The sequence below is a fragment of the Mus musculus genome, chromosome 8, assembly GCF_000001635.26.
Source record: "Mus musculus strain C57BL/6J chromosome 8, GRCm38.p6 C57BL/6J".
Lineage (NCBI taxonomy): Eukaryota > Metazoa > Chordata > Mammalia > Rodentia > Muridae > Mus > Mus musculus.
The window spans coordinates 35335309-35407103 of NC_000074.6; the positions used below are offsets into that span (position 1 = coordinate 35335309).

At 44.3% G+C, this 71795-nt stretch overlaps 1 protein-coding gene and 2 long non-coding RNA genes across 10 annotated transcripts in view; 1 reads left to right on the forward strand and 2 right to left on the reverse strand.

Annotated features, from left to right (window-relative positions):
* Nucleotides 1-13280: 13280 nt before the first annotated feature.
* On the reverse strand, nucleotides 13281-32523 carry Gm34705. 4 transcript variants are annotated; one of them, XR_378885.3, is made up of 5 exons: nucleotides 32478-32523; nucleotides 27247-27562; nucleotides 25193-25414; nucleotides 24714-24773; nucleotides 13281-13729 (listed from the first exon to the last, which is right to left on the reverse strand). It is a non-coding gene; the product is annotated as a predicted gene, 34705 (long non-coding RNA). The 4 variants fall into 4 exon arrangements; XR_378887.3 differs by lacking the exon at nucleotides 13281-13729 and adding an exon at nucleotides 16274-16935; XR_378884.3 differs by lacking the exon at nucleotides 25193-25414.
* Nucleotides 32524-40385: 7862 nt separating this feature from the next.
* On the forward strand, nucleotides 40386-52831 carry Ppp1r3b (protein phosphatase 1, regulatory subunit 3B). Of its 5 annotated transcripts, none has more exons than XM_017312797.2 (3): nucleotides 40386-40633; nucleotides 41259-41445; nucleotides 48676-52831. In XM_017312797.2, exon 3 carries the CDS (start codon nucleotides 48701-48703, stop codon nucleotides 49553-49555), a length of 855 nt encoding a protein of 284 aa, XP_017168286.1. In that variant the 5' UTR covers nucleotides 40386-40633; nucleotides 41259-41445; nucleotides 48676-48700; the 3' UTR covers nucleotides 49556-52831. The 5 variants fall into 5 exon arrangements, with proteins under 5 accessions (XP_017168286.1, NP_001351380.1, NP_001351379.1 ...); NM_001364451.1 differs by having other exon boundaries at nucleotides 40451-40497; NM_001364450.1 differs by lacking the exon at nucleotides 41259-41445 and having other exon boundaries at nucleotides 40451-40633.
* A 15855-nt stretch (nucleotides 52832-68686) lies between these two features.
* The window catches only part of Gm45301, a 5530-nt gene continuing 2421 nt past the window's right edge, over nucleotides 68687-71795 (reverse strand). Inside the window, exon 2 of the long non-coding RNA XR_003947528.1 lies at nucleotides 68687-71795. This exon is cut by the window's right edge and continues 666 nt beyond it. This is a non-coding gene — a long non-coding RNA (predicted gene 45301).

A 71795-nucleotide genomic window follows, 5' to 3' on the forward strand; every position in this document is an offset into this window, starting at 1 on the left:
TGTGTGTGTGATAATGCAGGGGAAGCACCAAGGGGAAATGAGCCCACCAGGAACCACACAAGAGCACTGGGATGCAGGAAGTGACCACTCTCAGGTCAGCCCCATTTCCTAGAGAGTTCAGTCCAGAGAGACCTTCGGCTCCCTAAAGCAAGCCTTAGTACTAGGGAAGGTGTGTGGTGTCTCACAGTATCCCTGGAACACAGAAGGTACTGGAGTACAGACAATGCGGCCATTAGGGTTTATTATACTAAGGGTTATTGGACTGTGGGCCCAACGCTAAAGGGTTTAGAATACATCATCTCATCTAATCCACTCTGTGGATGAACAACTGGAGCAAATTCCATTACTTTCTCTTTTTGTTATTGATCTGCGAGTCACTTTTACATATTATGACATGAATATACCTAACATATTAATCTTCTCTGTCTCTCTATCTATGTGTCTGTCTCTCTCTCCCTCCCCCTCCCCCTTTCTCTGTGTGTTGGGGGGCACATATGTGCTGGCACTCTCTCATTCAGGTCCAGTGAGTTCTGTTGTGAACAGTGGTGCTTCTGACCTTCTCTGTCACCTTGAGTAAAACCTAACTTCTTAATTATTAAACTGGGAAAATATGGATTTCAGAGAACAACCTCAAGTTTCAGTCTCTGCTTTCACTTTGAGACATGATTTCCTGTTGTGGGGGTTTTGGAGGGTTTGCTCTGCTTTGCTTGTTTGCTTCTGTTGTTTGTTGTTGTTTTGGTTTGAGTTTTCTTCTTCTTCTTCTTCTTCTTCTTCTTCTTCTTCTTCTTCTTCTTCTTCTTCTTCTTCTCCTCCTCCTTCTTCTTCTTCTTCTTCCTCCATCTCCCTCCCTCCTCTATCTCCTCCTCCTCCTTCTCCTCTCCCTCCTCCTTCCTGCAAATACCAAGCATCCAGGCTTTATTCTGTTTCTGCCTCTCATCTTCCCATAGACATGTTGGGATTACAGGTGTGTGTCCTACCATGTTGGGTTTTACAAGGGTTCCAGGGACTCAAACTCTTGTCCTCGTGCTTGCTGTGTAAGCACTTTACCAACTGAGCCATCTCCCCAGCCCCATCTTTCCACTTTAACAATTAAGAAATTAAGTTTTATCAAGGTGACAGCAGTTCAGAAGCTCCACTGTTCATAGCAGAACTCACTGGACCTCAACGAGAGAGTGTCATAACTCTATATTGCTGACAGTATAACCTTTACCTTCCATTCAAACCAGAGTCTCTGCCCCTGTCCTATCCAGCAGTACATCCTACCTAGATAACCGTGCTCTCTGCACCTTAGCTGATTGGAGGTTCTTCCTTGCTATTGCCATGGTCCCTGACATGTCCTCTCCTAAACTTAACTCCCAGCACTGAGCACTATGGGTGCCAGGCAACTTTCAAACCTTCCAGAGACTTCCATCTGTGTAAGTATATGATCTTCTCTACCCTACTCACCACTGTGGCCAGGGTACCCAGCAGAGGTCTGATGCACAGAAAGTCAAAATAGGTCTTGAAAGAGAGGGCTGTGTAGCTCCTTGTTTGCTGCCATGGAAATGAGAGTGGAGAAAGGTTACTCGGGTACCAGTGTCATCCGGGAAACTGGAATGGAGGTACTGAGCAGAGGACAGAGCACTCCTAACTTTGTTTCCATGACTGTCTTGTCTAGAGTGTCCCCCACCACTTCCCCTTTGTTCACCATGAGCATCTCCCTATTCTCCATGAGCATCCTTATGACCTAAAACATTCATCAAGTAACCAATCATGGGGCCTACACTGCACTAGAAATTCCACTGTTGCTTCCAGTTGCTTCTAAGACTCCTTCTACTGACATTCAGTGTTCTCAGACACCCACCTCCACATGTGCACCTTACTGTGGTATCTGCAGCAGGGCCTCCGATCAATATTAACTGGATTTTGTAGCATTGTACAGTACAGACAACCTTTGTATAGAGCATAGCAAACAAACTATGGGTTACCATTGTTTTTCTCTACCCTCAAGATTGTAAGTAAAGGCAAAATGCATTCCCTTTCGCCATTCTTGCCACAGGTGTAAGAACACCAGTACTTGAACGAAAGCAGTCCTAACCCTGGGGGCTCGTGGGTCCTAGTAACTCCTCCATGGAGTGTACTGACTTAATTTGGACATCCAGCCATCTTGATTACCCATACCAACCACTTTCACTGCCTATTATCTAGTCTCCAAATTGAACCATTTAACCAATGCATTGGATTACCTCTGGAAACATTAGAGACTGGCCAAGGTAAGAGACTAAATGACACCAAGATTTTCAGCCATAACTGAATGGTTGAAGGAAGGATACTGGGCAGAAAAGAAAAAGAGGAGGGGCTACCAGAAAGCGACTGAAATACCCTGGGACATGATGTGATAGCAGATGCCCTGAGTCAGCTTCCTGTTTCTCTGACTGTTTGGAGTCTAACAAGTCCTATGGTAGTGAGGGAAGCTACTTCTGTGTGTCTGGAAGACCCTAGAAGAGAACTAAACTGAGACCTGCCATTTCCTTCAAAGGCAGTTCTGCCAATGACCTAAAAACCTAACACCCACTTCCTATAGGTTCCGCTACTTCCTGTGGGAGCCAAGCTTTTACCACTTGGACTTTGGGGGGAGGCACTACAAATGATACCCTCGGACAATAAAGAATAGCAGAGACTGTGTATCTGGTATGTGATTCAATACCCCAAGTCCTAAGTCAAGAGAAATAAGGAGAAAGTCACAGTCTACTATAGCGCGTGTGCACGTGAAAACAGCAACAACAGCCCCTCCCTGGTCCACTTGCTCTCCTCAGCTACCCAGTACATACATTCGCTCATCATTTAGCCTCCCATCTCTTTGAAATTCTATAAAACACTGCCTACTTCTTCTCGAAAAATCTCTGCTTGCAGAAGAATGTGCAGTTTAAGCACGAAAAGCTTCGAAACACCACGGGAGTGATATCAGAAATCAGCTTAAGAACTTAACACAACCAAACAAAACAGCAAAAAATCTCCAGTGAGAGCCAGGGCGCGTTTTAATAAGAGAATTCCTGAGCTCAGAGCCAGTGTGACTGGCCTGCCAAATACAAGGCGCTTGCTTTTCCAAGCCTATATTAGTAATCACAATAAAAGGCCTTATTGTAAATGCTACCGTCCGGGACAGGGGGATCTGGGCTTAAGGGCTTTATTACAAGGGGGAGTGAACACTTACTGAGAACATTGACTGTTGACTCTCCAGATCCAGTCTTGGCTGGAAGTTGGGCTCTCACCTTCTCTATATTATTTCCCTAACAGCTTTTGGTCTTTAAAAACCGTGATGACATAGGAAGACTCCCTGTATTGTTCCAGCTTCTTTAAAGACACATTTGAGCTGGAGAGATGGCTCAGCGGTTAAGAACACTGACTGGTCTTCCAAAGGTCCTGAGTTCAAATCCCAGCAACCACATGGTGGCTCACAACCAACTGTACAGCTACAGTGTATTCACACACATGAAATAAAAACAAATAAATTTTTAAAGACACATTTACAGTCGGATTAGCTCATGTAACTTTGATTATGCTTTGAGAGCCTCAGGTACACTTTTTTATATAGAGAGGAAAAAATTATATTTTCTTCCTAACACTTACTTCAAAAACATGAGTTTTCCTTCCAGACTGAGTCAGTGATGAGGAAAGGTCGTGACCTATTTTCAGCAGAGGCCTCAAAGAAGACAGGCTACCCCCAAACTCCTGTGGCTACAGAGCCAGACACTGGGATGGGTGGCTCCACTCATGTGCATTCCTCCTGTACACCCCTTCTATGGATGGGACGGAGCTGGTGGGAAAGCTATTTACATACCAACACCTCTGCAATGTCCCCACAGACACCACCTTGACCACAGAGGAGCACCATAACCAAAGATCCCCCGGTGCTTCTGAAATCCAGGTAAATGGCCTTTACTTCAAGCTGAATCTAGATGAGTGTTTAGTCTTCTCTTTCCACGACTGGAAATATACATACCATCATAATCTGTTTTCTGTTCCTATAACACAGTACTGGAGTCTGGGTACTTTATAAGGACTAAAGGTTTATATGGTTCATTGAACTGGAAGATGGGGAGTCTAAGCGCATGGAACCTGAATCTTGCAACAATCTTGTGGTATCACAACTCGGCAGAGGCTCCATTCAGTGAGAAAGAACAAAAACATTAGCTCTGTTCTTTCTTTCTCCTCCTCCTTCTCATCTCTTCCCTTCCTCTTTTTTTTCTACCTCCTCATCTCCTTCTCCCTGTTTCATTTTGGTTTTGGCTTCTTGACACAGATTCTCACTCTGCATCCCAGGCTGGCCTAGAACTCATCTACCTTCTATGTTCTGGGGTCACACACATCACCACCGTACCCAGACTTTTTCTTCTCTCAAAGCTATGGTCCTATCATGACCATATCTAATGTGAGTCTCTCCCCAAGAACCCCGCCACCCATGCCATCATCAAACACTGTCAATCCTTGAGCTTGGTGGTTAAACTTCCAATACGTGAGTTTATATAGCACACACATACACTGGCCTCATTTAACTCCTAAAATAATGGGTCTGCCTTCTCCAGAGGGGCTGGGCAAGGGCACCTCAGCCAGTCAGAGGCCTGGGAAAGCAAATTGTCCCCTTTAAGCCCTCGTAGGATCCTTGGATATAATTAAAGTCAGGAAGCTTAAAACTGAATGTCAACGTTACTTAGGAAAGAGGGGTGAGATGCAGTGACCCAGATAGTCAACCGAGGGTCTGGTACAGGCCAGCAACCCTGCCCCCCAAAAAGACCTGAGTATAGGCTGCAAATAAATACAACTCATGGTCCTTTGTGGGCCTCAAAATACATTTGTGCTGTGGTGTGTGTGTGTGTGTGAGAGAGAGAGAGAGAGAGAGAGAGACAGAGACAGAGACAGAGACAGAGACAGAGACAGAGACAGAGACAGAGAGTCTGTGCATGTCTGGGTGTGTGTACATGTCTGTGTGTCTTGCACACAAGCTCATGTAGGCTGAAGTTAACTGCTGTCATTCAATTCCCTTTGTGTTCTTAAGCAAGTGTATAATTACAGGAAAAGAAAAAGTGGTTTCCCTTGGCCCCTGATATTGACGAAATGAGCCCTTCAGAACACACCATTGATTAGTTTCCTGGCAGCTCCCCATGCCAAGGTCAGAGGCGCAGAGGGAAGGAAACATGGGGAGAGCACAGCAGAACCTGGTCTACAAGTAAGGGACATCCTCTTTGGATTCCTCCAAGTGAGGAAGTGGTCAGCTGCTTGGACCTATCCTCAGGGTCCTCAAAGGAGTCTGCAGGGCTCCCTTTTGCTGTGCCCCAGATAGGCCTGGGTTTCCATGGAATAAATAGCAACTAAACAGAACTCAGGCTTTCTGGTTCTGTGTGGCTAACCATGGTGAGAATCAGTGGTGGAGAGGAAGACGTGCCCTATGGTGGCGATGAGACAACCATCCTGTTCTTCTATGACCAGTGACCAACCCACTCTTGGGTTAAAAGCCATCAGCCAAGTTATACAGCTCTCACCCTTCAGTCCTGCTGAGCCTGAATCCATACTTCACAGCTGTGGGAACCCGGGATCTGAGAGCTAAAGCAACAGGTTAAGGTCGCCCCACTCACAAGGGACTTACACGTCATCGCTTCCCTCCTCTGTTGTGCTCATGATCTCAAAACTGTGCCTAAAGCACTCTGCTGACCTCAGAGACACGACAGTCTTAAAAAGACCTAAAAGGACAAGCAGAAAGTTCCTTACATCTAAAAGGTGTAGGCTCCTTCTTACAAAAGGCTAGGTGTACATTCTTGCAGAGCTGAGGTTGTCCCATTCCAGCACACACATCTCCACTTCCATGTCACTGACAAAATGGACAACCTGTTATACAGCAACTTTTGCTGTGAAAGCAACACTTATTCCTGTGTATGTGAGTGTGTGTGCATGTATGTATTATAGGCGTATGTGTATGTGTGTTATATGCAAATGTTTATGTGTGCATATGCATGTTATGTGCATATGTGTGTTATATGCATGGTATATGCACATGTCTGTTATATGCACATGTCTGTTATGTTCATATATAGACATATATGGTATATGCTATATGCTATATGTGCATGTGCGTATGTGCATATTACATGCATATGTTTTATACATATATGTATATGTATATGTATGTGTGGTTATGCTACATACTTATGTGTGTTATATCCATATGTGTATGTTATATGCACATGTGTAATATACATATGTTTATGTGTGCTACATGCATATGTGTTATACATATATGTTTGTGTGTATGTGTATGTTGCATACATATGTATGTGTTATTATATGCATGTTTATATGTATATGTTATATGTACATATGTGTTATATGTAAAAGTGTATGTGTATGCTATATGCACATGTGTTATATGTACATGAGTATGTATGTGTTTTATAAGCACGTGTGTGTTATATGCATATGTATATATGCAGATGTGCCCACCCATGTCTCTACTTGCCGGGATATCAGTCCCTGCTCTGCCACTCCTTGCCTTATTTCCTGGAGTCAGGGTCACTCATCAACTAAGAACTCAGGCAGTGGTCAGCACTTCCCCAGTGAAATGAGTTCCTTTGAAGGAATCCCTGAGTCCCACCCTGTCTCACAGACAACTAACATTGCTGTGTGGTTTGTTTTAACTTTTCCTGTCCCTTAGTGGAGGAGACAGTTACCATTCCTACCTCAGTCTACCCAGAGGTGTTTGTATATTTAGCCTTCCTTTAAAATTCACTTCATCTCAACTTCCCAGTAGTTCCTGGTTCAAAAGTCTGTCTCACCAGGCAGTGGTGGTACGTCTTTAATCCCAGCACTTGGGAGGCAGAGGCAGGCAGATTTCTGAGTTCAAAGTCAGCCTGTTTTACAGAGTGAGTTCCAGGACAGCCAGAGTTATACAGAGAAACCCTGTCTCGAAAAACAAAACAAACAAACAAACAAAAATGTCTGTCTCTAGGTGAGAGCACCACATGAGCATGGAGCACCATATGGCCATCTGTAGTCTCCCTGGTCCAAGGTGGAGGCAGTTCACGACCCTTAGAGGCAGCCCCTTGGAGGCCTCTCAGATGCCAGGAATGCCAGCCAGCTCAGCAGCAGAAACTCCATCCTGAGACGCCCAGTCTCCGAACTTTGCACAGAGCAGATTTATATCATGCAAATGGTTATTCTAATAAGGAGGTTGGTACATTAGCAAAAACTCAGGGGCATGCAAAATGTATTAGGTAATTTATAGTCCGATGAGTTTCCCGTGGCGAAGGCAGCTAGAGAAACATTTTCAAAATGGATGTCTTTTTAATTCTCATTCTAAAAGGGATCACTGAGGCCACCACCGGCTTCCCCTTTACAAACTGGACTCCCATTTTCACAGAGCAGGACACCACAGGCCTGTGATGATCTGTTTCTGCTGACACTGGCTTGGGAATGCGTGTGCTGTCTGCTCAGCATTCCAACCACGTCTCTCAGATGTTCAAAAATCACCTATTCCTCCAGAGTCCCCCAAGCCTCAGATCCGAAGTTACTGGGTGTGCTCCTTTGGCATACATGGAATCGATGGTAACCATCACTGTTAGAGATGATCTTCAACCAAGCATATTCCCAAGCACATTTTCAACATTGTGGAGCACAAGTATTCAGATAAAAACAAAAGGAAACAAATACAGTGCTATGATTCTAAATAGGTTGTACTACTTTTTAAAAGGTTAGATTGAATTAATAGTGACAATCTCAACGACAATAATGCAATCAATTTTACCTGGAAAAGAAGGAAAACTATTGCGGTGAATGCGGCTGTTGGCTTCTGCTGGTGGATGGCACCAACAGGGGAGATGTCTGAGAACATTCTGTGAGCTGTGCAATTTATCTCCATCAGTAGGCCTGCTGGTGACCTTTCCCCTGTGCTCATCAGAAAATGCTGTTTCTCTGGCCCACCACATGCTGGCCCACCACCTGTGAATGGTTCCTAGAGAGCAGAGAGTCAGCTAAGCTTTAGCCTCTAAGGCCTCCCGGGGCGAGAGCCTTTGCAGTGCATGTGCGACCTTGCTTCTCCATAGTAAAAAATGCAAGAATCAGACTCATACATGGTATTACATGTATATGAAGGAAGAAAGCTCTTCAAAATTGAATCTAGGAAGATATTTGGCACAAATTATCAAATGTTGGCAAGATGAAGGATACAAGATATTAGTACTTCCTGCCTCTAGGCAACTCAAGCTGGCTATGTTTCTACTAACGGGTATCTACATTTAATTTTTTTTTCTTCAATGAATGTGAATTACTAGTACAATAACAAAGAATTAGAAATCGCAAGGAAATATGTGTAATCCCACCTGAGTTTCAATATGAAATTGTGTTAGTCACTTTTTTGTTGTTGTTGTTGCTGTGATAAAACACCATGACCAAGGCAAGCTATAGACAGAAAGATTTATTTGGGCTTATGTTCTGAGAAGGCAAAGAGTTCATCATGGCGGCCAAGTGTGGCATCAAACATCAGGCTGCAGCAGGATGCTGAGTCATGTCAGGAACAAAAAACACAAAGGAGAGAGAGAAAACTCTAAAGGGCACTAATCTTTACACTCTCAACACCCATTTACAAGGCCATAGCTTCTAAGCTTCCCCCATACAAGTGCCACCAACTGAGGACCAAGAATTCATATGCCTGAGACTACGGGGGTCATCTCTGTGAAACTAACACAGAAATAATACCAATAATACCATAGTGTTGCTTTTTTGTTGTTTTTGGTTTTTAGTTTTTTGAGACAGGGTTTTCCTGTGTCCTAGAACTCACTCTTAGATAAGACTAGCCTCGATCTCACAGAGATCCACCCACCTCTGCCTCCAGAGTGCTGAGTTTTTGATACAAAATCTTCCCAGTTGAGACTCAGCAGGAAGTTGAAACAAGATGGCAGCTGACTGGTTCTGGAAGGCTCTGATCTCCTAAGAGACAGGACAAGAACCTATGGGGCTTTGTGAAGGCGAATATAATTTAGAGCCGGGGACGAGGGTTCCAAGTCCACCTCCAGCAGCCATTAGTTTTTATCCTTGCAAAAATTATTTAATCTCTGTGAATCTCTTTTTATAATATGGGTTAACAGTAAATATCTTAAAGTCTCCTCTGTGCACAGATGAACCCCAGAACTCAAAACTCATCGTACAACTGCTAGCATATTATGCACTCTTATAGTTTTGGTTGTGAGCCTAGCCTTTAATGCCTGAGCCATCTCTCCAGCCTATATTATGCATTCTTGATGCATAATAATTTCAGCCTTGTTGGGGCTCTATATAACCCACCCATTCCTTAGTCCTCCGACTCACACATCCTGGAGACTGAATACGTGTTACGATCAGTAGGCTGCATTAGATTTAGTGGAAGCCTGCTACACTGGTTAGTTTTTGGTTGGTTGGTTTTGGTTTTATCAACTTGGCACAAGCTAGAGTCACCTGGGAAGAGGAACCTCAGCTGAGGAATTACCTTCCTCTGACTGGCCTCCAGGCAAGTCTTTGGGCCATCTTCTTGATTAATGATTGATGTGAGTGAGCCCAGCTCACAGTGAGAGGAGAGTGCCACCCCTGGGCAAGTAGCCCTGGCTAGCATAAGGAAGCAGGCTGAGAAAACCATGATGAGCAAGCCAGGAAACAGCGCTTCTCCATGACCTTTGTTTTAGTTACTGACTCGGATTTTCTTCCTGGAGTTCCAGCGCCTGCCTTGGGTTTTCCTCAGGGATAGATTGTGACCTATGAATTGTGAAGTGAAATAAAGCGCTCATCTCCTCCCCTAGTTGCTTCTGGTCAGTACTGGATTCCAGCCACAGAAAGCAAACTACAACACCTGGCTATCTTAGGAAGTCTAAAATGACCCACAACTCAATAAGCTCCACAGGAACTGCTTCATGAGCACTGAGCCTAAGTTATGTTGGACAGTGTGATGTGTGCCCTGATGTATTTGGGTTCAGCTTTGTAGGGTCCTTTATTAGTCATGGCTGGACATTCAAAGCACAATTCTCTCTAAGCAGGAATGAGAACTCGGAAATGCTGGACAAATCCTGAGAATCTCATATCTGTCACCAAGGCCACGAATAGTAACATGGGAAAACACATAGCCTTCACTAGGCCCTGGTCCCTGTTGTAAGTACTATACTTAAACCAACCACTTAACTCATGGGGACCTGGAACAGAAACAAGGTCTGTGAAGTTTAATAGGGAGAGGACTTTTGTAGTTGCTGAAGGATCTATATGATCTAGTCTACTTCTACCTACAGGGTACCTGTAACAGTTTGAATCTGAAAACCTCCTTATGTACATATGATCGAGATATTTTAGAAGCTGTGCAGTCATAGGAGGTAGGAGCTATGTAATGGAAGCAGGTCATTTGAAGCAGCCCTTTGAAGACTATGAACCCAGATACTCGTTCCAGTGGCTCTTGCCTCTTGATCCCCTATGCTGTGAAGCTGAGAGGGTTCACTGCTGCTCCAACACACCTCTGACATGTTGGTCTGAGGCCCTCTGAAACCATGAGCCAATATAAACCTCTTAAATAGCTTCTCTGGGCATTTTGTCAGTCCGAAAGATAACTAACATAACGCCTTATCATATGGAGTTGGGAAACCTTGAAAGACAAGACATCAAAGTTAGATGTGTTCTCCAGGGCCCTGATGTAGCTGTTATAGTGTTATCCTTTCTTCCTGTGTCTCAGAGGAGCCAAGACCTGGTATGCTTCTTATCCTCTTTGTTTTTTTCTTCTTCTTTTCCTGTCATTTTGGCTTAAACATTGGCTCATCTGAAACTGTTTAACGCTAATGGCCTTTCATTCAGGCTGCCCTCCAACTCATTCAGCAAATTCTCAAAGGGGTAGACACCTTCCCCAGGCAGGGCTGGGGCAGTGTTGGCTAACATAGCTTTGCTGTGAAGGAGCTGGAAGAAAGAAAGAGCCCTTCCATGTGGCGGCTCTCAAAAGGTGAACAGAATTCTCGATTATAGAATATCTGCCCCCTGTGCTAAGGGCCCCAAACTGCTTAAACACAGGGTCCTATGTACCAGGATACACCCCCAATGACCAAGCACTACCCCCAAAAGTCTCTCTCTCTCTCTCTCTCTCTCTCTCTCCCTCTCTCCCTTTCTTCCCTCCCTCTTTCTTCCTTCCTTCCTTTCTCTCTCTCTCTCTCTCTCTCTCCCTCTCTCCCTTCCTTCCCTCCCTCTTTCTTTCTTTCTTTCTTTCTTTCTTTCTTTCTTTCTTTCTTTCTTCTTTCTTTCTTTCACAATAACAGGTAGCATTTCTTTAGTACTAGCTGACATACACTCTTTCTCCCCAAACCAACCAAAGCATCCACTGAAATAATTGTTGAAGGGATTGATAAAGGAACAAAGCTTAGGGAGATTAAGCACCTCATCCAAGCCCGCACACAGTTCCAAGTTCTAGTCTGACTCTAGGTCTGTCTGAAGCCTCCAACAGGGGTTTGGGTGACATTTGTCATTCTTCTATATGGAGGCCCTAAAAATAATGGAGAGCATAGATAATAAAAAAGGAAAGATGTGGGGTGGTGGTGGCAGCTCATGCATTTAATCTCAGCATGTCAGAGGCAGAAGCAGGTGGATTTCTGTGAGTTGAGGCCAGCCTGGTCTACAGACCCAGTTTCAGGACAGTTAGGGCTACGCAGAGGAATCCTGTCTTGAAAATATTGAAAATTGAGTTGAAGACAGAAATAGACCCACACCCCTACAGACACTTGAATTTTGACAAAGAAGCCAAAACCATATGGTGGAAAAGAAGAAGGCATCCTCAACAAATGGTGTTGGTTTAACTGGATGTCTGTGTGTAGAAGAATGCAAATACATCCATATTTATCTCCCTGCACAAAACTCAAGTCCAAGAGGATCACAGACTTCAACATAAAACCAGACACACTTAATCCAATAGAACAGAAAGTGGGGAACAGCCTTGAACTCGTTCGTACAGGATACAACTTCTTGAAGAGAACACAATACAATGGCTTAGGCACTACGGTTAAGAATTAATAAACGGGACCTCATGGAACTGAAAAGCTTCTCTAAGTCTAAGGACACTGTTGTTGGGACAAATCAACAGCCTAAAGATTGAGAAAGGATCTTCACTATGCCTACAGCCAATGGAGACCTAATATCCAGAATATATAAAGAACTCAAGAAGCTAGGCACCAACAATCCAAATAACCCAATCAAAATAATCCCCCAAGAATTTCTTATCTCTACAAAAAGAGTTTGGTGGTGATGTTGTGGTCTGGAATTTTCTGTATTCAAGCCATATCATACCAAGAAGTTGTTCTTTAAATTTTCCTTATTTCTTGATGGTTAATATCTGAACAAATCTACAAAGGTTCACCTGTCTTTGCACCATTCTGAATGATAGAATGACCTAGAGTTGGAGCTCCATGGGGCTCGAGGTGCAGCTCAGAGCAGGTGAGCATGACAAACATGCGTAAGGCCCAAGTCCCAGCACTGAACAAACAAATCGGTGCGTTTGTAAGTTACCAAACAAGAAGAATCGGCGCGTTTGTAAGTTACCAAACAAGAAGAATCGGCGCGTTTGTAAGTTACCAAACAAGAAGAATCGGCGCGTTTGTAAGTTACCAAACAAGAAGAATCGGCGCGTTTGTAAGTTACCAAACAAGAAGAATCGGTGCGTTTGTAAGTTACCAAACAAGAAGAATCGGTGCGTTTGTACCAAACAAGAAGCAGCAGCATCCCAGGTAGCACTGAAGAAACCTAGAGAGCAGAAAGAATGAATGCAAGGTAGCATGGCCTACATTGCCGGAAGCTACAAGGCTACCCCGACACTCCTTAGAAGTGGCTTCAGTGGTGATGTGTGATCTGAGATGTTCACATCATTGCTTGTAGCCTCATGGATGACACTGCTGTGCGTGTGTGTCTTGGTGGATATGATGGGTAGGCTGGTGAACATCTTACTATAACAAACACAAGCTCAAGAGGGTATCTCAACCCACAATTCCTCTGTCTGCATCACTCCACCACCCGCCTCTGCTTTTGCAGTGCTCTGAGGAAGCTCTAAGTCTTCTAGCCTTTAGCTATTTGTCCTAGGGTGAAGGCACCATTTGTATTTTCAAACTGACGTTATAACTGCACTTTTTATGTATCCCCAAGAAGAAAATTAGTACAAGTACTAACAGACTATACTCATACAAACGCAAGCAGCAGTTATATTAGGAGTATGTGTGTGTTCTTTTTAAACCTCCAAATAGTCTTCAACATAGAGACACTGTATGTGTGTGTTGGAGTTGATGTTTTTAATATGTTTATTTTCAGTGCTGAAATCAAAGCCAGGGTCTCACACATTGTAAGCACATGCTATGTCTGAGCTGTCCCCAACATATGTATTACATTATAATAAAAAAAGAGCTCTCATAAACTGGGGTGGCTGGTGTTTTATTGGCGGTTTCATCTCCAGCAGTCTACTGGAAAGCAGTCTGAACCGAATCATCCATGAATCAGCAGAAGTCTCCTGGACTCCCCGCCAGCGTGCAGAGCCCGGGGAAAGCTGGAAGCTCGGTTAGCAGCAGAGCTGTCCTTGCATCACGCTGCTGTGCCTCTGTGTCGTGCCTTGCATCACGATGCTGTGCCTCCATGTCGTGCCTCTTCCTCTGGATGTTGGCATGAGCTTAGTGCAGAGACTGAAATCGGGAGAGTTCACCATGATGCAATTTAAAATGGAAATTCGCTCCTGAAAAATGAATATTAATTTGCCTAAAATTAATTTTAAACTGAATTTAGTTTAGCTTTAGTATTCAAAAGGGAATTCACTTGTTTGCCCCTAAAACTCCCAGGGAACTGAATCATCAGTGTTTGGATGCAAAATGGATATTTTTTTTAAAAATTCAGAAATTTTTGTTATTATTAGGCAGCTATACAACAGGAAAAATGCATTTTTTATTTCAACCAGATGGGGCCATATCAACTTAGGCCAAATCAATAACATAAAAATTGTGATTTAATTGTGTCCTCCCTGGAGTTCCTTGCCTGGAATGGGTATCTAAGGCCTGGTAAACTTGGGGAGTTATGTTAAACAGTGTAGCTTGGAAGAGAGCAACCATCTGTTCTGGGGTGTGTGTGTGTGGTGAGGGGGGAGACATGCTGACAGGCTTATTAAATTTGCCTTGTCTTGCTCAGGAGGCCAGCTGAGGTTCCCACTCTGGAGAGGCAGAGCCACTACAGGGTTCAGTGATCAATTCTCTGCCTGCCCACCTTCTCTCTCCTACTTTTCCTTCCTCTGCATCCTGGTTTTCTCCACTTCCACCTAAAGTGGAGGCTGAAGACTGCAATAATGACAGATGCAAATTCTATGTAAAGAATGGGGCTTGGGAGCCAGGGGCCTAGCAGCCTTAAAGGCCTAGCCTTTAATCCCAACACTTGGGAGGCAGAGGCAGGCGGATTTCCAAGTTTGAGGCCAGCCTGGTCTACAGAGTGAGTTCCAGGACAGCCAAGGCTACACAGAGAAACCCTGTCTCGAAAAAAAAAAAACAAAAAAAAAAAACAAAAACCAAACCAAACAAACAAACAAACAAAAAAGAACGGGGCGTGGTCACCGGTCTCTAACTTGAGCAGTTGGGAGGCACAGGCAGGTAGATCTCAGTGAGTCAGAGGCCAGTCTGATCTACAGAGTGAAAACAAAACAATTTCACAATAAAACAAACAAAACCCAGAACCAGTTAACAACCACACAGTTTGCAACAGCTCTAGGGTAACTCTTTGGACATGGTGGAGTCTTGCTTGCTTCACAATTCACAAATTAGTGCAGACACAAGAGTATCTTGGGTTCACACGTGAAACAAGCAATTCACAAGTGGCCAAGGCCATAGAGCTGTTTGTGGCAGCTTCAACATGGTGCGCAAAAATTTCCCTTCCCTTCTCAGCAGCCAGTGGGCCAACATTATCTTTGAGAGACTCTGGAAAATCTCATGTCTTCGTGGTTCAGTAGATACTCCTGTATCTCACAGCGAGTCCAGGTGGTCTTTTCCAGCCTCTGGGGGCGTCTATCAGAGAGCTGCAGAAATCTCTGGGTTTGAATGTTCATTTGGCATGCTGGTAACTCATGGTAGGACAAAGCTTTGAGACCAAGGATGTGGCAGATGCTGTTTTCTAACATTCTTGTGGTATTTCTGGAGCCTGGTATTGTGACCCTCTCCATTAAGGGATAGAGTCCCTCTCTCTCTCTCTACCTGGGTCAGTCTCCATGGCAACCAGGTCTGATGGAGTGCTACAGAATCAACACTGCATGGTTGGGGTGTGAGCACAGAACAGGAAATATGTTTCTCTCTCTCTCTCTCTCTCTCTCTCTCTCTCTCTCTCTCTCTCTCTCTCTCTCCCCCTCTCTCCCCCCCCTCTCCTTGAGCCTCTGAGTCGATGAGCTGCCATATAAGAAGTCAGATATTTAGGGTACTCTGATGATAAAGAGATGTAGAGAAAATAAACACTAAGATGTCTCTTCCACCCCACCTGTCAGGTGTCCCTATTTAGGGTGCCAGACCTCTGAGTGGGTCGGGCTTCAGCTGATTCCAGTCCCAGCTGCTGGCACTGATTTCCATAAGGAATGTGTTAGTAAGTGCTGGGCAAGAATTAGACCCTATCTAGCTCTGGGAGAAGGGCGGGCTTCAGAGTTACAGATGTTGCCCCCCCAGGAAGTGCAACGGGGGTGAGGTCTTAAAAGATAAACAACAGGCCACTGGAGACTATCTGTAGAGAAGGGTCAGCATAGGAGGTGACAGGAGTCCCTGCTCAAGTCAGGGAGTTCCTAGGGCTGGAAATGAAAAACTTCATTTGCAAAGTCAAGGAAGGACAAGTGGCAAAGGACACAGGCAGGGTCTAGCTGCCCTTTAGATGGCTGCAACTGTCATGGGAAGAGCAGAAGGGGGAGATGGGAAGATCAGCAGCAAGGTGGGGATAACGAAATGGAAAAACAAGGTCAAAGGAAGCTGCTAGGAACAGAGATGGAAGGAGGTGGCCCAGGGAAGACAAAGGCTTGGGAAAGACAGCGCCGGTGAGAATGTGGAGAAGTGTAACGCTGCAGCCGTGGGGTGCATGGTGGAGATGTGAAGGCCTGAGGGACCAGGCAGGGCATACTGTGTGGGGAAAAGTGGGCTCGTCTGTTTCCTGACCTATATGACTGCTCCCATGGCGGGGCTAGGGCTTTAGGAAGATACGGAGGTCTTCCCAGAAAAAAAAAATTAATTTATTTTAGAAAGGCGTCTTTGTTTGTTTATTTATTTATTTTTAGTTCAAAGAATAGATAAGCCTTGAAAGACTGAAGGAGAAAGAGACAGAGGGAGCTAAACTGGAAAGTAGCTGAGAGAGCAGAGGACCAAAAGCAGGGAGTCCGGAGCTCATCTTTCAGCTACCCAGAGCAGAGTCCAGAGCTGATCACTCTGCTATCCAGAGCTGAGTCAGCTCCGAAGGACGATTGGATACGGGTGGCATCCAGACAGGTCCTCTTGACGTGTTTTCTGTCTTTCCACAGCTGTTCCGTGCACAGCCCAAGTGCAAACACCTTCCTCTGCTTAAGCACATAGGGGCGTTAATGACTGTTCCATTTTTCAATGTTCCCCATTGACTCTAACAGTTGGGGCTGCAGAGTTCAATCACTTCTTTAGGCATTTATCAGAATTTCCCGTCAGAACCCACTTAAGATGCAGGAAGGGAGCGCTGTGGCCTTTGGCTGCGGTCCAATGGACACAGTAACCAAACCTGCAGGTATATCGAATTCCTTCAGGGCACCCAGCTCAGAAGAGCTCACAGTTTTTAGAATACTAAGGCATCTTGACAGCTGCCAGGATGTAATGAATATTGATGGTCACTTCCTAGGAAGTCTTGGACATTGAAAATACAGATGTCATCAACTTTGACCTTGGAAACTTGAGACTTCAGATGGTGTCACTAGAAGGCAGAGATGAGAGGGATTATTTCAGCTTGACTAAGGCAGAGAGATCTTGACTGTGCAGACTGGCCTGCAGATCCACATAAATGATTGATTCAGCCAAATAAATATGGAGGTAAAGGTGGCTTGGCTATAGATGAGTCATAGACTTTCTCTCAGCTAGAGTTCCTGAGGCCAGGGTTCTCATATTCCTGATAAGAAAACAAAGGACTGTACAGGCCCAAGGTCAAAGTCTGAATTGGGCTGACTCCTGGGACTGCACTCTTAATATTAGTGATATGTGTCCAGCCATCTCACTGCTATCCCTTACTGTATGTATCTTTTGTGTCTTAAGTCAGTTGTCATACACATGGGAAGCAGAATATTTTGTTCGATGTTGACAAATGTTTTTTCAAAACTGTGCAGCCCCGAAAGGGTAGGGTTTGTTTTTCTAGCATTCACCAGATATATTTGAATATGTAAATACAATCCATGCCACAGGGCCTAGAAAGATGGCTCGGTGGATAAAGTGGGGAGTCAGTTCAGTTTCCAGAACCCACATAAAAGCCAGACATTGTCCGGTGTGACTATAATCCAGTTCCTGAGGAAATGGAAGGCAGGTTGGTTCCATGAGCCTCCTGACTAGTCAGTCCATCTGAAATGGTGAGCTTCCAGTTCAAGGAGGGGCACTGTCTCTGAAAATAAAATGGACTGAGCACAGGATCCCCAATGGGGGAGCTAGAGAAAGTACGGAAGGAGCTAAAGGAGCTTGCAGCCCCAAAGGAGGAATGACAATATGAACCAACCAGAACTCCCACAGCTCCCAGGGATTAAACCCCCAACCAAAGAGTACACATGGAGGGACCCATGGCTCCAGCCACATATGTAGCAGAGGATGGCCTTGTCTGACATCAATGGGAGGAGAAGCTCTAGTTCCTGAGATGTCCCAGTGTGGGGGAATGCCAGGATAGGGAAGTGGGAGTGAGTGGGTTGGTGAGCAGGTGAGAGGGAGTGGGATAGGGGTTTTTCAGAGGGGAAACCAGAAAATGGGATAACATTTGAAATGTAAATAAAGAAAATATCTAATTAAAAAAGATATCATTAAGTACATATTAAAAACATTGTAATATTTCTGGCTGGTAAAAAAAATAACATGGAGAAGTGATACAGGGAAGATATCTGATGTTTACCTCTGACATTCACATGCACATGCTTGGTTTAACACACCCCTACACACACACACACACACACACACACACACACACCCCTACACACACACACACACACACACACACACACACACACACCCCTACACACACACACACACACACACACACACAAACACAAAAGAAAAAAATCACACTGTATATTGTCATTCCTGTGTATGTTAGAAATCAGGTACTTGATCCTACAGTGAGGTAAGGGAAATTTTATCCACATAGAGAATGTAATATGAACTGCTTTCTTGAAACTTAAAAAAAAAATTAATTCTCGAGACTCCAGATATAGCATCACTGTGTGTTATTAGAAACTCAGCAGCCACGTTCTGAGGCTCCAAGCTAGCACAGAGCATGCTTCAGGCAGCAAAATGTTAGCATTTACTTGCAAGCCTGTGTTCATGTTGTTATTTGATTTCTCTTTTCCTTTTGAGACAGCCTCAATATATAGCCCAGACTGGCCTTGAACTCCTGATCCTATTGAGTCCAACCTCCGCAATGCTGAGATTACAGGCTCGCATCTTTGATTGCTTCCTGCAGCTCTCCAAAAACTTCTCTATGTCCACAAGATCTCGTGGTTTTTAACCTGTCTCAGTCACTGTTCTATTGATGTGAAGGGGCACCATGACCAAGGCAACTCCTATAAGAGGAAGCATTGGGGTCTTGGTGCTGGCATCTGGGAGGAGGGAACCTCAGCTGAGAAAATGCCTCCATTAAAAGTCTGTCTATAGGTAAGCCTGTAGCACACTTTTTTACAATTAGTGATTGATGGGGGAGGCCCACCCCATTATGGGTGATGCCATTCTTGGGCTAGAGGTCCTGGGTTCTATAAGGAAGCAGGATGAGCACTCTATGAGGAGCAAGCCCTTAAGCAGCACCTCTCCATGACCTCTGCATCAGCTCCTGCCGCCAAGTTCTGGCTCTGTGTGATTTCCTGCCCTGAATCCTTTCAATGATTGGCTATGATGTAGAAGTATAAGCCAAATAAGCCCTAACCTAACTAAGACAGGCTTACAGTTTCCTAGTCCATTATCATCATGGCAGAAAGCCTGGTGCAGTAGCTGAGAGCTACATCCTGACCTGCAGGCCGAGAGAGTCTGGGCCTGCATGGGCTTTTGAAAACTCAAAGCCCAGCCTGGTGGTGGTGGTGCATGCCTTTAATCCCAGGACTTGGGAGGCAGAGGCAGGCAGATTTCTGAGTTCTAGGCCAGCCTGGTCTACAAAGTGAGTTCCAGGACAGCCAGGGCTATACAGAGAAACCCTGTCTTGAAGAAAAAAAAAAAAGAAAACTCAAAGATGAACCCCAGTGAAAAACCTACTCCAACAAGGCCATACCTCCCAATCTTTCTAATCCATTCAAACAGTTCCATTCCCTGGTAAGAAACCAAATATATGAGCCTGTGTGGGCCATATTCAACCCCTTCACGGCCCCCTCGTATTCTCTGTCGGCTTTGTTCTCCATGCTCTCTAATGCCTTTGTAGTGATGAAGGTGACTCCCACCCAATCTCTCTTTTAGAAAATTCTTCCTTCCTCTCTTAACTTTTCCATCAGGCAAGAATAGCAAAGACTACTTTCCAGGCTAGTATGGTGGTGCACATGTATAATCCTAGCACTTGGGAGGCAGAAGCAGAAAGATCTCTGTGTGACTAAGGCCAGTCTGGCCTATATAGTGAATTCCTGTACAGCCAGGGCTATATAGAGAGACCCTGTCTCAACATAAACAAAACAGGCTTTTTTTTTTTTCCTGTCATGATGAAGCTGAAGCATAGTGTTGGGATGTCCAAACACTATGGAGAAGATTGTGCTGATTGATTAGTGATGTCTGCAGGGGTAGGATGTCCAAACACTATGGAGAAGATTGTGCTGATTGATTAGTGATGTCTGCAGGGGTAGACCAAGGAAGAAGAGAAACATTTGGTCTGGTATCTGCTATCTATCTCTCTACTTTTTCTTTTTCTTTTTCTTTTTCTTTTTCTTTTTCTTTTTCTTTTTCTTTTTCTTTTTCTTTTTCTTTTTCTTTTTCTTTTTCTTTTCCTTTTCCTTTTCCTTTTCCTTTTCCTTTTCTATTTCTTTTTCTTTTTCTTTTTCAACACTACAGTTGCCTGCATTGATCCAAAGGGTCTGCAGATATTCACAGGTTGTTAACTGATTTTTAAACATCCTTAATCTCTCATCCATTTAACAATATTTTAAAGGAATGTCTTTCATTGGATCAGTTTACTTTTGTCATATGCTTATCTCTTAAATTTGTATGCTTTGGCCTGAATGTTCACCTGCCTGATAGAAAATTCCATTTGTTAATCACACCAGCACTGCAAGGGCAAAATTTCTAAAACCAACTTAACCTCTTCCTTGCAAGATCTCTCTCTCTCTCTCTCTTTCTCTCTCTCTCTCTCTGATATATCACTTACACAATGACAATTTCACCACCATCTTCATTTAAGTCTTCTTAATTCAATTACTCTCAGCTGGGCAGAAGGCAACATTTTTTTTTCTTCCTGATCACTATAATCAGTCTCTTAACTCAAAACCCTCTGATCGATTGCCCCAAAGCAATGAAGGCAACTGACCATGGACTGAAATCTTCAAAACCTTTTCTCTTTATAGGTTGATTGCCTCAGGTGTTTTGTTAGAGTAACAGAAAGCTGATTACCACACCTCTCTCTGTTGAAGTGGGGTCCTATCACTTGGAATCCATAAAGACAGGGTATTGTCTGGTAGATGGGGAGTTTTTAAATTGATATGATATTCCACTTCCTGTGGTCTGAACTTCAGCTCCCACGGCCTCCCTTAGCTCTTGCCTGCTTGCCTTGCATCTAGGATTTTAAAAATATACTCCGTCCTGACCTCTGATCCCTATTGATGCCTAGTTTGTGGTGACAGGGAAGAAAACGTCATTTAGAATAAATGTGCCAGCTTGGCTGTGGTTAGTGCCCTGCTGGGTGTCCTTGCAGGTGATTGCCTCAACATTTTTACTGAGTTAGAGCCAGAAGTTACCTATAGCAAGGCTGACAGGAGAGGACAGAAATTGGTGAGGAAAACACAGCAGGCAATCTATTTCCCCCTTCAAAATGGTCTCTGATATTGATCTTATAATGCGTTTTTTTAAATTTGGGGTGCAGGGGAGTACAGTCACCCTTGGCATTTGTGAGGACTGGTTCTTATACCTTCTGAGAGCACCAACATCTGCAGGCATTTACATTTAAGTTCTTTGCCTAAGTGCCACAAGACTCACATATAACCTATGCCTATCCGCCAGCAAATTTTTGTGTATGTTTTGTACATGTGTCCGAACATGGCCCAAGGATGGAGACATGTGAGGATTCTGAGTGCCTGTGGGAAACTCCAAGAAAGCAAGACAAGAGTCTTTGACTTCAGTTTCTTCAAAACACAGAAGTGTTGGCTGCAGATGGTAAAGCTGCTGTCAGGGAAACACACAGGAGGCTCAGGGTTGGCAAGTGTGGTCCGGGCCCTTCATAGGAATGTGACACAGAAACCGAATCCAGGGAGACAGGAAAAGGCTGTCAAGGGAAGACAAGCTGCAGCAGGGGTTGCTTTACCGAGATGGTGAAGGCTGCAGAGGCTCAGCATTTGTCAGAAGCTACTCGTTCATTTCTAGTGGTTTCTTCCGGCTGGATACTTAGAAACCACCACTTGTCCAGTCCCCACTGCGTGCATTCACATGAGGTCACAGACACAGTGACCTTGATCTAGGCCCAGGAGATTACTAGAGCCAGGGTCTCTGGTGAGGCTCAGATGATTCCTGGTGGTCAAAAAGTATCTCCACGCCGTCTGCAAACTGTATGTATGGTAGCAACTTAGAGGTGATCCATTGTCAAGGATTAAGCCAAGTAATGTCGATGTGATGACTAGGGACATAAAATAGACATCTGTCCAGACCTAATGTGGCCAGGAACAAGGAAACACCCCCTTTCTGAAGAGGACCAAATTATCTCTACATACAAAGGTCAACCAACAACAACCCCGTCCCACCAGGTCGTTCATGTTCCATGCTATGGTCTAAATGAGTTCATTCACTACAAATAGATGCTGAAACTCAAAGTCTCAAGCTATAGCATTAGGAAGTGGGCATTAGCGGGCAAGTTCTAGCTCCCAGTAATGAGGAGCTAAAAGTCTCCCCAATAGAATTGCTTCCTTTAAAAAAGCACAAAAGCCCTGACCACATCTCTTTATTTTTCTGTAGGATTGTGTTGTTTCCTCCATGGTAGCCCTCAGTAGATGATCCACCAGTCCCACATCCTTGGGTTTTCCAGCCTCTCCAGCTGTGAAAGGACCACTGTTTCTGAGGAGTCCTGATGGGAGTAAGATATGCATAACTTCTGGCCCAGTTTGCTATGGTCACGTGTGAAGATCAGGGTGCTTCCCTTATCTACCTACACACTGGTCCTCTCCATGTGTCTGTATGGCAGAATCACCCACACAGGAAACACAGGCTCTCGGGTCATCGTGGTCAGTGCCTGGTTAATTAACTTAAGTGTCCACTTCCTCCCTGCTGGCCTTGTCAGGCCTGCAGTGTGGTCTCCGGAACAGCGGCCCTCCAGGTGAGGTTACAGTGTGTGGAGTCTCCTAGGTGCTTGGTTCCAAAATCTTTCTAATGACGAGCCTTTCTTGAGATCGCTTCTTCTGTCAGAGCCACGAAGGGCAAATATCTTACTGCTGCACGGCTCAGCCTCTTTGTAGGGTCACCTCTGCTTCTATAATACAATGGTTTCCTTGTGATCTTATCCAAACTTTTGTCCATCCCTTCATCAGAAGGACCAGTGCGAGCAAAGAGTTGTTTGTAAAGGCCTTAAGGATGGGGGCAGGGACAGTAAGACCTGGTGATCCTTGAGGCTCTGAGTGAGACGCTAGCCTGGTCTACATAGTGAGTATTTAACTCTCTTGTAAAGTTAGTCACAGCCTGTATCCAGATCTTAGGACTAAGACCGGGTGGCCTTTTCTACAAGAAAGGTGACTCCATCCCTCTTCAGCTAGCTGGGACTTGATAGGCAGGAGGAATACATTCCATTAAGAATCCTTACCTCCAGATGACTCAGTAAGTAAAGTGCCTGTTGCCAAGACTGGAAGTCTGGAACCCACATGGTAGGAGGGACCCCCATAAACTGCCTTCCAATGGTCAGGCATAATGGTACACACCTGTAACCCCAGCACTTAGGCGACTAAGACAGGAGGACCGAAGGTTCAAGGCCAGCCTACACTACATTTCAAGAATCTGAGATTCTGTCTCAATACCCTTCCCTGACCCCTTAAAAAAATAAAAGAATTTCCCCTCAGGCCCCTATAAGCCTAATCCTGTCACTTTCCAGTAGATTTAGGAGCCTTGAAAATTGTATTTCTTGTCTTTGTAACAGGGCCTCTTATTCACAGAAATTCCGGATGGTCTCCTCAATTCAGATTCAAGCTAGAATAAATTGTGATGAAAGTTAATGTTCGCTTTGGTGCGATGCTTTCAGCATGGAATGGATACTGGAAGAAACACTGTGTGTGCTGAAGCTGTCTCATGTGCTCAGGGTGGGAAAGTCAGTGGGACACGCGTTCACCCCAGACGCCTCAATGTTACCCAAGTCTGGTCTGGGACTCACATGGTGGGAGGAGCTCCCACAAGTCATCTTCTGACTGGCTGTCATACCACCTCTGTCACCATGTAGTGGTAACTCAGGTATCACACCATGTGACAAAGGCCAGCTCTGAGATGACAAACTGGGGCTCAGTCATCCAAGCGTCTTTCCTCCCTGCCACAACCCACACAGCCTCTGTGATATTCTTAGCCCTCACTTGCCACAAAGCCAGAAGACACCAGCACCGCTCTGACCTTAAGGCTATCCTGCACCCTGGACAACTGTCCCAAAAGCAGTTTGGAATCAAAGGAGTCCCTGCTCGGTTTACTGCAGAATACCCCCACCCCACTGGGTATTTAGGGCAAGCTGTTTTGTTTTTTTTATACTGTCAAGGTGCTGGAGATATTTGCTAATTGTCCGGGGGAGGAGGACTGCTTCCAAGCCTGCCTTCCTCCCAAGATCTGTTCTATTTGGCATCGGTCCATCTATTGTGTGGCCTTTCCCTTTTGCCCAGCACAGACCTCAGAACCTCACCCTCCTACCATCTGCGTCTTTCCCCTGTCTTTGGCCCTAGGGTTTCTCCTCCACCTGCCCACACTTCCTTCCCAGGGTTTGCTTTAGCCGCCCCCAGAGGCTGCTGACCCCTCTTCCTGCCGAAGCCAGCAGCCCTGTAACTCAATCTTCCCCAAAGCGCAGCCCACCTGTGAATGAGATGGTTGTCCTGGCAGTCAAATCCAATTAAGGCCCGTGTTTGCAAAACCCAGCATTTATTCTGCTGGAGGCCTGAAAGGCTCTCAGATTCAATTCAGCAGCAACCCCATAGAGGCAACATGAAGAGTCCTGGAGGCGGGGCTATCAGCCTTTTTCATCTGGTTGCTTTGAGCCACAGCTGATGTGGTGGCTTTGGAGTCACATAGATTTGATTTTGATTCAGAACTCAGCCATTTGCTGATTGCTGTGTGTGGCCTTACATAACTTGCTTATGTTCTCTGTTTTCTTACCTGTTGAGGGTGAGGCTGTAAGGTGGTGTGTGGCGGACATCTGAGATCCCAACCTGGCAGCTAAGGGAAGAAGATGGAGAAATTTTCTAGCCAGCCATGGCTACAAAGAGAGACCCCCGTCTCAAAAAAATAAAATAAATAAATAAAAATAAACACACATGAACACACAAAACCAAAACCAAACCAAACCAAACCAAACCAAACCAAACCAAACCAAAACTCATCTTTTAGGATTTAAATAGATAAAGATACGTGACATAGTCAGTTTGAGTAAAGCAGATTTCTCACTAGACTGGTGACAGCAAAGGCAGAAGAGGGCAGCCGGTGCCAGGGCTCTGGGTTTGTCCCTTGGCCATACCAGCCAGCTGGGTGTTCATGGGGCCAAGTTCCAATCAAGAGAATGTCACACCACACAAGGCTAATCCCAGCAGGAAGCCACCATCTTGGGGACTCGAGCTTAGCATCAAGTAAACTCTTACCATCTCTTCCCACTTTTCTAGGAGAGGAGAGAGTGACCACAGGAGGAGACATTTTAGAAGGGAGAGGAGTTACCCTCCACCCAGTACAACGTGGCTGGTTATCCTTCGGGCTCCTGAGTATGTATGCAAATTAGACTGCATCTTATCTCTTCCTGAAGTGGCCAAGATGGTGGGCACACAGCCGTATTGTTCCTTTCTTCCCTTCTTTCTGGAAACATACGGCTGCAGAGATAGGAAGAAAGCAAAACGCATGCCAACGGAAACCCAGTATGGAGAACTGAGCAGTGAGTGCTTATATCAGCCTCTGTCCAACACGGGTTAGCATGGAGTCAGCCAGGGTCACTCCTGTGGCCACTGTTACTTCATGGTTTCTCTGGAAATACTGTTTTTCTGATAGCAGGTAGGAAATGCCCACATTTGAAGAAATCACCTTTACTCCAAGTAAAGGTGATGCTTAAAGCGCTCTAGTAGTCCAGAACAGTGTGAACACAGCTCTGGCAGGCCTTGCTCTTTGGCTGTCCCTCTTCCTCCGGTCCTTCTGCCTTGCTAAACTGTTTCTAAACATTCCTAAAGCTAATCTATGTGGCCCATTCCCTTCTTTGGACACTTCCCCCTCCTGAGGCTGACCACCAAGGTTTAGCTATGGAAGTCCAGCAATCAAAAGCCCCCTTCGGATGCCATGATTAACATCTCCAACCAAAATACTCCAACCCATCCTAACACAGGGGTTTCCTTTTATAAACTATCACTTGCCTGTGGGCTAAGTCTGTCTCTTCTCTATCCAGAGGCAGTCGGTTGTCCCTCTAGGGCAAATAACCCCTTTCCTTTCTCTTCACTTCTCTCTCCGAATCCTGTCTTTGTCTCTTAGTCCCTGCCCCTTCTCCTTGTGGGGCTAATAAATCTCCTTTGTGCTGAGAACTTGGTCTTGGTTGGCCTCCGGAAGTGCGCAGGCTTGTTTGCTGCAGGTGGAGAAGCAGATACTAAGGCCAACGCCACCGATGCGTCTTTGGCTTGGTTATTTTTGTTTGAGGTCAGACAGAATGATATGTCTCTCTTTTCCACCTTGATGAGTTCCCGATTCACTCTGTCGTGTTTCCGTTACACAGAAACACAACGGGGCTACAAATGGACGGAAGGGCTCATTCCATTTGAATCCCAGTGTCAGTTGGGAAATGACAATTGTCCCCAGCCAAGTCGGCTTGCTTACAAGAGAATGATTGTTACTAGAGACCCTAGAACTCCCAACTCTAAAGAGCTCTAGATAAAACAAGCCTTACTGTGTTTATCCTATGTATGTATACCCATAATAAAGTTTAACTTACAGATTAGGCCCAGTAACAAGTTAACAACAATAATTTTAAAAATATGGTGATAGGCTACTAATAAAAGTCATGTAATTGTGCTCTTTCTACATGTTTATACATATATATTTGTTATATATAAATATATTAAACATATTATAAATGTGTGTGTGAGTGTGAGTGTGTGTGTGTGTATGTTTGACCTTCTTCTGGTTGACCATGAGTAGAGAAACAGGAATCCTGAAATATAAAACCATGAATTGAGGAATGTGGATCCTCTAAATCTGTGGCTGCAGACAAATGATAGCAGCTTTCTTGGCCTCAGTTTCTTTCCCTGTAAGTAGAGGGTGACATATAAAAAGTCAGGGTCCTTTTAAACTCTAGCCACCGCCAGCTTTCCAATAATAGCCTTTATAAACTACAGACCGGGCACTTGGTGTGAAATCAAGGCGAAAGCCTTGGTGAGTGAAGATCTCCCACCTGAGCAGGCACTGAGCCCACAGCAGAGACATTTCCCTAAGGAGGTAAGCAGGAGGACCACCCCAGGAGTGGGAGCCATGAGGTTAAAGAAGCCATGGGGAGGGGGTAGGCTCTTTTCTCTGCAGCAAATAACCTTCCCCCTGGCAGATTAGAGGGTTGTTAAATGCAAAGTGCTCAGTAGAGAGAGAAATGAGGAGGCATATGATAGGTTTAGACATGCAACCTTGGAACCCCACCGAGCAGGGAAATCACCAGTGAGGAAGACATACTCACTTTATTTTTTCAGTCTCACGGTTGTATTTCATAACACGGAGGAGACGTCCTCAGAAAACTGGGGAGTATCAGGAAGCCAGCTTGTGTAACCAAGAAAGTCTCCTGGGCTGTGTATAAATTCTGGTATGTGGTACTCTCTCCATTGCAGACCGGAAGTCAGTCTGACCTTTGCTCTTCCATGGGTGTCTTAGGAGTGTGGGGGTTACTTCACAGCGCTGCTTGGTGTCTATATTTGTTTGTAACCCTCAGATGTCCGTGTGTGTCTAGATTTAGGTCTTTTTAAGTCAGTGGTTCTCAGCCTTCTTAATGCAGCAACCTGTTAATACAGTTCCTCATGTTAGGTTGATTTCCTAACCATAACATTATTTTCTTAGCTGCTTCACAACTGGAATTTTGCTACCATAAATCATAATTTTAATACTCAATAGGCACATGCCTTTGAAAGTGGTTGTGGCTCTTAGGGTCAAAACCCACAGGCTGAGAACGTCTGTTTGAAGTGATTTACCTCAGGAACAGGAGCCCATCAATCCATTCTCTCCTCTCTGCAGCTTAGAAATACTTAATTTTCTCAAAATACTTAATTTTCTAAAGTTATCACCGGCTATTTCTGTACCTTAGCAATGTGGCACATCTAAAGTGTGACCTCCTATTCTCTTTACCCGTCAGTGTTTGTCAGTTTTCTCAGTCATTAGTCTCCCTTTCAGTTCTCATACCACATTCTTTACTTCCTGAGAACTGCCCTCCAGATCAGTGATGCCACCATCTACACTGTCATTTCTCCATAATTTCACTTCCACGGTACCTTTGATTCTTTGATTGCAGTTTTGACCATCTATTCCCCCTGCCTCCCCACCCATGTCGTTTAAGGTTCTGTTTGTTAGCTTCTTTTGAGACAAGGTCATAATGTAGCCCAAGCTGGTCCTACACTCCCAGTCCTCCTACCTCAGCTGCTCAAGTGCTGAAACTATTAACATGTGCCAAGGTAGAAGATCTTTTGTCAACCATTCTTTTAAGATTTATTTATTGATTTTATGTATATGAGTATACTATAGCTGTCTTCAGACACACCAGAAGAGGGCATCAGATCTCATTATGGGTGGTTGTGAGCCACCATGTGATTGCTGGGATTTGAACTCAGGACCTCTGGAAGAGCAGTCAGTGCTTTTAACCACTGAGCCATCTCTCCAGTCCTCAACCATTCTTTTGATTTAAAGATGTACTTTTTATTTTCTGTGTATTGGTGGTTTTCCTGCGAGTATGCCTATCCACTGCATTCATGCATTACACATGGAAGTCAGAAGAGGGTATCAGATCTCCTGGAACTGTATTTTTAGATTTGTAGGGAGCCACACGGGTGCTGAAACTCAAACTTGGGTTATTGGAAAGAGAATCCAGAGTCCTTAACTGCTTAGATATCTCTCCAGTCCCTTGCCATTCATTTTTATCTCATCTCTGACAATGCTAACCTAACATGTCATCTATGCCATTCCTCTGTATATATACACCAAGTCCAATTGTAGTAAAAAAAAATTATTATTTTTCCTTTTGTTTCTTGGAGTAAGCCTCCTTTAGAAGGCTGCTTCCTTCCAGTCTTAAGAAATCTTCACTTTCCTTTTCAAATAAACTACATCTTGGATGTTTCCATTCATCTACCTCAACTGAGAGGGAGTATTTGGTTAGTATCAAGGCCTTAGGATATTCACTACAATTGTGGTAGCTGCAGGTATGTTGGTATATAAATTTGGTTCTCTTGCATTTCCACACTTCACAGCAGAAGGATAGGCAGGTCTTTGTTTCCTAAAGTCTTAACTCTGAGGTGTTAACAGTGCCTTCATGTTTGAGGAACCTCTAAAGAATTTGCATCTCTGTAAGCCTTTGTCTGGGAATCCCAAACTTGCCTGCGTTAGAATCCAGAACGTCCCACAAATGAAATGACGAGACTGGTCCTACTATGGGTTTTCAGTGAGATTCAGCCTAGGAAGGAGTGAAACCTGAAAGCCTTTGAACTATGGGGTTAACCTTTCCTCGAGGAAAGCAATGGAATATGATACCACACAAGTACAATATCCTAGAAGGGTCTTAGGCCTGAGGCCTACTTACCAGGCCCGCTAAGTAGACAACTGCTAAGTAGAGCCTACTTTGAGCAGTAGCCCTATAGATGGCAAGGACTTCACAAAGTACACATACAGCAGAAGCCCGAGCCCACACCGATGGCTATCAGCTTCTTGTTCACCTTGTCACATGGAAGGCTCACTTCTAGAACTTACTGTATTTAGGATAATCAAGAAATGGGGACGCTGTTGTAGTTGGGTTTTGTGAAGTGTGAGCCTGGGTATAAATAACTCCAGGAAATCCTTAGGATAGCTCTTCTAGGGCCAGCATGAGAAAAGGATAACATAGCGGCTAACAAAGCTTTCCCAAAGTCCATGGATAATCATGTCGGAGTCACCATTCCAAGGTCCTATGGCTGAGCTGTTATCCTACACTTCATTGTGTTCAGGGTATCAGGATTTGTTGGGGCTTCATCTTTTTTTAAGTAGAATTTTAGCAGAATGTTAAATGAAAAACTTCCTCATCTATTTTATGGTAGGTCTCTCCTCATCAACATGTCTAGAAACCCTAAGGTCTCCGGGGGGACTTTACAAGGGAGAGTGTGAGAGAAAATTATTTATTTACTGATCTTAGGAGAGAGAAATGTCTGTTTTGTAAATCAAAGGTCTATAAAGAAGAAGGAGGAAAAGGAGGAAGAGGAAGAGAAAAAGGAAGAGGAAGAGGAAAGAAAGAGAGAGAAGGAAGGAGGAAAGAAAGGAGGGGGACAGAGAGAGGGAGGAAGGAAGAAAAAAGAACAAAAGTTGAAACCAGGTTTGAAAAGTTATGGCTGTACTATTAAGAGCAATGGAGCCTATAGGAAATAACAGGACCCAAAAGCCATGCATTTAAAACTGACCAAGGAGTTAACAGAAGGGAATGGGAACGGTACCAAGTATCTTTATTAAAGCGTAATATATTGTTGTAGCAATCTCCAAGCTTTAGATGGAAGAGAAGTTGGCAAAGTTTGGGTTTATATAGTTTATAGCCCTGGCTGCTCACCAAGAAAGACTCACGCTCATTGCTATCAGGATGTTCTTCAGTGAAGTGTAATTCTATAAGACACTTGAGTAGCTTCTATAATAAATGTTCCATTGTCCTCAGTTTTATCATAGAGTAATAAATAGGAAAAAAATAAACTCAATAGGTGATGGCTTCTCCTCTGCACCAGTGACTCTGTGTGTATGTGAATGTGTTTGTGTGTATGTGTGTTTCTGTGAATGTGTGTTAATGCATGTATATGAGTGTGTGTACATGTGAATGTGTGTATCTATATATGTGTGTCCATGTATATATGTATGTATGTATGTATGCATGTAAATGTGTCTGTGAGTGTATATGTGAATGTGTGTGTGTGTGTTTGTGTGTCTATCTGAGTGTGTATTAGTTAGGGTTTTACTACTGTGGGCAGACACCGTGACCAAGGCAAGTCTTATAAAGGACAACATTTAATTGGGGCTGGCTTACAGGTTCAGAGGTTCAGTCCATTATCATCAAGGTGGGAACATGGCAGCATCCAGGCAGGCATGGTGTAGGCAGAGCTGAGAGTTCCACATCTTCATCTGAAGGCTACTAGTGGAAGACTGACTTCCAGGCAGCTAGAATGAGGGTCTTAAGCCCACGCCCACAGTGGCACACCTACTCCAACAAGGTGTGTTTGTGTGTATGTGAGTGTATGTGTATTGTGTGTGTGTATGTGAATGTGTGTGGGCAAGCAATAGGTATGGGTACTTCTCAACACCCTGAAATCCTAGTTTCAACAATTTCATCTCTGGCTCCAGAATAGCCTTTGTACAGTGTAGAGAAATCTTTAGTGTAGGATCCAAGAAGGAAAAAAATGTAGCCTTTAAGACAAAATTCTCTAGGGGCTGTCACCTGATCATGAAGACAACCAGGAAGTCGACGCACCTCTGAGTCGTGTGCTGCAGAGGAAAGGGATAATAGAAAGCTAAGCCTTCTGGGACATGGAGGAGACTTAGGAATCGCTACGTGTAAATCTTTGTTTCTTCCCTCCTCATCCCTCAAGTGAGTCTTCACTTCTCTAAATCCTGTTGCATGTTGCTAAGCTTGAGATCCTGAAAGACTTGGATCAGCCCAAGTACAGTCGCTTAAACATAGCAGGAAGTGCTTGCCCACATCCAAGTCATTTGAATTCAGAGGCATGCAAGAGAACCCCTTACCCCACACCCCGACCTTACACAATAGCCACAAGCCTAAAAGCAGCTTAATGGGCTATTCTCACAAACATGCGTGCCATTTGCCAGGAAATTCTGGTTGCAGTTTCTTTATGCATTGTGTTCTGTGTGTATTGAATTACACGCTTTAATATAATTTATGATCACACCAGTCATAAGGATAATGAATGAGCAGAGAGTATTAATATATACTGGGTTTTGCCTAATGGTTTGCAAACCTGGCAAAGTGGTAGTCCCCAGTTTAGTTCCCACCTTTGCCACCTTCTCCCTGACCAGCCACCACTTACTGCCATTCAAATCAATAATATGGGTGGTAAAGTCTCCATTCATAGCCCAAGTTGGCTGTGTGCTCCAAGAGCCCAGGCTGAGGCCAGGGATGAGGTGTATGGCTATTTTTGGTCAAGTACAGAGCACAGAATTCATTTGTAAAACATCCACTCTTTTTGCAAAATGAGTGCAACTTCCCCAAAGTCCACAAACCAAGACCTTATTAGGATCATTTAACTTATTTTCCCCCGGGAGACCAAATACAAACATTACTACTAATATTTCTAAAAATAATTTGGCAATATAAAGCAGGTCAGAAGAATATCTCCAGTCTGGAAAGCAGGCCATAGAAAATCAACAGGAATGGGGATAAAAATTTACATATGAAAATATTTGTCAGATATGAAGTCACTTGTCAGATGATGAGTACTTACAATGGAAAAACTTAAAGAAGAAAACTAAACTTAAAATAAGAAGAACGGCATTAAGGTTTAGGTCTATAGCCCAGTGATCGACACTTGGCTGGCTTACACAAAACAGCATTCCACACCCAACGCCACACAGCATTAAATAGACTAAAATGGCATAGGAATAAAGGATTTAAAGTGTGGTCTCTTCACAAGCAAGAACACTTTATAAGCACCAAAGAACACTTATCAGGGTTGGTGTGGTGGCACACACCTTTAATCCCAGCATTCCAGTGGCTGAGGCAGGCTGATTTCTGTGAGTTCAAGGTCAGCCTGGTCTTCAGAGGGAGTTTCAGGACAGCCAGAGTTACATAGTGAGACTCTGATTCAAGGAGAGAGAGAGAGAGAGAAAAAAAATGCTTGTCAGAAAAATTACAGTAGTAATACAGTTAAATGAGAGGCACAAATTAACACTATGAAAACACACCTTTGCATGAATTATGTTTGTAGCTATTACTGACAGGTGACAATTCTTCTTGTTTATATTTTTCTCTACCTCCCCTAATGCCATCAATGACCTTGTGTCGGGTTTATAATAACAAAAATAGTGAACAATACAAACTAAACTAAAGAAACTGTATCTATATTTACAAAGCAATGGCCCAGAGTGTGAGGCTATGGGCCAAAACCAAAGTCATCAGTCAAATCAATTTTATCTCTGTGTTTACTGGCTTATCTTTACTAGGGCTCAGAACCAGGGCTTCAGGTGCACTAGACAACTGCTCTACCTTAAAGCTGGTATATAGCTTTCTGAAGAGTGGGTCCTCCACCAACTTTACCCAAGAGCTCAAGAGCCCTCAGTAGTGAGGGAAATGGTCTACCAACTTCTGGGACCTTTGTGTCTGTAACTCAAGGTCTGAGCATAGACACAGGCTTATAGAACCCTGTCTTAGTTCCCATCCTTCTGACTCTGTAAAGCACATGCTAGTGAGTCAACGTCAGCGGAATTCGAGAGAGGAACGGGGCCCCCAGGTAACACGATGCACCCAGAACACATCTGTAGCACCAACAGGTGCAAACAGCTCCATTGTCTAAATATAAACCAACTTTGGGGGGGGGGGCGGTTTGGAAAGGGTCTGTCCCACTTTCTACTCTGACCAAGCAGATTGAAGCTCTCTTCATTCTGATTCAGCTTCATATCTTCAATTCCTTCACTTGGAGAGGAAGAATATTTAGAACTAAAAATGTTCTTAGAGGTTGTTTCTCTTGCAATTCTTAGGTGAGATGTTTTTGAAACTTTTGAAATGCATCGAAGTGATAAAACATTAACAATATTTCTTCAGAGTTTCTGGATGAACAGAAAGCCAATTCTAACAGGGATAAAAGAATTGTCTGGGCTGGGCGTGGCGGCGCACGCCTTTAATCCCAGCACCCGGGAGGCAGAGGCAGGTGGATTTCTAAATTGGAGGCCAGCCTGGTCTACAGAGTGAGTTCCAGGACAGCCAGGGCCATACAGAGAAACCCTGTCTTGAAACAAACAAACAAACAAACAAACAAAAAACAAAACAAAAAACCCAAACAAACAAACAAAAAGAATTGTCTAACATGGAAACTAGAAACTAACCTGTTTGTAATTTTTTTAATTTTGCTTATGTTTAAAAATGCCATACATGTACAAAACATATTTTCGTCATATCCATCTCCATTCCCCAAAACTTTTTTACAGATAATTCAATCCTCCTTCTAATTTCATGTCTTCTTTTTTCTAATAACCCGCAGAGTCCAGTAGGTACTGCCCATATATACAGTGTAGAACCATCCCCTGGAGCATGAGTCACACCCTTGAAGTTGGCTACAGCTGTTCATGAGAACAAGGGCCCTGACACCTCAAGAAGACAAGATTTCACCCAGAAGTGGTGATACACACCGTTAATCCCAGCACTCAGGAGGCAGAGGTGGGCAGATCTCTTAGTTCGAGGTCAGCCTGGTCTACAAGAGTGAGTTCCAGGACAGCCAGGACTACACAGAGAAACCCTGCCTTGAAAAATAAAAATGAAGAAGAAGAGGAGGGGAGGGGAGGAGGGGGGAGAGCAGGAGGAAGAGATGAATGACAAAGTTGAGGGGGAACAAAGGGAAAAAGAAGGATGGGGAAAAAGAAAAGAAGGGCAAGGAGGAGGGGGAGGAAGAGAAGGAGGAGGAAGAGGAAAAAGAAGAGGAGGGAGGCGGAGAAGAAGGGTAAGAAGGAGGAAGAGGAGGCTCTAGAATTCTTTGTCTTTGCCAAGTTCTGCCTTCTTCAGTCATAACTTAATCTGCTCAGTGCTCAATTCTCAGGCAGCCATCTTCCCCTTCCTCATTCTCCACCCTAGGTGATACACACATCCCAAGGTGGCTTCTTATCTATCGTGTTGGGGAATGGTTGTTCCTTCTGCATGTATCACAACCCCATCTCCATCCAGCAAGAGCGATTGCTCCACTGATTCACAGAATAACCTTGGCCCTAAGTCATGATAAGCAGTGCATACAGTTGTAGTCAGGTCTTCAAGAAAGATAACGGGGCTGATAATACTTCCTAGTGAAAGGAGGCTGTGACTAAAGGACCCTTACCTGAGAGAGTGTCTAGCCATTACTCTCTCTAGATGCTACTCTCTCCTCCCAGCTGCGCATGATCTGCAGCAGTGCTTCTCAACCTGGGGGTCACAACCCCTTTGTGGGTCAAATGACCCTTTCTCAGGGGTTGTTTATCACATATCCTGCATATCAGATATTTACATTCTGATTCATAACGGTAGCAAAATGAAGTGCAACAGAATAATTTTATGGTTGTGGTTCATCACAACGGGAGAATCTGTATTAAAGGGTTGCAGCATTAGGAAGGCTGAGAACCACTGGTCTTGAAGGCCTATTATAGCATATAACATGAAAGATTACACAAAGGTGTGAATTCCTCTACCCATCTTTCAGGAGGTCACGCCCCCACGCTGGGGCGGGACGCAATTATTCTTATCAGCCCCGGTCCTGTGAGTAAGCCACATAAATTCTTTGGTTCACGAAACTAAACTAAGAAAGCATCCTTTCTTTTGTCTGTCACTGAATCCGTTCACATCTCCCCAGGAAAAGTAAAACCACCTCCCGAGCCCAGACTTACCTTTTATACATTTACTGGGCATCATTATTAGCTTACGTGCTTCTTGGGAATAAAATTATGTTTCTCCCATGTTTTCCCATTTTAAAGAACATTGTAATTGGCACATATTCACTATGCATAGTTCTGTTTCACGAGGTCCACATTCCTGCAAATATTTAGCATACTTTAAGCTTATCCTTCTCTTCAGTCTTCGCCCTCTTAAGTCTTCGCCCTCCTTCCTCCCCCTCCCCTTCCTGTAGTCTTGTTTCCATAGAAACTTTTAATTCTTCTTTCATGTCAAGTATAGACCCTTGATTTATGTCCCTTTATAAAATCCAAGAACTACAAATGAGAAGCAACGCGTGTGGTTTTCCTCTTCTTGGCCCCTCCCCCTGTTGCTCCGCCCTCCTCCTCACCCCTTGTTGGTTCCAACCTGGCCTCAGCACCCCAGGGTGCTTTTGCTTTCTAGGATCTTTGCTCCAACATGAATTTTAGGATTTTGTTTTTGCGTTTCTCTTTCTGTGAAGAATTGTACTGAGTTGGTCTTTGGTTAGATAACTATTTTCATATTTATTCTTCCAATTCACGAGGATGACAGTGGCCCCTGTCTTCTAGTATGTTCTCTTTTTCCCTTCAGCAATTTAAGGTTTATTAGAGAGGCCCTTTCACTTCCTTAGTCAGATTTGTTACAAGGTATTTTTTTATTTCTTTTCTTTGGAGGTAACTCTGAATGGGTCTATTTACCTGATTTCTTTTTCAGAATGTCAGTTATTGGTATAGAGGAAGGCTATTAGATTTTTTTTTATATATTTTAATTTTATGTCTTGCTACTGTGCTAAGTGTGGTTATCGTTGTGGGAGTTTTCAGGGGGAGTCTTTGTAATCTCACACCAGAGGGACAGTTAGACTCCTTCCTTTCCTGTGTGCATCTTTATTTCTTTCTCTTTTCTTACTACCCTAGCTGAGATTGTAAATGCAATAGGAGCAGAGGAAATAGTAACACCTATCTTGTTTCTGATTTCTGTGAAAATGGAGTTTTTCTCCATTTGCTTGGTTATAGGTCTGTCTTATGTAGCCTGTAACATTCCTTATTTTATAGTTTCTGCATGATTCTTAGCATCAGGTAAGATTCAACTTGGTTAAATGCTTCTCCTTTATCTATTGAGATGGTCCTTGATTCTGTTATCTTATGTATTGCATTGGTTGATTTGTAAATGTTAAATTATCCTTGAATCTTGAGAACAAAATGTAGTGGCCCTGGACAGTTTAGGTCCTGGTGTGGTGGTACACACCTTTAACCTGGGCCACACCTTCTGCTGGAGGTCTACTTAAGGACAATGGAAAAAGGAAGGCTTTATTCTTCTCTGCCTGCTTGCACTTACTTGCCAGCACATCTGTTGGAATCTACTTCTGTAGCATCCCAGCTTATACAGAAGACAACCTGAAATACCCAGTCTTTGGGACTGAGCAACTACTAGATTCTTGGTCTTTCCATTCACAGCTGCCCATTGTTGGGTTACTTGAACTGCAGACTAATTTCCATATATATATATATATATATATATATATATACATACATACACACACACTAATACAGTGAATGGTTTGTTGTTTGTTTGTTTGTTTATTTAGAGAGATAGAGTTTCTCTATGTAGACCTGGCTGTCCTGGAACTCACTCTGCAGACCAGGTTGGCCTCATACTCACAGAGCCCCACCTGTCTCTGCCTTCCAAGTTCTGGGATTAAAGGCATGTACCACCACAGAAATGGCTGTGAATCTGTGAATGAACTTTCTATTGTGTGCTTGAATTAAATCAGTTTGCAAGCATTTTACAGAGCAGGTTTGCATGGCAGCTACTCAATCTGCTGTTGAATAAACGAATAAGGACTGAGGCACCAGATGCCCAGGGCAAGGAAGAAGACAGTGTTGCTTCTGACAGCCTTGGGGGGAACATTATGGAAGAAGAGTCATTTCTATGTTTGGCCACTGCTAAGTCTTTTGATTTGTTTTTCTGGGAGGGGTGATTTTTAATAAGTGAAACTAAGGCCAATTCAATGCTATATGTTTTAAGAGGGACTTTGGTGTGCCTACCTTCTCTTTTCTCTTCATTGCCATACATTGAAAGAACAGGCACAATCCTAAGGATGGTGCCAGCTCTCAGGCTCTAGGCTGTCTGCCCCAAGGTCCACCAGACACATCCCAGTTAGCTCTATTGTATTTGTAGAAAAAGACTGCTCTTCTCAAACCCATAGACGCCACTTTCCTACCTACTAAGACTGTGGTGTCCCACCACTAAGTTTAGCCCACTCTCCTGATTTTAAATAGTCGGCTGAACCACAGAGGAAAATTATTACCCACGGTTTCCTAGATGTATGTAAGAGATGACTCCAAACCCTCGCACTATAAAATGATATTTGCTCGTTCCAAGTTCTTCCCAGCTAGGGTCTGATCACCCCTCGCCTGAATATATTTTGCAATACTTTTGGCTCTGTCTTTGCTCATTCTGGTGGCATGCTCACTTCATTTGGAATTGTAGCCAGCACCTGTGTAGTGGCTATTCCTGGTTGTCAACTTGACTCTATCTGGAATGAACTACGATCCAGAATTGGAGGGCTCACCTGTGATCCAGATCTTGAGGCTGGAAGACACAAGTTTTTGACCTGGATCTTGGCATGGAGATCTTGAGGCATAGTAGCTATGAATCCCAGGAGACTAAGGCAAGGAGATCTCTGAGTTCAAGGTCATCTGGAGAAAGCAAGTCCTAGGTCCAGGCATGGTGGTACACACCTTTAATCTGGGCCACACTTTCTGCTGGATACCTACATAAGGATATTGGAAGAAGAAAGATTTGTTCTCTTCGCCTGCTTGCCTGTGGGACTGATCAACTGCTAGATCCTTGGACTTCCATTCACAGCTGCTGCTGACCATTGTTGGGGAGTTGGACTACAGACTTTGGGTCATCCACAAATTCCCTTACTATATAGAGACAACCCATAAGTTCTGTGACTCTAGAGAACCCTGACTAATACAACTTTGCTTTATTCACTTTTGAATTTTAGCTAATGCAAGGGGATTTTCAGTTGGCAATAGCAGATCCACAGGTGGCCCTTTATACATTTACCCATCAGGAAGAGAGGAAGGCCCCCTGATAGTTGGGCTGGGGATGCTTACACTTGTATCAGATGAGTATAACCCATTAGTGTTATAAACTTGCATGTCTACTCATATTGAAAGCTGCTCCTATATCCCTTAGTGTAAACTGCCCCCAAATCATATTAAACAGTCAATTTCCATAAGTCTAAATGCATCCAATAGGAGTTAATGAATAATGATCTTCTTGTGTCCTGTTGTTCTCAAAGCAAGAATACTTTTCTAAAGTCAGGGGTAGCTGGGCCAGGTGACACACACACCTATCACTCAAGAAGCAGAGGCAGGCAGATCTCTGAGTATTAGATCTAAACCCGGAACAAGTGGCTAACTAAGGTGACTATTTAACATATCAAAGGAAACATGGTCATTAGGTTCTTCTAATGCCCTACCCCAACCAGAACTTCTCAGCCCAGGGACTGGGTTGCCCTTCCCCAAGCTGCCCTTCCCTATAAAAGCTGTCTAGGCATTTTTGTTACTTGAGTCTTTTCATTTACCCTTTATCCTCCTGGTCTTTTGGTCTCTCCTCTCCCCTCCCTCCTCTCCTCACGTAGCCTAGCTCAGGGTCACATTTGCTCTGGACTCTCCCAGATGTCTCTGCCTATGGCTATGTTCTCCTTCACATCTACAATCAACCTTCTCCACTGGACCCAGTAGCCATGTGTCTCCCCCGACCCCATCTTCCCCTCCTTCCTTCCCTCCCTTCCTCCCTCCCCTCCTCCTCCTCCTCCTCCTCCTCTTCCTCCTTCTCCTCCTCCTTCTTCTTCTCTCTTCTCTCTCTCTCTCTCTCTCTCTCTCTCTCTCTCTCTCTCTCTCTCTCTCTCTTTCACTGAGTTCAAGGACAACCTGGTCTACAGAGTGAGTTCTAGGATAGCCAGGGCTACACACAAAAGCCTTGTCAAAAAAACCAAAAAAACCAAAAACTTAACAAAAAAAGTCAGTAAGTGGTGGTGCGTGCCTATAACCCAGGAAGGCTATGAGTTTGCAGCTAGCCTGTACTACAGGGTTAAGTTGGAGATCAGCTGGAGCTATGTAATAAGAGGCTGTTTCAAAACAGAAAGGGCGGGTGGTAGATTTGTTTGTTTTAGTGTGTTGACTTAACACTTTGTAAAGTTGGCAATCCTGTATCAATTAGCAACTTCCCAAATTTTCACTAGTCATTAAAGGTAGAAAACCATGAGCCTACCTCACTCAAGTGGCTGCTCAGGGCCATAGGTTTCCCAAGAGGAATCCTTGTTTCCTAAAGTGTTCAGACCCTGTATAGAACTCCAGGCTACTGTATGGACCGAAGTCAGGCTGTTTCCTAAACACACCCACCTTACTAATCCTCTCTCACCTGTGCAGTACTGTGAGCATGAGAGTCATGCTCTTCTGCCAGATAACATCGCTAAGGGAAAGATTTTGCTAGAGTAACAGCCACAAAAGCAAGATCCAGTGAATGCTTGGGACACTACTGCTGCAGATAAAATCAAAATGGGGAGAGAACACTTGCTTCTGGGCATTCTGAGAAGGTCATGGCCATCTGTGAACCCTGGGGCTTTTTGTCCTAAGAGGGCGGGAGAAGGAGGGGCCAAAGGAAAGACAACACTGCCTTCCACACTTGGGAGTCTACCATCTAGCTAGAACTTTGTTAGCAGTGGGGAACTTTGCACACAGCCTGTGCTCCTCAGTCCGTCTCTCTACAGCCGGACCTTCTACCGTAGGAAATCGCCTCCACCCCTTGGCATGGGTACCCCGGTTCCTGATGAAATTGTGACCCGCTGTCCCCTTCCCAGATCCTGGACTCCAGCCCTGTCACTCGCCACACACTGCAGATCACGTGGTAGAGTGCTGTTCGCCCCAAGTGTAGCTATTGGTCTGCGGCTCATGTCCCGGAAGCTCATTGGCTGAGTCCTGCGTTCACGTGGGGGTGGGGGTAAGGTGGTCTTGGATAGCACCCTTAGTGGGGAGAGGTGGCTGGAAAGTTAAAGTGAGCCACAGATTGCTGGAGCTGGAATCCAGAGTGCTGCAATCCAGTGAGCAGGTGAGAGGGCTGCTGTTGCGTGGACCAAGCCGAGTGCCTGCCCCACTTTTGCCGTCGTGGTTGCTGTCACTGTCACCCAGCTCAGATGGTGGGGCGGGCTGAAGGGTCTCCCCTCCGTACTCAAGAGTGGTACCGGGTACGTACCTCCTCAAGCCTCTAGTTCAAGGTCCAGAGCCAGGAAATCTGCGGTGAGGGGCACGCGGGGGAGTTCTCCGACACTTACCATTTGTCCCACTAACACTGACTCCCAGGTAGTAGAATCCCCTAGCTGGGCTCGGGTGGCTTGTCGCTTCAGCGTGCAGAAACATCTCAGGCACCGGAGCTGGGATGGAGCCTAGAGGGGACCCCCGAGATCCCTAAGCGAGTTAGCCTGCGAAACGTGTCCTGAACAGAAAGGATGTCTCGAGTCCTAACGTGGCACATCCCCAACCTGAGATGTGACACTTTGGAAGATAATTCTAGTTTTTTGTGGCAGAATCTGGAGTCCAAATACAAGCTCCCGGGGCTTCAGTTTCCCGTTACGAAATAGACGCGAGAAACCCGTGTCCCAGCCCTGACTCCATCAAGTAGTGCGGACCAGTCCCTACTACTCCCCACTTAGGTTCAGATCTCCTTTTGCTGCACACAGGCAAGAGGCACACGCTGTGTCGTCTCGGGTCTCGGAAGGCAATGGGCTCGAGGCGAGCTCCACCCGGGAACGGGGCAGCCCGCGTGGGGGTGCTCGCGAGGCGCTGCCCCCATCTGGGCTGTCCCGCCGCCAGGTCCCGCCCTGATGTGATAACTTGGGCTCCTCCTCCTTGTTCGTCTCCGGGAACTAAGCCCAGGCCCTACCCCCGGGACACCCCGACGCTCACGTAGTTCAGTGGCAGCAATCAACCCTGACACTTCTCTCAGGCTCTCCCATGAGGCCAGCGAGCAGCGGCCCCGGCTGCGGCGCCGCCGGGAGAGGTAGGTGCAGACCCAGTCTAAGCTGGGGCGAGGGCGGGTGCAGGCACACCCTGTGTCTGGTGGGATGGGGACTCGCTGACCTTCCCCCAGGGACTTGTTCACAGCTACCGTTTTGAACCCAGAGGAGAGGCTCTGAACCGGACGGCAGCTTCAGAACAGGGGATGGCAGGCCCACGGGGAAACAGAGAAAGTTGAAAAAGACTTGAGTGGGGGAACTTGCAGAGTTGCTGGAATGTGGCCCTGTCTCAGCTTGCGGGTCCAGGAGAAAGAAAGGCTTCTTCAGCCTAGGCAGGGAAGGAACTGGTCCCTTTGGCAAGAACGTCCAGGAGCCAGGGAGAAAGTAGAGACAGCTGAAGTAAACTAGGGCCATTTAGGGGAAAGTTAGTAGAAAGAGAAGCATCGGGGCCCTATTAGCAACCTTGAAGGTCAAAGCTGCAAGTGACCTCAGAAGAAACCCTTAAACCCGGAGAGTTCTTCGTTTGTTAAAGCTCAGCTGGGCAGAGGCCTTCTTAGGCCTGAGCTTCTTGCTGTCTTTGGCCCTTATTAGCTGGTGTGGGCTGCCTCATTCAAAGCTACCTGACTGCTCATTATGCGGCCCTATTCAAAAACATTTCTCTTCAAGGATTGAGGGGTGTATACATTAAAACTGTAATAATTAGGGTCTGTATACAAAAGGGGGCCAATGTCAACTTCATACATATAAAAGTATCAGCTAGACATTTGGGGAGAGAACCGAGATTTGCTGAAAGGGGGGGGGAGGAGTGGATGGTGGTGTCTTGAATTGGTTGAGGATATTTATCTAATGTAGTGTTGCGGTGGGTTATTGTTAACTTGGTTTTGACATCAGCGAGGAAGAGTTGCAGAAAGAAGGTCTCAGTCAGAAACTCAGTCGCTCAACTGCCTGAAGCTAGGCAGGTTGTGGGTTTTGGTTTTTTTTGTTTTGTTTTGTTTTGTTTTGTTTTTTGTTTTTTTTGGTTTTTGGTTTTTTTTTTTTTTTTTGGTTTTTTGTTTTTGTTTTTCTGTTCAGACTTGTCAAGCTTAAAAGAAATATTACTGGCCTTCTAAGGCTGGCAGCATCTTGAAAGACCACATTATTTCAGTAGGACACAGAAGGTATTTCTGCAAGCGTCCCAAACCTGGCCCAAGCTCTCTTCAGAGGCAGTTGACTTCTGAGGCACCCACGTGAAAGCAGGGTGTGTGATTGTTCTTGGGAAACAGCTCCTTAGGCTCCTGGGATCCTGTCCTGCAACTGTGTCCAGGTCCTGTGTCGCTTTACCGGCTCAAATGTGCATCGGTGGTCTCTGCTACTGCCTGTTTCCTCGGTAGAAGGAAAGCCTGGGGCAGTGTTGGAGACAGAATAAGGACTTCAGTACATACACGAGTGTGTGGCTGTGAAGATGTTTCCTCAAGCACCTGTCCAGCTGCCTTCCTTTAGGGGACTTAACTATTGGTGGACTGTCTCGGTTTCTGGAAAGTACTTCTAAGTGGCCATCATCACTGTCACAGTCCTGTTGAGACATCCATAGCTGAGAGTCAGGAAAGCTAAACTCACACAAGCACTTTACTACACCAGTTCTTGGATGAGCATGAGGTTAATAAAAGCTGGAATGTTCTGTGAGGACAACCCACTGCCACATCGCACCCTTGATAGAGGCCACAAGGGTAAATGTCCTTAACCTGTAATGATGATGATACCCAGAGGGAAAAAAAGAAGGGTTTCCAAGCCAGGACTGCTTACGCAATTCCGCAGGGCAGGAGTCCCAGTGGTAACTCCTGGGCTATCAGAAGAACCTCACTCACATTTGCCTCTCATGGAAGAATCTTGCAAAAAAAAAGTTCTTGAAAATGTTATTGGGACTGTCTCCTGAGCTCAGGCTCTGAATAGAAACTTGTCTCTCCACCGTCAATTCAGCTCGTTCTTACAGTTTAATAATAAAGGGAGCTGCCATGGTGAGTTTACATGCTAGGCTCCAATAGTACAACTTCACCAATGGCCTCAGCTCCCGAGCCTGCGGGACTAGAACACAAGAGTGTGCTCTCCTGGGTGGTAAGTGGGCAGCAGAGTCTTTAGCATGCTTTGGTATTCCGCCTCCACTTGAGAATTTCCCACCATTTTCTACCAAGCTGCTTCAGAGAAACCTTTCAGCATTTGCTAGGCATGCCTGAGGCTGGTCCCAGAGCTTGGAGGACCTGCAGAGGGACTCTAATCCTTGTGCTGACTCAAGTCAGGAGGAAGTAAGTGCCTAGCAGGGGTGAACACCTCTCCCCCATTCACTCCCAGCTTTTCAAGGGTGGGCAGTGGGGAAGTCGGGAATGTGGACCACATGCCATTATGCAACTGGTGTTCAGTTTTAATGCATATTTAAACAGAATAAGAAATACCTACCTTAAAGTTGAAAAGGGAAGAATATTTCTAACAACATTTTGCAGTGGATATGAATAACTCAATTTGTTAAGTTATGAATCCTTTAAAAAAAATTGAGTTGGTCAGCCCATTGATCGTGTGTAAAGCTAGTTCAGTTAGAGTTTCCCTCTCTAGGAACCGCCTTGTGTGTGCACAGCCCTGAGACCAGACCAGACCAGACCCAGCAAATTCTCTCTGGAGCTTTTTCTCTGGCTTACTTCCTTCACTGGAAGGGAAGTAGTGAGATATGGGCTTTGCGGGTACAAGCAGACCTTAGCCATGGCCACTTGGGAAAGTGCACAGATTCAGAGGCAAAACAAGATAACCAGGCTTCTTATACCCATAAGACCAATGCATCTTTAAAAAAGGAAAGGAAAAGAAAGGAAAGGAGAGGAGAGGGGAGGGGTGGGGGAGGGGAGAGGGGAGGGGAGGGGTGGGGGAGGGGAGAGGGGAGGGGAGGAGAGGGGAGGGGAGGAGAGGAGAGGAGAGGAGGAGAGAGGGAGGCTTGTTCTCTCCCCCCTTTTCTCGTTTTTTATTGTTTTGTGTTTGTTTGTTTGTTTGGTTTTTTTTTTTTTTTTTTTTTGGTTTTGTTTGTTTTTCGAGATAGGGTTTCTCTGTATAGCCCTGACTTTCCTGGAACTCACTTTTGTAGACCAGGCTGGCCTCGAACTCAGAAATCTGCCTGCCTCTGCCTCCTAAGTGCTGGGGTTAAAAGCGAGCGCCACCCGGCCAGATTTGAGATTTGAATCCAGGTTTGATCATCACTAGCTTCTTCAGCTGAGACCACTGTTAAGTGTCCTGTAAATCTGCCTTTGTAAGGAGAATAAAAAAGCAGACAGCTTTAGTGAGGTGTCAGAGCGGTTTGGAAAGTTTTCTTAAGCTTCGTTTTTTTCTTCCTGATCATAGAAGCAGTATTGTTTTAGAAGACATAAGGAAACACAAAGCAGGAAACACTTTAAGGAAGCATGTTATATGCATCGGTTGACATTTTTAACCTTAGAAATGGTCCCTGCTACCTACCCACAACACATACGTAACAAGGTTCCAGGCAGCCACAAGCCCCGAGTACTCTGAATTTCCTTTCTGCAGTATCCCCCCCACCCCCACCCCCACACAGCTCCAGAGGTCATCTCCCTGTTAAATGCCCAAGTGCCTCATTTACATAGCCGCTCTTGTGCTTTTGGGTCATAAAATAAAGTGAGCAACCTTGAGACTGCAACTGTCTGATACCCGAGATGGCTGAAAAAGTCCCTGATGGGCTGGTGGCAAATGGATACATCATGGCTATGTTGGCTAAGGGGCAATTGGCTCCTGAAGAAAGGAGTGGGCTGGCCTCATGTAGCTCAGAATGAATGGCGCACAATTTAAACTCATTAGTTGCTTACTCATGAAATTCTCATCTTAATATTTTTGAACCACAATTGACTACCAAGAGCTGATTCCATGGGAAACAAAACCAAGAGCAGACTGTGTCTCTACACAATTTCTATATCCATAATCTTTTCTCTCATATCTGGTATTTGTGTACAACTCTGTCTGCTCTTTTTCACATTAACAATACAAGAAAAAAAAAATAGCTAGGCACAGTGGCCCATGCCTCTAATCCCAGCACTCAGGAAGCAGAGGCAGAGGGAATGGCAGGCAGATCTCTGAATTTGGGGCTGGCTTGGTGTACATATCTAGTTCTAGGTTAACCAGAGTTATTTAGTGAGCCCTCTCTCAAAACCAAAAATACAGGCTGGAGAGATGGCTCAGAGGTTAAGAGCACTGACCGCTCTTCCAGAGGCCCTGAGTTCAATTCTCAGCAACCACATGGTGGCTCACAACCATCTGTAATGGGTTCTGATACCCTCTTCTGGTGTATCTGAAGATGACAGTATACTTACATATATAAAATAAATAAACTTTTTTTTTAAAGCAAAAGTCCAAAACATAAATAAGAATGTCCATGCCATTTAAATACTTTTACAAAAAATGAAATTAGTGGTATAAAATTAAATGATATGGATATGGAAAGATTGATTTTTACGAGGTATCCTTAGTAGGCATTCTCATTATTTTCCTTTCTGTTAGTTTCATTTATATTTTAATTATTTATTTATGGTATATGATGTTTCATGTGCTATTGGAGTGAAAATGATAAGAACATTTAGATTATGCCAATTTTGATAAGAAAAAAAATCTTTTGCATTATAATTCTTTCCTAATCCATTAGGTAAAGGCAGGCATTTCTAATATAAATTTTCCCTATGTTTGAATTTAACTAATTTACTGTAAATAGTTTCCCTATACAGTCCAGGCAAGCGTTGACCTTGCAGGCTTCCTCACTCAGCCTTTGGGGTAGCTTGGGTTACAGGCGAGGACCATCTCATCCAACTTCCAGCGAATTTCCTACATTACCCTTAAGACTGGGTAGTTTGCATATCTGTGAGCCACTTATAATTGTTTTATCCTAACATCTGCTAAGGCTCTTTTTCTTTGCTCTTTCTCCTGTGTGAACTATTTGACTTTGTTCCTGCTTTGTAAGAACTCTGTATTTGAAGTTAATAACACCTAATTGTCATGTTTTTTGAAAAATAATTTCCCAGTTTGTAATCTTTTGGGGTTTATATTTTCACTTATAGAAAAATATGGTTTAAATTAACTTAATGTCTAGTGTGATTACATCTGCTTTTTATTTCTTTCTTTCTTATTTATCTTTGTTGTTTGTTTGTTTCTGAGGCAGTTTCTCTGTGTAGTCCAGACTGGAACTCGCTCTGTAGACCAGGCTGGCCTCAAACTCAGAGATTCGCCTGTTTCTGCTTCCCCAGTGCTGCCTTGGCCACCACCACCTCTGGACTGCTTTTAATTCTTCTGACAACTGTTATTACCTGTAGACAAGGCAAACATCTGCCTGTATGTCACGGTATGAAGCAATGAACGCTCATCCTTTCTCTAAAGAAAGGTCTGCCAGAGCACTCAGACCTCCCGTAAGTTTGGTGACAGTAACTCTGTGTCCACTCTGACCAACAGGTCTCAGTGTATAATAGCATAGTGCTTGGTAAACACCAAGTCAATATTTGTGTAACAAGTTTGACGCTTTTGTACTGGATTAAGTCAGTATTTATTATTCAGGCCACTAAGAGATCATACGTTATACCTATTAGGATGGTTATCTTTCAAAAAGATAACGCAGCCACTACAGAAAATACCATGGTGTTTCTTTAAAAAAAAATTAAAAATAAAGTGACTAGGGCTGGAGAGATGGCTCAGTGGTTAAGGGCACTGACTGCTCTGCCAGAGGTCCTGAGTTCAATTCCCAGCAACCACATGGTGGTTCACAACCATCTTGTAATGGGATCCGATGTCCTCTCTTCTGGTGTGTCTGAAGAGAGCAACAGTATATTTACATACATTAAATAAATAAATAAATAAATAAATAAATAAATAAATAAATAAATAAATCTTTTTAAAAAGATGACTACATGATCCACCGACTTTAGGGTGTGCATTCAAGGGATAGGCAATCAGGATGTTGAGGTGACATTTATAGTCCCGTATTCATGTAGCAATACTCAGAGCCCAGATATGAAACCTAGCTAAGTGTCTCTCAGGGGATGAATGCACAAAGACCATGTGGTGTGCATAGACAGTGGAGTGCTTGATGTTCAATCACAGACAAGAATGAAGTGGCGTCATTGTTGAGGCATGGAGAGGAACCTGGCGGGCACCGCGCTAAGTGCAGTAAGCTGGCTACAGAGAGTCAAGGAGACCAATTCATGTAGAACCTGAAGAGGATGAGCTCACTGAATATGTAATAGAACAGCGACTGCAAGGTGCAGCACCCCGAGAAACTGGGGAACTATCTATCCAAAGATATGAATCTTTAATTCCAAAGGAGCACATTCAAGAGACCCATTGCATCATCACGGAGGCCATCATTAATAACAGTGTGTATCTGAAAATTGCTTAGGGTAGATTTTTAAATATTCTCACCACACCTCCCAAGTACGTGAGGAAATGCATGTTAAGTGTGTCAGCCATCCCACAATGTGTCCATACGTCAAAACAGCATCTCTATTGCATTTATTTATTTATTTAGTATGGGTTCTTGTGCTCCACGCAGCGTGTGTAAAAGTCAGAGGACAACTTGTGGGTACTGGTTTCCTCTATCAACAATGTGGGTCTCAGGGATTTCTCTGAGCTATCTCACCAGTCTGGAAATATAGAAGTTTTACTTGTCAAATAATAGTCTACAGTGTATAGCAAAAACTATTCTCAGATCAATTGTTCGTTGGGTCTATACTCCAAAAGGGGGTGGGTATCTTTTGGTCAAATAAGTAAATCTGCAAGCAATAGGAAACCATATTCTTTTGTTTTCAAGAAAGGATCTCTCTGTGTAGCCCTGAAACTCAATCTGTAGACCAGGCCGGCCTCGAATTCAGAATCCACCCGACTCTGCTTCCCAAGTGCTAGGATGAAGGGCGGGCTCCCTCATGGACCTGACAGAAAACTCTGATTCTTAATGCCTTTCATTCTTCTCTGTGGTGTATTAGCATCCTGGCAGAAAAGCCAATGGATTAGCCTTCAAACTGTTGAATCCCATAGTCTTGTCTTTGTTGGTTTTACCCTTAGCTTCTTTTTCCATCCCCTCCCCCAGCCTCTCCCCCCTCCCCCCAGGTTATGCTCCCTTCCACACAGTCTTTGCAGAAACCTGGGTCCTGTGAGACCACAGGGGAGCAGAGAGCCCAGATGAAAGGCAACATTGTTTGCCTGTCCCTGCCAGAATGCGGGTTTAAGCATCTATCTGACCTCTTTGCTGTTTTCTCTCATCTCCCCTTTCCCAGACTGCTAGCCGGCTCGCCTAGCGTGATGGCTGTGGACATCCAATACAGCTACAGCAGTATGGCCCCTTCTTTACGCAGAGAGCGCTTCACCTTCAAGATCTCCCCCAAACTGAGCAAGCCCCTGAGGCCTTGTATCCAGCTGGGCAGCAAGGATGAAGCCAGTGGAATGGTGGCCCCCGCAGTGCAGGAGAAGAAGGTGAAGAAGCGGGTGTCCTTCGCCGACAACCAGGGGCTGGCCCTGACAATGGTGAAAGTGTTCTCGGAATTCGATGACCCACTAGATATTCCCTTTAACATCACCGAGCTCCTAGACAACATCGTGAGTCTGACGACAGCAGAGAGCGAGAGCTTTGTTTTGGATTTTCCGCAGCCTTCCGCAGATTACTTAGACTTCAGAAATCGCCTTCAGACCAACCACGTCTGCCTAGAAAACTGTGTGCTGAAGGATAAGGCCATCGCGGGCACCGTGAAGGTCCAGAACCTGGCCTTCGAGAAGGTTGTGAAGATCAGGATGACATTTGACACCTGGAAAAGCTTCACAGATTTCCCTTGTCAGTATGTGAAGGACACTTACGCTGGTTCAGACAGGGACACATTCTCCTTTGACATCAGCTTACCCGAGAAAATTCAGTCTTACGAAAGAATGGAGTTTGCCGTGTGCTACGAGTGTAACGGCCAGGCGTACTGGGACAGCAACAAAGGCAAAAACTACAGGATCACCCGGGCTGAACTCCGATCCTCTCCGGGAAAGATTGAGCCGTACAATGGACCAGATTTTGGAATCTCTTTTGACCAGTTTGGGAGCCCTCGGTGTTCCTTTGGCCTGTTTCCAGAGTGGCCTAGTTATCTGGGATATGAAAAGCTGGGGCCCTACTACTAGTGACTGCAGGTGACAGTCCGTGGCTCAGATCAAGATGGAGGCGAGAGAACGGAAGGCCAGAGGAAAGTTGAACTGCCACTAGGCGTGGTTTTTGAAAAGACAGGCTCCTGTTCACCTTTTTCTTAAACCAGCAAGTCCAGCGTGTTTCCATCACACCCGGTTTCTTGCTCAGAGGAGTGGAGCGGTGCTGATCCTCTGTGGCATCCGGGTTGGCCACAAGGGAATGCGCAGGATGGTGCCAGAAGGGTCTGGAGAGGAGCCAAGCTGGCAAGGACAGAGGAAGCTGGCCTCTCTTCCACACTTGGACTCTGAAAGTCACCCAGAAACCAATCTCCAGCCTTACCATTGACCTCGAGGTCCTGTCCCCGCTCATGGCTTTCCATGCGTCTCCTTCATTCCACGAGTACTCCGAAGGGAGCCACCTCAGTTCTGGGACACACTGGCCTGATTGATACCCAGCAGCCTCAGAAGAGGGCCGGGGGCGGGCGCTTTCTGTGCGAGCTCTTTCACTACACTTCCTCCCGCTACAGTCTATCCAGTGATCTGGACAAGAGAGACAAAGCAAATAAGTAGCTCGTGTCTGGGATAGGCATTCCCTCCCCCCTCTCTCCTCCTGACCCCTCCTTTATATTCCAGAAGAGAGCAACATATTAGTTACTAGAAAGTCATTGGTTCCCATGTGGGGTCACAGGGTACAGCACTGGGACAAGGTGGGACAGTCTGAACTTTTAGCTTTTCCTCTTGGATGTTGGGGGAGCTTTTGAAGCACCGTTTCACCCGGAGTTACCAGAAGAGGACTCAATGACAAGATGCATTTCCACTTGCCTGGCCGGTGTGTGTGAACTGTTTGTGTTTGAAGAGAGTCATAGCTCTCATGTCTCCTGGAGCCTCCACTTCAGTGCCTTGTCTGAGGCTTTCAAATAGCAAGACTGGCATCTCCTCGAGTCCTCCAGACTGTGCTTAGATATATATTCATATTCAGGATGCTTTATGAACCCCCAAGGACATTGATCGGGTGTTTTTATTTATGGTGTGTATTATAAAAAGATAGGGGAGAAAAACCTCACGTTTTTCTATGTTATTTTAAATGTTTGTCAACTCTGAGGTATCAGATGAAGTTTTCTTAACCATATTGGAGTGCAATGCGCTTTCATACGCTAGCGTGAGACTCCTGGAGTTCTTACCCTTGGGTGAACCCCCAAACCCTGTGATTTTTCTCTAGGGCAAATTAGAATTATAGGGGAGATTTTTTTAAATGCGAGTTTGTAGAATTAGGGGTGTTGTTTTGTTTTGGAAGTTTGATAAAAGATGCCTGTTTCATTTCCTTACTGAAGTGATGTTTCCCTGAGACAAGACAGAAAGGAGCAGAGTCTCATGGTTTCGGAGGTGGGGGCCACTGGACGTAGCCCTGTGCCCTCTGGCTTTATAAGTTAGCATCAGGCAGACATCAAATGTTTTTAATCCTAGCATGTGTGGTTTATTTTTTATCTTAACTTTTTCACTTTTGAAGATTCAAATGTTTTGACTTTTTAAATGTTATTTTCTATGATTTCTTATTCCTAAAACTGGTACTAGTCTGTAATCTGTGCTTTGTATATTGTGCCTCTCCCAGATGGGTGGCGATCTGGGATTGCATGCTGATTATCTGTGAGGAAATCATCTTTGTGCCATGAGGCTGAAGCTGGGGCCAGGAGTTTGTGTTTTATCTAAGCAGGCCATGTATCTCCTAGATGGGTGTACTTTAAATGTTCCGGATTTGTTGACCAGAGCAGCTAGGTTGAAATTGGATAGAAAGCAAAACTGCTCTCTATGGGTCATGCATTGTGTGTTAAGAAGGAAGGCAGCCAAGGGCACTGTTTCTTACATAGATGCAGACTAAAGATCATAAAATGGCTGGGGGCGGGGGCGAGGTACGGAATGGAATCTGTTCAGTGGTATGGATGATCTTCAGACATTCCGAGTCAAAATATAAAATATGGTAATTCCATGTTATATGTCCCTCCTAAAGCAGACATACCCTCACCCCCTTTTGCCCAGATTTGCCCCAGCTTTCTTGCTCACGAGCACTGCTTGAAAGCCCCCCAGCCAGCACACCTGGGGTGCACACCCACTGCTCAGCTCCAGGGGCATGTTGTGCCTTTGCCTGCTCACCAGGACCCTTCCCTTGAAGCAGTCCGTGGGCTGTGCTTGACTTCCTTATCAAGGCTGTCACTCAGAGACAGAAGAGTCTTCCTTCTGCTTTCTGCCTCCAATACAGCCCTCCTTCTTTTGACCCAGTCTGTCCCATGACTCTGAGATAGCCTCGGGAGCTGCATTTAGAAACTCTATGCATTGTTCAGAGTTCACCACTGTAGACAAATTTACGCAGCTCAGAAGACGACAGGCCCCTTGCTTGAAGATCCCACGGCAAGTTTGACCTGGAGGTCTGTCTTCATGCAGTTCTTGGCTAGGATGATGGATGGATCCTAATCCCCAGACATTGTGATCCAGGAAGGGAAGGCAACCCCATTCTTTGTTCCATATTTATTTCCCCAAATTCCCTGGGGTGCTTTGGCAAAATGGGTACAATAAATAAGCTAGACCATAAGACATGTTTCTTGTAAGAAGCCGTTTGAGTGTTGTAAGAATATTTTCTCTAGAAAGCTAGGAAGGCATAATGGAAGTCTGTAGTTCTGCAGAAACTAAAGCAACTTGAGTCAATGGTGGGAGTTATTTTATCCCTGAGATGTAAGCTTGGTGGCTCCTGATTCTGGGAAATCTGCACTCAGCCGCATCTCCTGGCATGATCACAGAAACTGCAGATAAGATGTTCCCGAAATTCTGGGATCTTACCTCTAACGGGATCGTCCAGAGTCACTCAAAGACATTTCTCTTGCTGAGGTTCTGTGAGATGCCTCCAGCTCCATCAGCAAAGCTGTGAGTGTTTCCACGGTTTTGCTGCAGTTCCCAGAGGCCCCTGGGGCACGTGGACTTCTAGAGTGCACACGTGATGATGTTACACTTTTGCTTTAATGTGAACATTCAACTGACGGGCTTGTCGTCATTGTATGCCTACATGTGCCTTGTTCAGAAACTTCTGCATGTTTGTAAGACATATTTTTGTATACATTGGTAGAGGGGAAATGCACTTTAAAAAAAATCACAAGAATGGATGTGTGTGTGTGTGTGTGTGTGTGTGTGTGTGTGTGTGTGTGTGTGTGTGTGTGTGTGGTGGAAGAGAATGATTTCTTTGTATCTCAAAAGCAAAAACGTAATAAATATAGAAAGAAAAGAAAATGAAAACTATTCCTTCTATTTTTAGCGTTGGAAGAAGGGGAAGCATATTTTAAGTCAATGATTTTTTTTTTCTATACATGTCTTTGTATTTTTTAAGGTACAGGTTGTATTCAGTGGATATGAAAAGCTGGAAGGCTTGCAGGGTGGGGAGGGGACCAGTGCTTTAAGCTATCTGGCAGTGAAGGCAGGTGATGGAGCCTTCACCTAGAACCAGAGAGGAGGGACAGAGGTGATTATTGTCCTCTATGGATCCTAGTCATCCAAGTTCCCGACTCTTGCTTCTTCCCTCCCTCTCGGAAGGTAGAGCAGACAAGCGTGTGGATTCAGACAGTCCTGGGTAAACTATCTATGGCGCTCTCAGCTTTGAACTTCTCCATCACAAAGACTCGGTAACCAGGAAAAGAAACCATCTGCTGGTGTGGCCTATCCTCCACCATTGAATGCAGATGTGTACCCTGCGTGAGATTTTCAGAAGTTCAAAAAAACAAAGGGACGCTACCCACCACCCCAACCCCTGGCCCTGATTATTTAAAGGCCAAGGTTTTTGCTATAGGCTCCGAGTCAATGAGGCAGAGCCTTGGCGTCCCTACACAGCTATCCCTTTGCTATGTTCCTACCCACAACCTCCCAGCAAGGCTCCTCCAGTTCCATCAACTTGTAGACCTAGCCTCCTGATCCCTGGCTATCCGAATCCTCTGGAAAGAAGCGACTGTGCCCAGGTTTCTGCAATGTAACGAACTGGAACCGGAAGAGCTCACTGACAGAACTGTGCGGTTCCATTCAACTCTGGTGCACTCATCCTGGCATTCGCCACATTAAAACAATTCCAGAACTTAAAAACAAAGCAAGCAAGCAAACAAAACAAACAAACAAAAACAAAAAAAGACCAAAAAACAAAAAAACAAAAAAAAAAGGAGAGGGAGGTTTGCAGGGGAAGGGGGAGTGGGAGGGGTGAAGTGTCTGCAGCCTGCAGCCTCCCCCTGGGAAAACCCAAGCAGCAGAGCTGTGGAATGGTAGCAGGAGCAAGAGTTGTGCAGTTAGTATGTAGATTCAGCCATGCGCTCCATCTATAGATCCTGTGGCTTGAATGTGAAATGTCTCTCAGACTGGTCTCAAGTTAGCCTTGCTATTTTGGGAGATGGTAGGAAATTTAAGAGGTGGGGCTTGGTTGGAGAATGTAAATCACAAGAGGGGAAGGGCGCCTTTGGGCACACCTCTTGCCTTGCATCTCTTCCTGTCTCCCTCTTTTTCTGCTGCCCTGAAGTAAACTACTTGGGACCCCCACATTAGTTCTGCTGTGATGTTCTGCCTCACCAAAGGACCGTAGCATTCGTTTCAACTGACCATGACCCAAACCAGGTCCCAAAATAAATCTTCCTTCCAAGTTACTCTCTCAGACATTTGTCACAGTGGTTTGAAACTGATACACTAGCTTTCTAAAAAAAAAAAAAAAAAAAAAAATCTAAACACTGCCCACAGTTGACCACTGTAGAAATGGAAAGAAAAGCAATGTTGCTTTTTATGAATATGAAATTCAGTAGAGTTTTAGAATCATTAAATGTGCATCTTTCAACTAGTTTCTAAGGTGACTGGGATAAAAACAAAGTAAAAGAGAAATAATGTCCCCAGAATTGTAAGTGCCCAACTCTGTACCATCAATAGGATGGTGACTGCTCAGTTGCTTTTTGCAAAGCATGTCTTGATGGTTTGCAACCACTCTTGTGTGCACACATTCCCTCAGAGTTTTCCAGAAGATCCAGGAGCCAGAGAAAGACCTTGCAAATCAGAGCTTTGAATTCTATTGTTTTTTGTTTTGTTTTTAGATAGTCTTTCTATGTGGCTCTAGGTGTCCTGGGATTCACTGTGTAGACCAGGATGGCCTGGAGTTTAGAGATCTGCTTGCCTCTGCCTCTCAAGCGCTATGATTCTGAGTTCTATTCTGATCTCAGCCAATGACTTCCCAGGCCTCCTGGACCTACCTGGTCATCTTGCCCTCCTGAAGTATACACAGATAACTGAATGAGAACAAAGGAGCTAGGAGACAGAGTGGGGGCTTGAGTACTTCTGAGATTAGCCAACATGTTCACTTTTTCAAAGACTTCTGAATACAAAGACCTGTAAGAAGGGCTGTGAGTCACAGAGTAAATGGCACTCTTGAACACAGTTGGACTTTCTAAACCCGTTACAGTGCAAGCTACACAGAAGAGCAGAGACCACAGTCTAGAGCAGTGATTCTCAACCCTCCTAACACTGCAACCCTTTAATACAGTTCCTCGCCACCTTGCAGTTGAAGGGCCCTTTAACAGGCCTGAGCATGGCAAACATGGCACCAGCAGATCTTCCCTTCCCCATTCTCTCTTCCTTGTTAAACCATTAGATTACATTCCCCAAGGTCTATCCACTTACTTGGCCACTGACTCATTCCCATTTCTCATCACGAAGTCCAACTATGAAAACACCAAAGATCTAGGAATCAACATTCATTATTTTCCTTCACTGGCTAACCTGTCCAGTCAGGATTCACCAATTCAACTTAACACAGACATCCCCCCCCCCTTTTTCTCCTTAAAGATCCACTCCTGCAAAAACTCCTACATCTCTGTCTTTGTCCTATCCAGAGGCAACACCCCCACCTACTCAAGTCCTTCTTGGTGTCTGGGTGTGTTCTGTGCAGACTTCAAGAGGGGTCCCTTACAGTGTTAACCCCCAACCATAAAGTTATTTTCTTTGCTACTTCATAACTGTCATTTTGCTACTGTTAGGAATCATAAGGTAACTATCTGATATTTCCAATAGTCTATGGAGACCCCTGTGACAAGGTCATTCAACCCTCAAAGGGGTCACAACATGCTGGTTGAAAACCTCTGGCCTATAGGGAAAGAAATGAAAGCTCTGAGGGTCTCCCTCATTTCTCAGGGCCCATTAGGAAGAAGACGTGCTAATCTGTTTGTTTTTGCTTTCTCCAATTCTCCTGAAATAGTCAGTTGCACAGAACTGAAGGAAAACTGAGACTACGGAGAACAGGGCTTCGTGATGGAGACACTCAGTTTCCAGGGTGGGAGGAAGCAGGGTCATCCCTTCCAAGGGCTTCATCCACTCCTGCTGGGACCACAGACGGGTAAGCATAAGAGATAGAAGGAGATGAGTGTGTCTTTGATGGCTTTATGGGACATCAGGCTGTGACAGAAACAACCAATGAAGGCCCGTGGTTACCAAGGTTCCAAGAGGGAAGTGGGATTCTGGGCCTTCATAACTCGCACCATACTTTCCAAAATTTTTGTTGTAGTGTAAGATAGGAATGTTTTGGCTACACGTCATTTGTTTTTCCTGTCACCTTCCTTGGAGCAGGAGAGCAAGGGAAGCTCAGTGGACATCTCACACGGTCCCCAGGGATCATCTGGCAAGTCCCCTGCTCACCGACATTGATATGCCTCTCTCTGGCTGGGCCTTAGATTTGACAGAAATTGGATAGGAACACAGACTTTTTCCCTTGGGGGCCCAAAGTATCAGTCATGATCTCAGATTTTAGCTGTCTATCCAAAGTTCTAAGACCTGGCCACCAGGTAAGTAGATAATTGGCAAGCTTTTCCTACAAAGTTCATGTACAGTGTTGTGCATATTTTGGGTGTTGTTTCTTCTAGTCTATTCTTTATTTTTATTTTTTAAAAAATGTAAAAAACTGTTCTTTCCTCGTAGACCACACTATAAACAAAACCTGGCTGAATTTTATAAACAAATTTGTCCTGTCCTCACCAGCTGTCACAATGAGACACACGAGAAGGGACTAGTTGAAGAGGGGGACCAAGGGGTTGTTTTCTTTGGTACTTTGGAGTATTCAGATTGCCTACGACCATAGTGTACAGGAATACATTCTGGCTAGATAGTGCTTATTTTCAGAAGGGGGGGGCAGGGACTGAATTATTTTAACAGAGTGGCGGTTTAGCCTGTGGTTTCAGTATGTTTCTGTTGGTTGGGTTTTCTGTTTCCTAATTGTAGTGCCGATAGCCAAAAGCCCTCTGGAAATTATAGCCAATTCACTCTTAACAGTAGCTTGTTTAAAAGGAAAGGGGTTATTAATGGTTTGGGCTTATTCCATACTATGGCCTTCAACCATCCTACCACACCCCTGTGTCCAACACCGAGGGCATGCCAGCGCTCCCAGGGGAGTGCTGTGGACAGACACTGGAGTCTAACAGTATTGTAGATCCAAGGCTCAGGAAGCAACTCCAACAGGCTCCTGGGAATTTTGTCAGCTATGGATTCTCAACTTGTATTTCCATATCCAGACAAGTTTAAGAGACCTTAGGAGACCAAGAGGATTTTTATCCTTCTCCAAAGCATCTGGTTCTCATGACCCCCTCAGGGTGGCATATCAGATATCCTACATATCAGATATCCTACATATCAGATATTTCCATTACAGTTCACAACAGTAGCAAAACTACAGTTATGAAGTAGCAACAAAAATAATTTTATGGTGGGGGGGGAGTCACCACAACATGCCAAGCATTGTGTAAAGGGTGGAAGCATTAGGAAGGTTGCGAACCACTGCCCTAGACTGTGGCCCCGAAGACCCCTCTCCCTTCCTGGTAGTGACCATGAGGTAAGGGCACAAATGATCTACCTTCTATACTGTGATGTTCTTTCCCAAAGGTATTGACTGCTACCCAAGTCATGAAGGTGGTCCGTCATACTAGGAGGATCTTTATTAGTGCCGAGGGAACTTGCAAGGTCTGGAAGAATCCCTTAGAGATCAAAAAGGAACCATGCCAGCAAAGTAGCCTTGAACTTGCAGCATCTGCTCCTGTTTGAGACTGAGGGATGACGAGGAGGAATAATACCTTCATTAGGTTCAGTGCTGGGGTGGGTGAGAAATCACTCCTTCCAGGGGGCTCACTTCCAGAGCCCCCGATTCATTTGCCTTGGTCAGACAGCTTGGTCTTTTTTAGACATGATAAGATTTTTTTTCTGATCTTATTAATAAATACCATTTTATTAGAAATTATTTTATTAATTTTAAGCTGGCATAAAAATCCATAGGTTTATTGTGGCATCTTCATCCATGTTTGTCATTAGACTTTACTCTCATTTCTTCTTTCCCCCCACTGACCTTCCCAAACTCCCGCCCATCTTTCAGTTCATTCTCTTCTGTCCAACTTTTCTTCCTGCTGTCGTGATAGACAGTCACTCAAAGCAGCTGGTGGAGGACAGGGTTCATTTGGTATACTCGTCTCAATCACTAGCTATAACTGAGGGAGACTAGGACAAGGACTCAGGCACGGGTGCAGTTAGGAACTATGGTGTAACACTGCTGCCTTTGGGTTGCTCAGCTTGCTTTCTTATAGAACCCAGAGGCACCTGTCCCAAGGTAGCAGTGCCCACAGAAGGCTGAGTCCTCTCACAACAATCATTAAATTAAAAAATGGCCCCACAGACACACCCACGGGCCAACCTGACGGTTGGCGATTCTTCAGCTGAGGCTTCCTCTTCCCAGGTCATTTTTGTTTGCGTCAAGCTGACAAAGTCTAACCAGCACTTCCTTCCTCTAGTTGGTCCCGCCCCCTTCTGATGCTCATCCCTTGCATTCCATTGCACTATCCCTTAAAATCCCATCGTACTCTAATTTTTAATAAATTACCAATCACCATTGGTCACTTAGTTATTGACCCCCATGCTGACATACCAACCCAAAGGCCTTTGCATCAACTTTAGAAACCAGCTCTGCACATTTGCAGCATACCCATATTAATGGGAATCCTGCAGGGTCTTTTCTTCAACCATCTATGACCTACTGCATTGAGCCATCATAACTTATATTTGTTTATGAGAGAGTGAGAGGAGGGAGGAGAGAGAAGAAAGGGAGGAGAGAGTAAGAGAGGAGAGAGAAAAAGAGAGAAGAGGGGAGAGGGGGAAAGATGGGGAAAGGAGGAGGGGGAGAGGAAGAGAGGAAGAGGAGGGGAGGGAAGGAGAGGGAGGAAAGGGAAAAGGAGAGGAGAAAAGACACTTTGATACAAAAAGCAAAGGAAACATTTTCGAGCAAAGACTCCCGGCACCAGTTGCTTCTCTGCACTGGAATGGCATCATTTCCTCAAAGGCTCTCTACTCAGGAAGTTCTCTGTCCCTCCTCACCAGCACAACGATGATGAAAGTGACTGTGCTGTGCTGACAGTGGCTGGGGCAAGAGAAAGTGACCAAAGCACTGGAACTGCTGAGCTCTGGCAGAGCCCATTTCCCCAGACAGAGAATACAGACATGCTGCACCACCCATTGTAACCTCAGTGCTGACCAGCAGAGAACACAACCCAGAATACCTGATACTCTTCCGATTGCATGTAGCAACGGAATACTTTCTTAAACCAATTATTTATTTATTTATTTTTATCAAAAAAAAATCTTTTCCATGAAACACATTTTTTGATCATGCTTTCCCCTCACCCAACTCCTTCCAGATCCTCTCACCTGCTCCCCACACACCCCACTCTCATCTTCCTTCTCTTTAGAAAAACTAGCAGGCAAAATTATACAAACAGCAACAACAGCAGGAAAAAAAAAGCCATAAAAAGCACAGAGATACACACACAAACAAAAATGAGCAAACCAGAAAAGGAACTGCCTGCCACACTTTGGGAGAAGGGACTGAAGCTCAAAGGAAGAATGCCGGGTTCAATCTCTGGTACCACAAAAAGGAGACACATTGCCTGACACGGGCATCACAGGAGACAAAGTGGCACACATTCCCCTCCCGAAGGCTCTTCCCAAGCTTTTTGTGTTCTAGAAACACAAGTGTGGGAACCCCCTCCTTAGAACGTAAGAATGGCCCCACTCCTGCTCCATGGGCTCCTCAATGCAGTTAGTGGGACACCCTCCCGCTGCTCCCTGGGCTCAGGAATGCAGCTGAAGAGTGTCCTAAAAAAGCAGACAAAAGCGAATTGAGCAAAACCTCTGCAGGAGAAAGCTGACTGACTCTGTACCATGCAAACACACTCTGGTTATGTTTCGACTGTAATAGCAAGGAATATTATCATCTCCTTTCTTAAGAATATTTCACAGAATCACGGTTGAACATCTTCTAGCTGTATGTATGTGGCTTTCATTTTACATTCACAAATTAAATTGCTTGGCAAGGCAGTTTCTGTATCATACTAATAACATTACATAAAAATAAAATTCTGGGTGCTTTGATGCGTATAGACAGAAAAGGCTATGCTGTATCAAGAAAAGAAACTATTTAGAATCCACCAATGGTTATTTTAATTCCCCCCCCCCTCCCAGATTATGCACACTTCACACTGTTTTGTACATGAGACTCAGCTGGGGATAGTTGGCATTTCAGTTTTAGAAATGAAACCATTACTGTGCACGCATTGTTGGTTCACACGCAGCTGGAAGGAATGATGGAGAGAGATTCCACTTATGTGCCACATTCTTACATTTGCTGCCAGCAATAGCTGCCAGAACCGTCACGCAAAGTCATAACCAAGATGGTGCCATTAACCCAGGTAGATAGAAAGTATTCTCACTGCAAACATCTGTAGGTCTTCAGCCTCCCTCACTTCCCCTTCACTCCCCCTCCCCCTCACATCCATCTCCTACAGTGGTCCTTAACTCCTGAAAGCCACCAGTAGCGCAATGCTTCTTTCTCACTTCAAGGATGTGATATAAACACCATCACACAATGTATAGCTCGTGGGACTTGGTCTGTGGTCCTATAGATTCTCCACACTGACTCCATGTATCAGAAGCTGTCCTTGCTGGGACCATCCCACCATATGCACTGTAGCTTATCCATTAATATATGGAAGAGTGTTTCGTTTGCTTCCAGGTTGATGCTATTATAAATAAAGCTTACAGACATCCGTATGCAGATCTTTATGCAAATATACTTTCTAAATTTTTTTTCCTGTAGGACAAGTGCTCAAAAGTAAAATTTCTGGGTCACATGGTAATCCATGTTTACTTTTAAGAAACTGCCAATCTTTTTTCGGGTGGACTCCATCTTTTTATAATGCCATCAATAATGTATTCTACCTCTCTGCATCCTTGTCTGACACCGTGACTAGGTTCTATTGCAGTAACTCTGACACACGTGTTGTGATTGGAAAATTATGCTAAACATCTTCCCATGGGCTAATTCTCCATCTGTACCACTTGTCTGGTAAAATGTTTTCTCATATCTTTTGCCCATTTTTTGTTTGCTTGCCGTGTTTTTCTGTCACTGTCGACTGTGGAGAGTTCTTTTTTTAATTCTTTTTTAAAAAAAAGATTTATTTATTATTATATCTAAGTACACTGTAGCTGTCTTCAGACACACCAGAAAAGGGCATCAGATCTCATGACGGATGGTTGTGAGCCACCACCATGTGGTTGCTGGGATTTGAACTCAGGACCTTCCGAAGAGCAGTCAGTGCTCTTAACCACTGAGCCATCTCTCCAGCCCGAGAGTTCTTTATATATTATAGGTACTAGCCCTTTGTTAGATATGTTATTTCAATCTCTTTGCCCACAGTTTGTGCCTTCTCTTCACCCTCCATCATGAGAGGACTTTCTCAGAGCTGAAGGTTTATAAGTAACGCCATTCTCATTTGTGTGTGTCTGTGCATTTAATACCAGTCTAAGGACTCTTTGCCTACACCTAGATTCTAAAGATTTTCTTCTGGTTTCTTGTAATAGTTTTCTAGTTTGGGGGACTGAGATGATGACTCAGCACTAGGATGATGACTCAGCACTTAAAAGCACTGGCAGATCTTCCAGAGGTCCTGAGTTTAATTCCCAGCACCTACATGGCCACTCACAACTGTAACTCCATTTTCACGGGATCCCATGATCTCTCCTGGCTTCTCTGGGCACCAGGCATGCAAGTGATGCAGACATACCCGCAGGCGATACACTCATACACATAGAGTGTTTTTTTTAAAAAGCTTTTTATTTTTATATTTTAAATATATGATCCCAGGTTGTGGCCTCTGATAGAGCAGAGCAACCACGCTCCCTCTCGCATGGGTGGCCTTGTGCACGTGAATATATGGACAACACAAAGTGAACCCAGTGAGCTGTCGAAAAAGAACTTAAAAGTTGGGAGGGAATGGGTGAAATGGAGGGTAGATGTAAGAGTTAAGGGGGCGGGACACGGGTGACTCTGATTAAAATATAATGTATGGATGTATGAAGTTCTCAAAAAATGAATAAAATGAGTTTAAACAAATAAATGTTGATTTATTTTTAGTTGAGACATTCTATAAGGTAGGAGTGGCTCCTTTTAATGGGAGATGTCCACCTGCCTCAGAACCATTGGTTGGAAAGACCTGAGATCCTCCGTAGAGGATGCATTTGTGTCTTTTTACCAGAAGAGCAGATAGACACCATAGAGTGCTTTCTGTATGGGTTGTGTGCTCTGATTTGATGTGCCCAGGGCTGACACTGTGGGATATCATTCCATCTGACTGCGATAGTCACGTAGCAAGGCCTAATAGGAAATAGTCATCTTTTCCATTTTATTTCTTTTCTAGCTATCACAAGATTTGTGTCTTTGCGTATAAACCCTATAATATTGTCTTTATGAAAAACATGCTGAGATTTTAATCAAAATTGGATTACATCTACCAATCGGTTTGGAAAGACTTGACATATTTACTGTAGTGAGTCTTCTGGTCCATGAACAACACAAAGTTTCTTTTTATTTGTCTGGGCTTCCTTAATTTCTTTCATAAGCATTTTGCTATGTTTTTTTCTAGGATACAAATACTGTGTATCAGAACCTCAGTTTATTTCCAGTTATTTTACATTGAATTGGATTCTTTTGTGTGTGTTTGTTTGGAGTTTTTTTGGGGGGTTGTTGTTTTTTTTTTTGGGTGTTTTTTGTTTTTTGTTTTTTCAAGACAGGGTTTCTCTGTGTAGCCCTGGCTGTCCTGGAACTCACTTTGTAGACCAGGCTGGCCTCGAACTCAGAAATCTGCCTGCCTCTGCCTCCCGAGTGCTGGGATTAAAGGTGTGTGCCACCACTGCCCAGCTTGAATTGCATCCTTAATTTTAATTTTCAGGCGTTTACAGTTACCTATACAGAAATGTATACAGATTATAGTATATGGGAATCAGAAAATATAGTATACAGAAATAGTATAAAGAAATTTAATTGGTGAGTGTGTGTGTGTGTGTGAGTGTGTGTGTGTGTGTGTGTGTCTATCTTATACCCTACGAGGACACTGGACTCACTTATCAGATCTAGGAGCATATTTATTTATGCTTATTATTTTAGAATAGCTGGGATTGTCTACAAAGACGGCTATGCCATCTGAAAATGTGAAAATTCATTTCCTTCCTTTTCAAGCCATGTGACTTCTATTTCTTCTCTGTGATTGCTGTAGTAGCTAAAATGTCTGGTATTTTGTTGAATGAAAATAACGACTCTCTTTTTGGCTTGTTCTTGGTCTTATAGGAAAAGCAATCTCTCATGTTGCTTAAATATGTTGGCCATGAGCTTTTTATAGCTGCTCTTTATATCAAGTTGAAGAAATTCTTTAGTCTTAGTTTGAGAAAGTTATTTTGTTGTTGTTTTTTTTTTTTAATCTTGAGTATTGAATTTTGACAAATTCTCATCGTATGCAAATCAATATTATTAAGTAATTGATTCTTGATTGTTGATCCTATTTGGCCATAGTGTATAATTCTTTTTATATTTTTAAAATACTTTTTTTCTTTTGTGATGCTAGCGATCAAAGCCAGGGACACCACATATTAGGTAAGTGCTCCATCACTAAGCCACACCCCAGCTTTTTCATATAATGATAGATCTGATTTGCTAGTTGTCTTACTGAGGGTCAATGTTGCTGTATGAGACATCATGACCAAAGGCAACTTGGGGAGGAAAGAGTTCATCTCACCTCGTGTCTGTTTGAAAGGAAGCCAGGTCAGCGACTCAAGGCAGGAGTGTGGAGGCAGGAATGGGAGGCAAAACCATAGTGATGTGCTGCTTATTAGCTTGTTTTCCATGGCTTGCTCAGCTATGACCACATGCCCGGGGTGACACTATCCACAGTGTACCTGACCACCCTGCACCAATCACTAAGATGCCCCATAGGGCAATCTTATGGAAGTATTAGCTCTTTTGTAGTTCCCTCTTCTCATATCATTATCTTGTGTCAAGTTAACCAGAAACACCAACTAGGATATTAATATTTTGTTGAGGATTTCTGTGTATAAAATTATAAGTGATATAGGTCTGATTTGGGTATCAAGTCAATACAAGCCTTGTAAAATGAAACAAGAAGTATTAATCCCTTCTTTTCTGGTGTGTGTGTGTGTGTGTGTGTGTGTGTGTGTGTGTGTGTGTGTGTGTGTAGGAGAAGCTCATACAAAAAATTGCTATTTCCTTTTTAAATGCTTGTAGAATTCTTTCTTATAGCTTTAAAGTTACAAATTGAATACCTTTAATACTTATAGAGCCTAATAACCAATAATTCAGTGAATTATTTTTACATAGATTTGTATACATTTAGACACTCAATAAAATTTTAATTTTTTTTTTCAATTTTCATTTTCCATAGACAATGTCTAAATTAAACAGGACATCAAAGTAATCAATCATAAATAATCATGCTTACATAAATGAATATATTTGTCTACTGTGCATGGTTTGTTTACATACTTCAGTAGCTTTGATATATTTTAAATATGTCAAAACTTGCCTAAACAAAACTTTACTAGGTATGATAATATAGTCTGATATTTTCTATTCCATTACATCCATAAAATACTGGTTGTCACATCAAAGCCATTTGAAGACCCATTAAACTATTCCAACAGCAACTGGAAAAAAAAACATTGATTTTCATATTCCCTATTGTCTTTTTTACCTTTGACAGTATATAATTTTGCAGGTCCAACATTCTCACTTCTTAGATATAGCTCAAGGCCCATCAGACATGCATGCCAGTAATTTCGAAATAAATTTCCAAAGTATATTTCAGACAGTTTACATTTACAACAAATGTAGCCAATGTTTACAGTGAGAGGGGAAAAGAAGAACACGAGAAGTTCTTTTGCTCATATTTCAGGAATGGAAATTTATTTCTCAAAAAGAAAACAAAAAGCAACTGTGCAAAAGAAATCTGGCTAATGATCCTTTAGTATAAATGTTGTGACACTGCACTTTATTAAAAACAAAACAAAACAACAACAACAACATCGAGTTCAAACCATGAAGTGATGGGGCCTGCCAGATACTGCCATCTTCCATCACTGTGGGAAGGATGCCTTGGGTGGTTACAGAGTTCTCTAGAGCTGTAAAAGTGAAGTAGAAGGTAGTAGTAGATGCAGGGTGTCTATGTTTTGGCTGTCCCCCGAGCTAGCGATGCAGCAGCTCTTGGTGCCTTCTGCTTTTCTTTCTGTAACTTCAGGAAACAACCAGGCAGTGAACCCAAAGGCGGAACTTCAGTCTTCAGATGACGGCCTTTCCTGTATTAGCAAAGGCCACGTTTCCGGGTTTTCCTTGTCTGTCTTTGTGCTATTAGACAGGATGTGGCTTTATCGTAAGACCTGGGTAAATATCTGCAGAGGCATGGATGCTGAGAGATCGTAAGGCCTGAGTAAGCACCTGCAGAGGGATGGATGCTGAGAGATCACGCTGTCCAACCTTCCATTTTACAGTTGCAAGGCTGCGTTCCAGGGAGTTTAGGAACGCCACTGAAAACCCAAAACTAATGAAATGGCAGAAGCCAGCCTAGAACTCATGTCCGGACTGTATCCTGACCCGGGATGTCTGGCTTCTCAGGGCTGAGATTAAAGTAATGCATTTCAGCAATGAGTCCTTTTCTACGCCTACATCAGTATCAGCCTACATCAGCATCTGCCTACATCAGCATCAGTCAACCCACGAGGCAGATAAGGTGGCAAAGACAGATGAAAGAAGAGAAGGTGATATACAGAGGGCCGTGGTTCCTCCTCTCTCTTGTTTGTAGCTATCAATTGAGTCTTATCTATATTAAGAAAAAAAATGACCGGAGAAAAATAGACACAAACCATCACTCGCCATTATAGTTCATAGTCTAGCTGGCAAAACCTGGAGTTATCCACTGTTGGGGTACAAGTAGCTCCTAATTGTAACTGGCTGTGTGCGACTACGGAAGTCTACCAATTCTCACATTCGCCCTCAAGGAAATTGCCTTCATCCAGAAGGGTTTGATAGGAAATGGGAGCTCATCCAAGTGACAGTGAAGCCTAAAAGTAGGGATATATTTATTGTCTAGTGATATTGTTAAAAGAGGCCAAAACAGTGTGCTGCCTGCCAGCACTTGGATCTGAGCTGTGGGTGCCTAGAAGATGCCAACGTAGCCACAATCACTATTCTCCAAGATGGTTATTTTGCTCTAATCTGCTGGTGGCCGCAGAAGACGGTTCTCATAACCATGATGGACGGGCTGATGTTAGTGTATCACAAGCTGAACCCCTCTGTGTGAGCACCCTTTATATTTAGTGTGTGTGATGGTGGTGGTGGGTCTTCATTGGCATGTGAGTGAGATGAATGACTGTCATGCAAGACTGCCCTGTAAGGATGAGAACAGCCTCTTCGTACAGCTGAGAAATCAATTGTTTCTTGTTCTCATTTTCGTTAGGCACCGTGCGTGTCTAGACCAGTTGACAAGCATTCTGCTGACTTAGCAGTGTTAAAACCAGTGCTGACAGCCCCATTCCTATTAGAGATGGGGCCAAAATACACTGTAGAATATATAAATACCACCTCCTCCCACCCTCCTGGCCATGATCACAGCTCTAAAGCAGACTTAGAGGACTTAAGACCTATTTTATATCAACCTTAGTGTCATCCTGGTAGCCGGGCCGGCTGCCTTCCAGGTTCCATGCTAAAGTGGAGCCTTATAAGCAGTCTTGATTTAGCCACTCCCTGTTTTTCCTTCTAACTGAGAAAGAACATTTTTGGCTTCCTCCCTTTCTATCCTAATTCACCCCCACAGGCACTGGGCTGGCAAAGCACCTATGTGAGAGTGTCTAGGGTGAAGAAGGAGCAAAACCAGGTGCAGCAGTGGGTCCTGTATGGGCATCATGGGCTCAGGGCAAGAGGCAGCACTATGCAGTTGAGAGAATGGGTATGCAGTTGAGAGAATGTGTATGCACAGGGCAGGGAGCAAATAAAGGCAGGAAGGATGACAGGATTCAGATAACCAGAGACAGAAGCGTGGATAGAGAGGCATGTGCACATACTTGTATGTGTGTGTGTGTGTGTGTGTGTGTATATATATATATGTGTGTCTTGCACACGCTCGACTGGCCAGGAAGAACGACGCTGCAACAGGATCCTTCTGCACACGTTTATTGGGAGAGCTTGATTGTAGAGGCGAAAAGACTTCGAGCCCAGAACTGGTGCTGCTTTTATAGGCCTAGGAGGGGCGTGTCTCACACCCGGATTGGTTATGCACTAAGCCTCATTTGCATGTTCCTCATCTGATTGGCTACTCTCTCTCAGTACCTTACAGAACCTCATTATCATACCTCATTTGCATGTCTCACATCTGATTGGTTATACTCTCAGTACCTTACAGAACCTCATTATCATGCCTGGGCCAGGCAGTGTCTTTGCAAAAAACTTTACTGCATATGTACACATTGGTTGTTTGTCCAATCTTATGCGTGGTGGCCATCAGTAGTCAGTGCCACTCAGCAACGGCACATGTGGCTTCCCACATGTGTGTGTATGTGTGTGTATGTGTGTGTGTGCATAAAAGCACACATATCTCTTGGCTCTGTCCACCAAGAGGGCTAGGAACAGCAAAACTCTAGGAGCAAGGGGAATACTTAATACCTACTTCATGGCTTCTAAATATCTATCTCCATGAGACAAGACCCTAGGACAAGTGGCTGACCCAGAATTAGGGAAGGAAGGGTGTCAAGTATTTTAAACCAATTGGTGGAGCAGTTGCTGAAAGGGTTGAACATGTAGCTCAGTGGTAGGGTTCCTGTTAAATATGTGTAAAGGTTCTGGGTTCGATTCCTAAAGCCACCGTGCATGTGCACACACACACACACACACACACACACACACACACACACAGAGAGAGAGAGAGAGAGAGAGAGAGAGAGAGAGAGAGAGAACATAGAGAGAAGAACATAGTAGTCACATGCTTGGGACTCTGTCATAATGTCGGTCAACTTAAGTATCAAAGTAATTAATGGCAATAAAGGATTATAACCCATTGAATAATGAATGGCTTATAAGTGAGTTTTAAAATGGAGACGAGACAGTTTATCCTTTCACAGGAATGCCAGTTGTTAAGTATACAGGGAGTGATACAATTAGAAAATTACCATGTGGTATATATCTTGGTAAAAACCCCAGCAAGGGAGCTAGAGAAAGTACCCAAGGAACTGAACGGACTGAAGCCCCATAGGAGGAACAACAATATGAACTAATCAGTACCCTCAGAGCTCCTTGGAACTAAACCACTAATCAGAGATAACACATGGTGGAACTTGTGGTTCTAGCCGTATATATAGCAGAGGATGGCCTAGTCAGTCATCAGTGGGAGGAGAGGCCCTTGGTCCTGTGAAGGCTCTATGCCCCAGTATAGGGGAACGACAGGACTGGGAATGGGAGTGGGTAGGTTGGGGAGCAGGGGGAGGGGAGAGGGGATAGGGGATTTTCGGAGGGGAAACTAGGAATGGGGATAACACTTGAAATGTAAATAAAGAAAATATCTAACAAAAAAAGAAAGAAAGGATAGATATCAACAAAAGGTGATATACTTTCACATACTAGGTTTTGGCTATTGGCTATTAATTATAATTTGTAAGTTATTTTCCATATGCATTCAATTCCAAAGACTAATAATAATGTTCTAATTTTAAATATATGTGACAAATTGTAAGAATAGTATATAATTGATAAATGGAAAAAAAAACTCTAGCAAGAAGCATCAGTTGGTGTTAAAACAAGCAAGTGGGAACTGTGGAATACAACTCTGTCAATAAGGCACTTGCCACACAAATGTGAAGACCTTTGTTTGGTCTCCATCACCCATGTAAAAACCCAAGTAGGGAAGCAGACATCTCTCATCCCAGAGCTGGGAAGGCATAGACAAGAGGACCCACAGGCTTCCTGACCAGCTAGTCTAGCTGAACCTGGACACTTCAGCTTCAGTGAGAGACCCTGTCTCAAGAAATAAAGGGGAGAGTATCTGAGAAGGACTGTCAACATGCAACTCCAGCCTTATGCACACGCACGCGCGCACACACACACACATACACACACACACACACACACACACACACACACACACACACACACACACATACTCACACAGGCATACAGGCACATATACACACACATGTACACACACATACATGCACATATATACACACACACATTTACATATACACACATGCACATACACACATACAAACACACATACACACACATACACACACCCAGACACACACACATTCACATATACACACAAGTACATATACACACAGACATACACACAGACATATACACACAGACATACACACAGACATACATGCACATGTACACACATACACACATACACACATACACACATACACACAAATAGGTGGCAATGGACTGGGTAATGGAATATTTATATAATATTAATCACATTTTTTAAAAAGTAACCTTAATAAAAAGAACAGGGGCAATCACTACCTCAATCAAGCGATCGAACTCACAACCACGAGCATTGGAATGAATTCACAACAAGGGCCACTTGGTGAGAGAGCAGTAAAGAATCACAGCACTACCTCTGTGATATGTTTTTGGTTTTTTGTTTTTTGCCAAAAACTATATGACTGAGATTGCTATGACGCAGCATAGAGAAAATCCTGTGGCTGTGTGTAATGAGGTCCTCATGAGGTTGAGGGCACAGTGCTCTGAGAAAGGCAGAGATGGGAAATCCAGGTCATGTGATCATGAATTGCCCCCTTAGTAGCAAGTAGCCCACAGGCAGAATCTGAAGGGCAACCTAGGAGGAGGAAAGCTCATGGGCGTTCTTTGTACCGTTGCATCGTTTTATAGATTTGAACTGTTCCAAAGCAAACTGTCCTCTCTGAGTGTTGACTGACTGATAACTGAAGACGTTTCTGGCCTGTGAAGACGGCACAAGCAATAGTCATGAATATGCCGGTGCTTCTCAGAGAGCCGCCTGCAGGTAGGTAACAGATCACAATGGTTACCGAAGGGTACCAGTTCTAGGAGTTCACATCATAGTGCATTTCAGGCTCCATGGCAAAAACACTGTCTTCCAGCAGTGGGGGTGCACACTTTAGTCCCAGCACTCTGAAGGCAGAGGCAGGTGGGTCTCTGAACTCAAACTCAGCTTGGTCTACAGAGCAAGTTCGAGGATAGTTGGGGCTACACAGAGAGACCCTGTCTGGAAAAACCAAAGCCATCGTGACTTGGCTGATAGATTTCACAGAGCCTGAATTCCTGTACAAAGGAAGTAGATTCTTGATTCACATTCTGGCCCAAGTTTGTCAACTCATCGGGCAGAGGAGTGCTGATTTAACAACTGACAAGGAAAGATGAATGAACCCGTCATAATAAAGGCTTCTAAACAGGAGCCTTCTCTCCAGGAAGGGTTGCAGCTAAAAGGTCATCACCATACACTCACTAAGGCATTTTGGATGGACAAGGTGGACTTGGTAGCCACATGATCTGGGGTGGACCAAACTCAGTCCAGTGACCTCATGGTCCTATTTTAGACTAGATAGCCTCCATCACTTGGCTCCTCTGCTGTCCTCAGGGGAAAAGAAGACTCGCCACTCTCCCTCAGATCATCACTGATTTGTCAGCAAATCAGCTCTGCTGACTGTTGGAAGAAAGAAAAAAAAAGTCACTATTCAAGAAACATGTTTAAGGGAATTAGTGAAGGGGAAACTTTCTGCACTGTTTTAAGGGAAATCTCCCTTGGGCCTAAAGAGAGACGTTTCTTACAGATATCATGTTTAGCCCTCATGTGGAGCAAATGAGAAAACAAACATCTGCACTTGATTTTAAAAGTTCTTACTCATCGATTTCTTTCCCATAATTCTCTTCTTTGAAAAGAATCTCTGTTGGCATGCCCTCCTCGTGTGATTGCGGAGAGTTTCTGCAGTTTGCCTTTCGGGGTGACTCTATTTGCTTATTCCAAACTGATCTGCTGCTGTGGCCAAGAGTGCACACTACCAGGGTAAACAGAATCACATGCTTTTTACGTGCTGTGCATCAGAACGGCAGGGAGTTCAAGATTCACACAGCTCAAGGCTGCAGCTGCGCACTGGGTTAAACGGCCTTTTATACCATCCAGGTCCGCCAGAAGAACAGACAACATCTTCTATGTCAGCTCAGCAGCGTCAGCAATTGCTTTGGAAACCCCAACTTGACCCCCATCAATCAATTGTTCTTACTGCATCGGCTCTTCTGTAGTGTCTAGAGGTGACCACAAACATGAGGACACGTGCCCAAGGTTGGCAGTTTCTGCCGGCACTCTTTGTCCTGGATCCCTAGGAACTGTGTCATCTGATGGTCTGATCAAGATATGGACAGAGTCCTAGAAGGGGCACAGAGGTTCTGAGAGAAAAACCAGGTCATCTTGCTGCAAACGTAACTGTCAGTACAAGGAGGGGCCCCAGGATGGGATGACATTTGAGATGTCATTTCGACTCCAGAGGAAAACCATGATGCTTACTGATGTAGGTCCTTCATCATTTAGCCTCTGCCAACATCCACAGCCACATCCCCTGCCTCCCACTGATGTATAGTGTACATTCCAAATTGCTCACAGCCCACGCTATTCTTAGTGCTTCACTATAAGGTTATTCCTCATATAAGTCCTCTGCCTCACTGACTGAACGCTGAGCATCCAGCATGGAGCGGGTTGCTCAGACCAGGCTGTCAAGCTGAGCAGGTGAGACCTCCAGCCTGCTTCCTTCATGTGGACTACACAGTTCGCTTTTTGCCCAT

Coding starts and splice junctions, on each gene's coding strand:
- Ppp1r3b (XM_017312797.2), top strand. CDS start 48,701: ATGGCTGTGGACATCCAATACAGCTACAGCAGTATGGCCCCTTCTTTA.